Source organism: Cyprinodon tularosa, unplaced genomic scaffold, assembly GCF_016077235.1.
Source record: "Cyprinodon tularosa strain WSP-4 unplaced genomic scaffold, ASM1607723v1 ctg5, whole genome shotgun sequence".
Classification (NCBI taxonomy): Eukaryota; Metazoa; Chordata; class Actinopteri; order Cyprinodontiformes; family Cyprinodontidae; genus Cyprinodon; species Cyprinodon tularosa.
In genome coordinates this window covers 1,669,799-1,741,887 of record NW_024039229.1, presented here as the reverse complement: position 1 = coordinate 1,741,887, position 72,089 = coordinate 1,669,799, and the positions used below count along the sequence as shown (strand labels likewise).

The 72,089-nt window shown below is 38.6% G+C and overlaps 3 protein-coding genes, 1 long non-coding RNA gene and 1 pseudogene across 4 annotated transcripts; 1 reads left to right on the top strand and 4 right to left on the bottom strand.

Moving 5' to 3' along the window:
- Window positions 1-9,803: 9,803 nt before the first annotated feature.
- Window positions 9,804-14,742, bottom strand: LOC119795100 (major histocompatibility complex class I-related gene protein-like). The gene is made up of 5 exons (XM_038302924.1): window positions 14,618-14,742; window positions 13,057-13,320; window positions 10,738-10,824; window positions 9,894-10,196; window positions 9,804-9,826 (listed from the first exon to the last, which is right to left on the bottom strand). Exons 1-5 carry the CDS (start codon window positions 14,697-14,699, stop codon window positions 9,804-9,806), a joined length of 759 nt encoding a protein of 252 aa, XP_038158852.1. The 5' UTR covers window positions 14,700-14,742.
- Window positions 14,743-22,157: 7,415 nt separating this feature from the next.
- On the bottom strand, window positions 22,158-28,769 carry LOC119795099 (major histocompatibility complex class I-related gene protein-like). The gene is made up of 6 exons (XM_038302923.1): window positions 28,731-28,769; window positions 28,453-28,577; window positions 27,012-27,278; window positions 26,486-26,761; window positions 24,608-24,910; window positions 22,158-22,231 (listed from the first exon to the last, which is right to left on the bottom strand). The coding sequence occupies exons 2-6, from the start codon at window positions 28,529-28,531 to the stop codon at window positions 22,158-22,160; spliced, it is 999 nt and encodes a 332-aa protein (XP_038158851.1). The 5' UTR covers window positions 28,532-28,577; window positions 28,731-28,769.
- A 6,722-nt stretch (window positions 28,770-35,491) lies between these two features.
- Window positions 35,492-41,935, bottom strand: LOC119794987 (annotated as a pseudogene).
- A 1,269-nt stretch (window positions 41,936-43,204) lies between these two features.
- slc39a7 (solute carrier family 39 member 7) lies at window positions 43,205-70,479 on the top strand. Its single transcript, XM_038302891.1, has 8 exons — window positions 43,205-43,504; window positions 46,921-47,327; window positions 49,316-49,484; window positions 49,724-49,804; window positions 49,888-50,022; window positions 50,383-50,496; window positions 65,033-65,229; window positions 69,632-70,479. Exons 2-8 carry the CDS (start codon window positions 46,929-46,931, stop codon window positions 69,884-69,886), a joined length of 1,350 nt encoding a protein of 449 aa, XP_038158819.1. The 5' UTR covers window positions 43,205-43,504; window positions 46,921-46,928; the 3' UTR covers window positions 69,887-70,479.
- LOC119795061 lies at window positions 62,438-63,218 on the bottom strand. Its single transcript, XR_005282285.1, has 2 exons — window positions 63,087-63,218; window positions 62,438-62,597 (listed from the first exon to the last, which is right to left on the bottom strand). It is a non-coding gene; the product is annotated as an uncharacterized LOC119795061 (long non-coding RNA).
- Window positions 70,480-72,089: the final 1,610 nt, after the last annotated feature.

Below are 72,089 nucleotides of genomic sequence, written 5' to 3'. Positions count from 1 at the left end.
TGTGAAGCTAGACATGAGACAGAACCTAAAATGTTTTGTTAAGCCTGTAAAAGTGTCTCAGGTAAATGTAATATTGTTTTCCACTTTTGGTTATTAGAATTCACAAACACTGTTACCAGTTAAGAGATTATTTGGGAGGATTTAACAAGTTACAATTTATGGAGGACCAGCTCTACCATATTTAAAAATAAATACAAAAATAAATAAATGCTCAAATAAATACATACAATTAATTGCCCCCAAAAATACAATCAACAAATAAATGTAGCAGAAATTTAATTATACAGTGAGATATAAATGTATTTATTTCTTTTAATTAGCTTCTTTATTAATTCGCCTTTGTAATAAATACCTTATTTTATTATTGTTCATTGTAGGGCCACCAAGACAGATCCCCTCAACACCTTGGCTGCGCCTAGAAATTCTGTCCATAAAAGTTATGAACAGAATCGTGACAAAGGGCAACCATGGCGGAGTCCAACCCTCACCAGAGACGAGTCCGACTTACTGCCGGCAATGGGGACCAGGCTCTGACACTGCTCATACAGCTATACGGTCATAGAGCTACACCTAACAGCCCCTATTAGAGGGCCTGGTACTCCATACTCCCGGAGTACCCCCCACAGGACCCCCTGAGGGACTTGGTCGAATGCCTTCTCCAGATCCACAAAACACATGTAGACTGGTTGGGCAAACTCCCATGCATCCTCTAGAATCCTGCTGAGGGTGTAGAGCTGATCCAGTGTTCCACAGCCAGGAGGAAAACCACACGGCTCCTCCTGAATCCGAGATTTGACTATCAGATGGACCCACCTGAGTGAAATTTTTTGCTGCACAAGCGTTTGACACCAATTTTGTCTAATTTGAAGAAGGTGGCGGGGCTGGTTGATATTTTGACCTTTGCATTTTCATTAAGGTCTTCAAAGCCAAAGCAGCACAAACGGAAATTTTTGTTGCACAAACGGAGCTGAGTTAATTGGCACCCATTCCGTCTGATTTGAAGAGGGTGGGGGGGCTGGTTGACCTTTGATGACCTCTAGAAACATCTCTTTATATCTTTACAATGGTAGCGGAACAAACAAACATTTTTGCTGCACAAACAAGCACAAACGTAGCACAAACGTTTGACACTAATTTTGTCTGATTTGAAGAATCAGACCCTCCGGTCCCCTTTTGTAAATAGAGGGACGACCACCCACACATAGCCCCATAACATCCAGAGCCTTAAGATACTCAGGGCAAATCTCCTCCACCCCTGGAGCCCTGCCACAGAGAAGCTTTTTAACCACTTCAGTGACTTCAGAAATAGAGATGGGAGGACCCAAGCTGGAGCCCCCAGGCTCTGCTTCCTCAATGGAAGACGTGTTGGTGGCATTAAGAAAGGTTTTTGAAGTACTCCGCCCACCGACATACAACGTCCCGAGTCGAGGTCAGCAGCACACCACCCCCACTATAAATATTGTTGCTACTGCACTGCTTCCCCCTCCTGAGATGCTGTTGTGGACCAGAATCGCTTCGAAGCCATACAGAAGTCTTTCTCCATGGCCTCTCGAATTCTTCCTTCCCCTGAGTTTTTACCTCAGCGACCAGCCGAGCCACCTGCCGCTTTGACTGCTGGTACATATCAGCTGCTTCTGGAGTCCCTACAGGTCAATAAAGCCCGATAGGACTCCTTCTTCAGCTTGACACCTTCCCTCACTGCTGGTGTCCACCAGCGTTTTCGAGGGTTGCCGCCGCGACTGCCACCCAGGGGCGGATTTACCATTAGGCAAAACTAGGCAGTTGCCTAGGGCCCCAAGTTCCTGGGGGGCCCCTAAAACTCCTTTTACATGTATGGTTAATACAGCTATTACTTATTTGTGCACATTAATTGTGGTTTTTATAAAAATCCTTTCGCTAAAATGCCATTAAAATGCTTATAATATGAAGTGTGTCTCGGGGCCCCCCCTACAGTGTCCACTACTTTGGTTCAGTCCATTTTCTGCGCATGGGCAGAAAGGTCCAAACACACGGCCGCAAACTATTTGAAAACAAACGGCGCAAAGAGACGATACGAGCAGAGCGGGGGAGAAGAGAAAAGACAGGAAAGGAAAGAGAGATGAAAAGAAGTTACCCTAGCGGTGTGGAAAAGAGGAGAAAGAAGAATGAAAGTAGGAAGCTGCTTTCAAAGTTACCGAAAATGACTGACTTCCCCCCAGATTCCATACTCCGTCAGCGCTCCGCCCCATGGAAATCAATGAGAGCTTTTCCACATCCACCGCTACTCCTCTGCACGTCTCCGTCCAGGAAAAAGAACATAGAGAAATTCCGGTTCGTCAAATTAAAATATAGTAGCAACAGATCTGTAATTAGAAATTAAAGCATAAATTTTATACATTCCAAAAAAACTAACACCGTTTATTTAAATGATACGATGCAAATTATTGGTTATTCACCAACCAGGAAGCAGATTTCTCATCTCCATCAAAATATATATTTTATACCGAGGGACTAAAAGTTTTATCAAATCAATTCAAAAGAAACTTCTTATTGCAGGAATGGATGAAGAGATGCTGACTTTGGGAGTATAGAACAAACAAAGTTCATTCAAAAACAGTTTAGAATGATCATAGTTATCCCGTTACAAAAATCTACAAATATATATATATATATTTGGGCAGAAACTGAACATATGCTGAAAGATGATGGATATTTTTTTAATATGTCATATTAAATTAAGCGTTCACAGGGTTTATACAGGAATGAGTGACTCTAATTTAATGCTATTTTAATGCTATTAGAAATTATTTTAATGCCATCAACAAGTACCATGTACACAAGTTATTAGTGTACATGAAATATGAAGGAGCTGTAAGCACAGTTCCATGACTCTTGTATGTATGTAAACAAACACACACACACACACGTATATATATATATATTCTCAAGCTTTTTTTCCGCCTCGAGCTTCCTTTCCAAACATACGGCTTTATGATCAGTTTCATGCAAATTAATAGCGATATAATATATCTGACGGAATTGTTTTTATAAACATTTTTATTAAAGAATCATAAATGCCACGATAAACATATTTAATTAATTTTAGTGCCAATTAAGGCCTTGATTTAAAAAAAAATTATGAATTGTAATTATTTTTAATGATCCGCGGAAACCCTGGTTCATCTGGCGCATGCTCTCTACGATCTCCAAGGAACTCAGAGCGGAGCGGACGGGAGCCACAGCGGAGGCTGTAGGCTTTGCTTTGCGCAGGCGGTCTGGAGCGCAGCGTAGCGGAGCGCTGACGGAGTATGTGGGATTTTGGGGTTCGGCTTCTTCACTGTGGCAGCGGCGAGCAGCAGCAGCAGTAACCCGCGAACAGCTGAAAACTCAGCGGTAACGCTGGCACTTGTTGAGGAGGATCCATGGTGTGGAGTTGAACAACTAGTGAGTATTAAGCTGTCGAAGGGGACATTCCCCCTATATTGATAAGTATTTATTTACCTTATTGAAGATGGGTCATTTTAAAGTAAGTTTCTAATTTCATTTGGATTTGCTACAAACGATGAAAAATCAATTATTTAGGTTTTATGTTGAATTTCAGGAAAATCTCAGGCTTTTAAATGTTGTAAAATCACCCATAAGTTTTAGGTGTTTTAGTCCTTAATAATTTAAGTTATACATTCAAAAAACAAGGAAATTATTACCAACATCTCACTCTGCTTTACAGTTTTGTATTAACATTGCTTTAATGTGTGTTATTGTGTACAGCTGGGGATGTTAAGGGTCACATTAATTATAGATTAAATAATTTACTGTTCTGTAGTTTAAGCAATTGTCATATTTGTAACAACACTAGTCCGTCCTGTGACATGCACCTTTTATTTATTTATACACACACACACACACACACACACACACACATATATACATATATATATATGTATATATATATATATATATACATATATATATATATATATATATATATATATATATATATATATATATATATATATGTATATATATATATGTATATATACATATATATATATATATATATGTATATATATATATGTATATATGTATATATGTATATATATATATATATATATATATATATATGTATATATATATATATATATATATATGAGAGAGAGATTCTTTCCTCCGAGTTACAGTGACATAGACAAACTTGAAGATACATGACATCCTCAAATTTCTATTCTATTAAAATTTCTGTATCTGTATAATGGGTCTGTTCTATATGTTGTCTTCTCAATTCAGAAGGCCCCATGCCTGTCTTTGCCTAGGGCCGCAAATTTCCTAAATCCGCGCCTGCTGCCACCCATCACACAATGCACCCGCCCCCTTTGGCCCCTCCTACAGGTGGTGAGCCCATTGGAAGGGGGACCCATGTTTCATCTTCGGGCTATGCCCGGCCGAGGTCCATGGGTAAAAGCCCGGCCACCAGGCGCCTGCCAGCGTGCCCAACTGAGTCCAGAGTGGGGCCTCTGTGACCTGCGTCCGGGCGAGGGAACACTACGTCTATTTGTTGTATTCATCATAAGGGGTCTTTGGGGTGCTCTTTGTCTGGCCCCTCACATAGGACCCGTCTGCCTTGGGTGACCATACTAAGGGACATAAGGCCCCCAGACATAATAGCTCCTAAGATCATTGGGACACTCAAACCCCTGCACCACGATAAAGTGACAGCCCAGGGAGGGGTCTGACTGTATAATTTAATTTCTACTTACATTTATTTATTTATTGTATTTTTGGGTGCAATTAACTATATGCTGATTTATTTATGGAACATTTATTTATTTATTTATTAAGTTATTTTTAAATAATATAGAACTGGTCCTCCAAAACACTTGGCAATAACAAAACTAAACTAAAAAAAGATGATTAAAAGGACTAATGGAAAAAACCTAGAGAGCATGAAAAATCACAAATATGAACATGGGAAAATACCACAGGACACAAATAGCAAAAATAATGAAGAATTTAATCAAAACAAGGGAATACTTCATGCAAAAATTTAAAACTCAAAAAGCAGACTAAACATAATATTTAAAGATCCCCATAGGAGTGAAATAAAAGAAAAGAAAAGAAAAAATCTTTAAACAACTTGTATTGTTATTTTTCTTTTACATTTCCATTCCAGTGATCATTGAATTTGTAAAAATCTCAAAATAATGTCCAAAACACTTCCATATTCATTAATTTCTTTATTATAATATGTCTTATTTAAACAGACTGTATAGTCCATTTTTTAGCAGGATCAATCTCCTTGGTGATCAGTTCTGTTGCACTAGGTCAACCTCAAATCACAAGCCTATAAAACAAAAGAGAAAAAGTATAGCATTAGCTGCATAGGTTGTTCTGAGAAACGAGTAAAGTAAGCAACATTGGACGGCCCTCTTAGCTTAAAGTGACTGTGGGAGCTTCATAACAGTATGCTCTTAGAGGCCTCAACCTTACCTTTGATCAGACTGATCCATGCCCCAATAAAAATCTCCAAAATCTGGGTCAGATCTGACCTTCTTGAACAAACTTGTGCTTAATTCCTTTTCTGTGTGGGTGGGGCTAAATTATGTTGTCATACTGTATAAGCAATGCATTAAACAGTAGTCCATTAAGAAGCATACTAAATTCGGGGCAAATATGATGATGCAGCAGGGAGCTTTGACTGCTTGTAAATTTAAGATGAACAGTTAAGTCAAAATGATTGTCTATGTCAGCTGAGCAATTTTTAAATCTACGTCAAAAGCTCTTAGAGGAACTTTATCAGATAAGACATCAGAAAAAAGATTAAATGATCTGAACCAGAACTCCAAGTATCCTGATCTTGGCACTGATGGCTGAGTTAATTGTTCATTCCATTCACTTGTCTAAATCTTTGCGCATTACCGCTCATCTGATCCACCTGCTTCTGCCTTTATTTATGGTACTTGCATCCAGCTATCATAGCCAGATTATCTCATTCTCGCTGGCCAGTGGTGAGGGTTTTTTTTTTATCATACCACAGTGTTTCTGACATCCTGTTCCTGACCTCATCTGCCTCTTGTCCACTGAGCGTGCCTGTTCTCATCAGAGTGGTCTGCCTGAACTGTCTGTGGACTCCTAGAACCCTGAACCAGCCTGTTTCTGTTCTGATTGATAACCCAGACTGGGCTTCGGACTCCTGGACCTCTGAGCCTTCCTGTTCTGATCAGTTTCCCTAACCTGTCTTCGGACTCCTGCATGTTCCCTGGGGCTGCAGCATCTGGGAAACTCTGGGCGGTGCTGCCCCGTCAGATTATTGTTGTTGATTATTGTGGTCGCTAACCTGTGTTTTTCTCCAACAGAGATTCCAGTGATAAGACGCTCTAGCCACTCATACCTCGGATCCACTGGCTGCTTTTAAGATAAACACTTTGAATTATCCCACTATCTATCAATCTTTGAATATTGGGTCCTTTTGTCCTGAATCTTGATAACAAAACACTTTGTTAGTTAAAAAAGTGCAGTGAATTCCATAATTCTCTATCAAAGCATTGCTTGGGACTGATTGTTTTAAAATTCCAGAGGGCAGTAATTATTTAACATCCACCGACTAATGGCCTGGATTCCTTTTTGGAGTTGGATTAATTCAATTCAATTCAGTTTATTTCTATAGCGCCAATTCACAACACAAGTCATCTCAAGGCACTTTACAGTTCAACCAGATCACAGTCAAATTGATTCAAAGTTTTCTATCTAAGGAAAACCAGTTGATTCCATCAACTGATTCACTCAAAAACAATCCCTCACACTAAGCATGCTTGTAGCGACAGTGGAGAAGAAAAACTCCCTTTTAACAGGAAGAAACCTCCAGCAGAACCAGGCTCAGTGTGAGCGGCCATCTGCTGAGGCCAACTGGGGTTCAAGGAGACAGAAGCAGAGATAGAAAAAGCAACTATAAAAGGCGGCCCCATCCAGAAAACACACAGCCAGGCAGATGAGCTCCGAGCCGGCTCCCATGTCAGAGGATGAAGAGAGCATGTCCAGCCAGTCACGGTCAGACCTTCAGATTAGAATTAATCATTCTGAAATTTGTACAGTCATTGAAAATGTGAAAAAATAGAGCCAGAAGTACGACCATGGTTTATACAGACCTTCCTAAAAAGATATTAGACTTTCTGTGGTCAGGGGAAATGGAATGGGTAAGGTCAGTGTTTGAAGATGTGCATATGTCACTTGCATTGTGAGGTTCATGTTCTTTGATTTCTCCAGTGCATTTAACTTGATTAAGCTTGACTTACTTTGGGAAAAATCCCTAAAGACTCAAGTGGAGGCATCATACATTTTCTGGATGATAAATTTCTTATACTAAATTTTCTTAGTTTTATAACTAACGGTACCAATATAAAATTTAAATTTCCATGATTTACTTTTGTATGTGACGTACAGCAAGTTGGCGCAGCACAGAAACCAACCAAAAAGAAATTAATTGTGTGGATGAAACAAATCGTCCATTGCAGGGCAGCACAGAGACAAACAACCAATCACACTCACACCTAAGGGGACTGTAGAGAAGCCAATTAACCTAACAGTCATGTTTTTTGGACTGTGGGAGGAAGCTTGAGTACCCAGAGAGAACCCACGCATGCTCAGGGAGAACATGCTAACTCCATGCAGAAAGACCACAGGCTGGGAATTGAACCCAGAACCTTCTTGCTGCAAGGCAGTAGTGCTACCCACTGCGTCACTAATCAGCCCTTAAATGAAACAAAACTAATTAATCTATTTTTAAAATATAAGGAGTAGAAAGTGGAGATAATTGCATGCCAATAAATTGAATTAAGCATTTTGAATTGAATTGTGTTGTTCACAAGCTCTCCCAACCAACCTCCCTTGTGTTTTCCAGCTTACTATATATCCCTGTCTGCTTATTGTCAGAAAGCCTGGCAGAGAGACATTGGAGTTGGGGATAGCCTTATTTCAGTAAAACACATATAATTCCTTTCCTGATATTCTGGCTGTGTCGTTGCTTCGGTTTGGGGTTCTTCCAGCGCGATTCCTAAAAAATCATATGTTACCTTTAATGATTGATGGGAGAGATTTCCACCTCCTCTCTCCTGCTTGCTCTTACTCTGCATCCTCAGTGCTTCCTTTTCAACTCAACTGGGACTTAAAGCTACAGTGTGTAATAATTACAGGGATATACAGTCAGAAATTTAATAACTATGTTATTTATCATCATCTACGAGCTCAGCCTCTTAACCTTAATATTTGCGTTGCCTTAGAATTCGTTATTTATAATTACATAGGAGCGGGTCTCGCAGCCATGGAGGCAGACATCTTTGCGCTACGGCAGCGCAGAGCCAACAAACTAGCGATTGCGAGATCGCTCTCGAAAGTAACTACGGCAAGTTGAGAGAGATGAACTGAGACGGTACTGAACACACAGACTAATGAAATACTATCTGTAAAATTATCTATGTAAACAAACCTCATCACTTGAGAAGGTAGGTGATGCGGACGTCGTGAAAGACATTTTGTCCCGTAATGCTCGCCGTACTGTTCGGGGGGAGAAGCGGTGGGGGGGAGATGTTCATGTTGCTGTGGTCTGCAGTCTGGACGTTAGATGTCGCTGAAAATTACACACTGTAGCTTTAAAGAAAATTTGTAATAAAGAAAGTCTAATTAGGGCTGCTCAGTGGTGCAGTGGGTAGCACTGCTACCTTTCAGCAAAAAGGTTTTGGGTGTGATTCTTTCTACATGGAGTTAGAATGTTCTTCCTGAGCATGCATGGGTTCTTTCTGGGTACTCTAGCTTCCTCCCACAGTCTGAAAACATGGCTGTTAGTTTATTTGCCGTCTCTAAATTCTCCTTAGGTGTGAGTGTGTGCGTGAATGGTTGTTTAACTGAATTGTATGCACACTTTCAAGGATGTATCAATGACAATGTTAAGTTGTGTATGTGTTTATTCCAGTAATAATTAGCAATGCGTTATATCTTTCTTTAATAGTATGTTAAAGTTTTTATTTGCATGGTGTGCTATGTGAGAGGATGTGCTTCGCTGCTGCTTAGTTTTGGGTTTGGCTCAGCTGTGAATGCTAGGTCAGGGGCGGTGTGTGAGCATTTCTGATGTCATATTTGGAAGGTTTTTGAAACGGCTGATTTCCACTTATTGCCAGGAAGATGCTGGATGTCTTGTATTGCATAATTTTCTTGGCTCTTGGACTGTTTCTAGAAGTAATAAAGACCCAAATGGAGGTTTTTGCTTCCGTTTTTTGAGATTGCTGCATTTCTTAGTATTGTTTTTTCAGATCCAATTTTTTGTGTGTTTGCATGTTTTGGGCTTTGCATCATTCATGCTTTTGCTGCTTGTTTCATTGTTTACTGTGCGTTTGCACCTGTCAGCCACCGTAAATTTTAGACACTGGAAAAGTATACAAAGCAACATTAGGTGCAAACTGTTAAGGTTGATTTAGGGAACAAAATTTTATTTTCAATGTAAATATAACTTCAAACCTAATCAAGACATTTTAAATTATCATTATTATTATTAATTTGAAGGACAGTCCTACATGGTTCAGTCTTTGAGATTTTTTGTTATTAAAAAAAAAAAAAAAAAAAAAAAAAAAAGATTTCCTCACCATTCCTATTCCTTCTTCTCCAGACCACAACAGCTGCACTGACAAGGCCCATTAAAAGCAGCAGAACTCCAGCAGTAAAAACAAAGTGTTTTCCAACTGAAGATCCTGTAACAACAATAAATAAAAATATATATATAACATATCTCTTCAAAGAAAGGAAGGTTTGTGTTGTGAGTAATCTATAATTAGATATGCTTCTTAAATGATTAAAAACAGCGCTGCTAGTCAGAACAAACAACCAATGTAAAATCAAATAGGCAAATCTGCGTTTTCTTCTTTTAATCAAACCTGGATTTGTCTTGATCACGGCCCTTTCGAGTCTGGTGGTGACTTTATCCTCTAAACCAGAGAACTGAAAAAGGCAATCATATTGGTTCCAGTCTTGATCATTGATTGACGAAACGCTGAGGTCCACACTTATCTGAAAGGTCCCATCATTATTGAGGAGGATCTCTCCGTTCTCCACTCCTTCATGGATCTCCTCTCCATTTTTCCGCCAGTACAACATGGCTCTTTCAGGAAAGAAACCAGTAGCGTGGCATGTGACCACTGGGGAGGAAATCTTCTGGAGGAGAGACACTGAAGGATGAACTGAACACACAATCCAAAGAAATATTTGTTTAAAATCGTATTAAAGGCAGGTATATTATATTATTATATTATATTATACTGTAAGATTAACATTTCATTTATAGAATTAACCGGTAGAAATGTGAATTTGTTTTTGTATGGGTTATGTATTAAACAAGTTATGGCTGTAACAGCTTATGTGGAAGCAGTTGTTATTAAAATAGAAATAAAGACTTTCTCCATACATTTAATCAAATAATCAAAACGCTATGGTAAGTCTTTTGGAATTGGACTTTTATTTCTTAAAGTGGGGATCATCACTTGTAAGGGAGACAAAGATTTTTGTCCAAAGCAGCAGAATTGCGAGCTGTTTCTGTACCTGTTTTCTGCAATGTATTTCTCCCATAATTCAAATAAAGCTGAAGAAAACGTTTGCATTCTTCTGTCAGTGCATACTTCCAAAACAGACTGTCAGTGTCCCAGTTGTGTTTGGTGATGACAGTCTGATGTCTTGGGGTGACCCATGTCAAAGTATTCAGATCAAAACGCATGAGATCTTCACCATCATAACCATACTGGTTAAAAGCATCAAAGTCTTCGGTTTCATCATCCCAAAAACATCCATTCATTCTTTGATAAATATGGACACCTGAAAAGAATAAATTAAGGAAATATATGTATACACATATACATATATACACATACATATATACACACTAGGGATGGAACGGTTAATGAAAACCGTCCGAACCGTTCGGTTCGACTGTCTTGGTTCGGTTCGCGTGTGTTTCGTTCGGTTCATGCGCGGCTCCTTTTTCTCATAGGCGAAGCGATTACACTCCAGAGCAGAAGGTGGCGGTACTGCGACCAAATCCACATATACCGGACCGAACCGAAAACCGTGACCATGAAACCGTGAATCGAACCGAACCGTGGATTTTGTGAACCGTTCCACCCCTAATACACACACACATATATATACATATATATATATATATATATATATATATATATATATATATATATATATATATATATATATATATATATATATATATATATATTAATTAGGGTTGTCACGATACTAAACTTTTCAACTCGATACCGATACTAAGGAAAATATCGATACTCGATACCATTATACCATTTTCGATACCACAAGGATAAAAACAAAGACTCTAAAATTGTACAGAAATATTTTCATTAATAAATAAAATAAATAAATAAATACAATAAACAATAAGAACAATATTTTGAGGTTGTATGCTGTGCACAATATTAAGCAAGCTTGATAAAAATCTTATAATTTAAAATTAAGTTTTCCTTCCTTGGCTACGCTTTGCACACATAACAATGACACTAGCCAAACCGGTTAAGAAACAAAAATAATTCTCAGCAGCTGCACCTGTTACAAAAAAAAAGTCTGAAACTGAAAAGTGCACAGAATTATTCAATCACACAGTGTTCAGAAAGTGCATTTTCCTCTATTCTGCACTTTAGATGAATGACTGTTTAGGTGCCACTGGTGGTGGCACTGTATTGTTAATTTTTAAAACGAGTATTGTATCTTATATATATATATATATATATATATATATATATATATATATATATATATATATATATATATATATATATATATATATATATATATATATATATATATATATATATATATATATATATATATATATATATATATATATATATGGGCTGTTCAGTGGCGCAGTGGTTAGCACTACTGCCTTGAAGCAAGAAGGTTCTGGTTTGATTTCTGGCCCGGGGAGTTTGCATGTTCTCCATGAGCATGCGTGGGTTCTCTCCGGGTACTCCGGCTTCCTCCCACAGTCCAAAAAAAAAAACATGACTGTTAGGTTAATTGGCTTCTCTAGATTCTCCTTAGGTATGAGTATGTGCGTGAATGGTTGTATGTCCTGTTTGTCTCTGTGTTGCCCTGTGATGGATGAAGTGTGTCAGATAATGGATGGATGGATATATATAAAACAGAGATTCCATGACAACGAAAGTAAACAGGCAAACATGTCATCAATTTTTCAAAGATATACATATAAAGCTAAACATCTGTTTAAGGACTCAAGACATATTTTTTTTTTTTTTTTGTCTGGGAATTAATGTCCTGCATATAAATGATAGCCCAACTGCTTTGCTTTCACAAGAAGACCATTATGAATGTTGCCATAAGGTTCCGCTTGGTATTTATGTATAAATGAAACTTTATTAAAGATGATGTAGAGAACAAATAACAGAGATGGAAAGGGAGGTCAGAAACAAAGAGAGGATAAGAACTAAGCAGAGAGAGAAAGAGATAGAAAGGAAAGAAGGACGAACGCATGAAAAAAAGAAAACAAAGGAGCAAAAGCAGACACAGAAGATATACACAAATTCCTAGAATTCTGCTTCCACACCTGTATGAGATGAGGGGGAAAGAAAACAGAGAAAATAACAACAGCAAAAATAAGATGCCATAAAACCAAATTAAAAATCAAAAAAGCTTCCAGAACACCAGGTTTCCCTTAGATATCCATGTCTGTGGAAAGCAAATCTATGGTTATGAAAAAATATTATTTAGGGTGGTATGTATCTGTATCTTTATATGTAGCGGCAGCTTAGTATTTTATATTAGTGTGTATCCGTAAACACCTGGAACCAAACTTCTATGATATGTATGCATGGGCATGCCCATGTATTAAGGATTTATAAAGATTATTCAGAAAGAAACTATGCTAAATATCAGGTGTGGGCGGCCTCAGACTCGCCTTACAGGGTCCCAGACTGAAAAAAGTCCAAAGACACCTCAGATCACTCATGACAGATATACGTATGCTTCCTATTTTAGACTCTTCAGAAACATGGTACTCACCCTCCGACTGGTTAAAGCGTTGTTTCAGAGTTGTAATGGCTGCTTGGAAGTTAAACCAGTTGTTGTGGCATTTATTTTTCAACCACTTTAGATGCTGGGGTTCACCCTCGAATAGTTTGTTCATCCAAGGTGTTCCTGGTTTTATGTCTGTGTTGCTGTCGCAATAACCAATTTGAACTCCATCAACTATTCCATAGGCCAAAAATTCAGGGAATTTGGAGCTTCCTGAGATACCACAAAGAACATACACCAGGGAGTGTGGTTCTGTGGGAAGAGATGATATCAGTTATACAGATTTCTTTTAGATTATGTTTCCAAATGACCATGCTGCACCCACTGGGCTCAACTAAAAAAAAATAAATAAATAAAAAAAAATAAATAAATAAATAAAATTTATATATATATATATATACAGAGAGAGAGAGAGACGGAGAGGTGATGATGCTAAGTACAATAAATCCCCACATCACATCATACAAATCACATGATATTTAATATACAATAATCAGTATCATCTTTTCTCCCTATTTCCTTATTTCAGCTCTGCTTTTAGAGCTTTACTACATATTTATTCTTTCTAAACTCTCCTGCTGCTAACTTGAGTGGCATACTGCATCTCTGGATATTTTACGCGATGAGAAGGATCAGTCCATTTTGGCATATGGAAACGGGGATCCGAAGTTGATGTTGTATTGAGTTACAACTTTTTGTTATTCCTGTGATGTTATTTCGTTATTTGGAGCTGGATGCCCCAAGTGGTTGCTTTCTGGTAAGTTTTCTCCAGTTTCTATTTGACAGTACAGTCTTATAACAATGTAATCAGCTCTGTTTTTTTTTTTCCTGGGCACCAAAAAGTCCGCCCCTGACTAAAAACAAATACCGCTTATTGTCCCAACTCCATTATAGTCTTAGGATCTGTTCATACCTGCCGCTTTAAAATTGTGGCCTCTCGTCCAGACCAAAACACGACACCGAGACCCACCAACTGGATTCTGTTTCTGTTCCCGACAAGTGGGAATACAAACCTTTCTCGGTTTAACCCAAATGCAGAAACTGTATATCCCTCTGAATTTAACAATCAACTATAATAGTAAAGATCATATCAAAATCTTATCAATTCCATTTCTACTGCTCAGCCACACTACTGCCAATAAACAATTGACTATAAACTTCTGCTTTTTTAACAACATATATGCAAAATGGAGGTATTGAAAGAATATAGTAGTTATCCTCCATTTCTGTCCACCTGCAGAAAGTCAAATTTGAATACAATCCAGATCAAATGTAAAAAAAAATAAGGCAGCTTTTGGTTCCGCCCGAATGATTTCTTTGATTACATCTGAATTAACTTAATTCAATTCATTCTTACCGAGAACTTACTAACTTAACAAATTATGATCTCCATAGAGCTTTAACTGAACAACATTCCCTTAATAATCCAAGTATTAATCACTATACCATCATATATGTCCCAAAGGGCAAAAACCACCTTTTTTTAGTATCCATAATTTCCTTTAGTGTTTAATAAGAAAACAGCAGAAGCTGACACATTTCAACTTACCTGGAGAAGCAATCTGACATATGAAAAGAAACTTAAAAAAAATCTTCATCCTGTTTTTAGGTAGCCTAGATGGGGACATCATTCTTTCGTTATGGATATGGAAAGCAGAAAATGTTCAGTTACTGAAAACAAAGACAGAGGTAACATAAACTTCATGTCCTTAGCAGGATTAATTTGCACCTTTGCAGTTTTAGAAATTTAGATTTTTGAAGTTTTGTACTGACATACCCAAATCATTGACATCTTTGAGGGCATTTCATACCAGTATTTGATATTTGTGGTTTCATACCAACTATCAAAATCCTTGAATTCAGCTACTTACTCATAATAATAATAATAAAAAACATAAGAACTTTAAAGGTGATGTAACAACTTTTGTATTTCTAAAACAAATGTTTAATATTTGGGGGGGGGGGGGGGTCAATTCCCCATACTATTTACTTTTCAGTCCAAGGCCTCTTGATATTTGGCGTAAAAAAATCACTGGGTCAACCTCCACCTCTTCTGATGGAACCCCATGGAGGTCCTGGGACAGCTGAGAGTTGTAGTCCCTCCAGTGTGTCCTGGGCCATCCCCTTAGCCTCCTCAATCTGGGACTTGCCACATTGAGGAGGCTGAGGGGATGCTCATTGGATATTTAAAACAGATATCCGAGCCAGCTCAACTGACTCCTCTCAATATGACGAAGAAGCTATTCTGCTCCTTTCCTTAATTTGCAAGGGAAGTTCATTTTAGCTGCTTGAACCCAGCATCTCATTCTTTTGAACATCACCATAGGTGAGGGTAGGAACGTAGAACTACCATTATATCGGGAGCAATGCCTTTTGGATCAGTGATCTGTTTGCTACAACAGGCTGATGCAGCATTAGCAACAACTAAAACACATGCTTTACACTTGGATGTGGAGTACCCTAGTGCATGCTGTAGCCCTTGGCAAGAAGGAGCCAGCAGCGCATCACCACATCTTCTACAAATACAAAGAAGAAATCCGACGTTCTCCAAACCAGATCCCCGCCCGCCATTGGCTGCACCTAGAAATCCTGTCCATAGAGAACATGAAAGACTTGTGACTCAGGGAAGCCAAGTCCGAGTCCAATATGCACTGCAAACATATCCAGCCTAATGCCATCAATGAGAACCAGACCCCTGCTCTGCTTGTACAGAAACCATATGGGGCCACCAACTCCATACAAAATTTCAGTCAACACACACTAAACGTTTCACACCAGATTAAATCAGTTTGCAGGTATTTAAGTTTTACGGTGTTTGCATTTGATACTTTGTTTCCTTACCCAAGCAGAAGCTTTGGCTATCTGGCTATCTATTTGGCCATATTTTACTGAAGTATTTTTTTTTTTTGGACAACCTTTTACTTCTACTTTTTGCATTTTTTGGCAATTATTTCTATTACTTATATTTCACAAATAAACTTGTTATTTTTGTTTTATTTAAGCTCATTTTCATTATTGCTTGTTAGTATATAAACAATTAAAAATCATTTAAATAAATTGTTTCATCAAGAAAATTAATTTATTTGTGCCTGGATTCTTTTTTGTGCTTTTTTGTGTATATATATATATATACACACATATATATATATATATATATATATATATATATATATATATATATATATATATATATATATATATATATGTATGTGTGTGTGTGTGTATATAAATATATGTCCTTAATCTATTCTTCTCAGGTGTCCATATTTATCAAAGATTTCTTTGTGCTTGTTTATCAAAATAATGCAAAGTTAAATCTGACTGTTACCTTTAGTAATAAAACTAAGAAAATTAAGTATAAGGAGGTTTTTATCCAGAATTGTAAAACAAACAGTTCCGTTAATAGGGTAGTGCAGTAACAAGTATAGGGTTTAAAGTACTTAAAAATGTCCTGCATAACTTTTACTTTTATACTTTAAGCAGTTGTAAAAATTGTACTTTACTCTTTTACTTGCATAAAAATCTTAATTTGATACTATAAATTTGAACTTCCACAAACATTTTTTAGACAGTAGGATTTATACTTCTACTTGAGTGAAAAACAATAATACTTTTGATTCCTCTGCTCAAAAACAAGAAAAAAGTACAGAACATTGTTAAATATTAACTTTATATAGGTTACTTAGTTACAATTAATTAGCAAAAGAAAGTGCCGCAAGTCCTTTTCATTCAGAGAAAGGGAGACGTTGATCATTAAAATTTTATGTGTCTTTTTATAAAAAAACAAATATAAACACACAGCACAAAAATATAACATTTCAGTGAATCAAAGGATAATTAGTTCACGTATATTGAGCAAATTTAAAACACATCCTTTAAGCAAACTTTACATGTGATATACAGCTTTGGAAGGCATCATGTGTGTTTTTAATGGGAGACATTGAAAATCTCCAATGTGCTTCTGTCAGCTGCTGTCAAAGGTAAATGGAGAAATGTTAAACGTAGCTAAGCAAAACAATTCACAACCTATTCAAGTAAACATTTACCTGTTGTAAAAAAAAGAAAAAAAAACTCAGATTATAGTAAATCGTGATATACTTTTCATCCCTTTTTTCTTTCTTTTTCATCTTGAACTCAAACATAATAGTAGAGGGAAATTAATCATCTCAGCCATGGGTTTTAAAACTAATGACGTTCTTTAACTAAAACACGTTTGGATAAGCTTGATTGTTTTAAGTTCACACTTACCTGTTGGGTGATGTTGACTTTAAAGTTGAAATACTTGATTGTGGCTGAAAATGAAAGACATTATTCTCAAAGACCCATAACTGCATCAGGTCAAAATTCTCCTTTAAAAATATGTAAACCATTATAGTCATTTAAGCAATAGAAGAACAGTTTTTAATCCCACTACATAGGGAGGTGGAGCTAAGAAATGAAGTCATGGTGACATCTTGTATGTTAGAAAACATGCTTAATAAGATTGAGCTAGATTTGAAAATAAGCTGTGGTCACAGCTTTTACATATTTAAATCACAAAATATAGTCGACCTAAAACCATGTCTGTCTTAGTTAATCAGATAAAATGCATTTAGAGCTATAACTGGCAATCATCTGAAAAAGTCTGACTGGCAGATTGCCTTTTAACTTACAAGACAAATTTCAGTACATTTCTAAAACATAACATCTTATCAACTGCTTTGGTTAAATGTAATTTTTCAGTGATATAAAATAATCCCTACTAATTTAAAAACATTAAACACGAATGTCAATGACAAATTTCTTTAGGATTTTAGATACTTACTTAATAAGGCTCACGCAACTGTTAAAATCAACTTGTAATAAAATTAAATAAAATTAAAATAACCGTCTATATAACTGCATTAGACAATTTTTACATTACCTTTGAATAACTGTAAAAATGATTTGGTGAAAGGCAGTTAAAAGTTGTTTAAGCTATCAGTGGCAGGGGCTATAATTTTTTTCCCCTTTATTTACTCAGGTAATTCCAAATTAATTGAAAATAAACGTATACCAAAAACTAATCAAATGCATATTATGGTATCACACCAGTATATTTATACAAATGCCAACAACAAAAAACATTATAAAAACTCTTTATAATAACAAAAACATAGTTTGATGTGCATTTTTACTTTTTGTACATAAATTTTGCATTTCTGTCGTTAAGAGAAGCAAATTTCAAAGAGTCTATGGTTGAAGTCAGGGATGGTTTTGGGTTAGTTTCTTCTCCATAGAGAGCATAGCCAGGGCATTGAGATGATCCTGTAACATTGTGTTCCTGAGGAAGGTCTTGATTCTCTTCAGTGTTGAGAAGCACCTCTCAGACTCAGCTGTGGTCATGGAAGCTGTGATTAGGATCTGCTTGTTCAGGCTTATCCACTGCTTGTATGAAAAAGGTCATTACTATAATTATTATTATTTTTTTCAGAAAAAAAAAGTGTGTAATGAAGCACTTATTGAATAACTTTTGACTGATGGAGCAGCAAACTTAAGTTGAAGATCTCCATGTCTGTCACGGCCGTCGCCATCATATTTGTTTCCCCTTTTTTATTTATTTATCCCTTTTCTCACTTCTACTAAGTACAGTAGGCTGCATGTCCCTGTGGAAAGACCCGCCTACTTCCTGGTTTCTGACTTCAGTCCCATCCATTGGTTCCCTCAGTTCCACTTCAACCAATGGCTCGTCACCACCTGCAATCACCTCCTGCTCATAAGGAGAGCTCACCTGTTGATTGAGGCAGCTTGTCACAGCCAATTGACTTGTGTGCCTCGTGTTAACCAAACATTGTTGATTAACAGCTGCTTGTGTCTTTAGTGGAGTAGCTCTCTTAAGTTTATGGTTACCCATTTGTGGTTTGTTTAGCAGCCTGTGTCAGTATATTTTGTTGTGTTTAGCTTATGTACATCGTTACTAGCTTGAGGCTAGAAAAAGGGTGGAGGTAGGGCCAGAGTCTTCACTGATTGCCACACTGAGTTTTTCTTTGTTAGTTACATTAGGTGTAGTGGGTGCTGTGCTCTCTTTATTTTTTAGTAAGAATCCCCTTTGTTTAAATGTGTAGTTAGGCACGATCATCCTTTTGAGGATCTCTTATTTAACTTTATTTTCACAGCACCCTCATCCACCCTCCTTTTGTTTGTTTATTGCTTGCACCTCTTGTTATCAAATAAATTATAATTTTTTAAGAACTTACTGGTTTCTGCCTATATGTTTATGCCCCCACTCCCCTAAACCAAGAGGGGGTCGTAACAATGTCCATTTCTATGTTGTTCCCCTCCATCTATTGAGACTTGGGACTAATTCAGATTATGTTGTAGACAATGTAGTAGACATCAATAGAAATAAAAAAAATTCTCAGTTTTGTGAGGTCAGCAAAACAATATAAAATGTTAATTTATTTATTCATTCTTTTAAACAAAGATCCTAAAATCAGTGGTTAAAGAATATGTTGCCCATGTGAAGCGGAAAGAAAAAGGTGACCAGATTTCTGAAATCCAATCTGGGAACATTTCCAGCTCGTAGATAAAAATAAAAACATCAAAAAATATTTAAAAATTCAATATGTCAAAATTAAAATAGGAAACGGGGACAGTGATGCTATTCTTAAATATTAATACTGAAACAACAAAAATCAATTGTAAAATCCAGGAATTTGCCACTACTAATTCCTAAGATCAATCTATCAACAGTGTTTATTAGTGCCATCTGGTAATTTAGTCCTCTCCATCTTTTCTTTCTAGGTGGTTTCTGCCTTCTCTACGTTTCATTCTTCTTGTCGGGTTGAGTGGAGGTTTGAGAGGAGGACCCAAATGCAGAGACTGAAGCTGAAGGTGGTTTCTTGCAAATTTAATATCAAAAATGGGAACAGAAGCAAAGTCCAAACTAACAAAATGCAGAAAAACCAAAATCCTGGAGATATCAGAGAAAACTCATAAGGGGCAAAGAAATGATGACGATGAACCAGCAAAAAGAGACTGAGCTTGAGGTGTATAAATGGCAGACAGAAAATGAAGACCAGGCTAATCAGCATACACAGCACTGACACAAGAGGGCAACAGAGGGCAAACAAGAAATACATAAGAATTCAAATACAATAAAAAATAACTAGAATAACAAAAAATGGAAATAAAACAATGAAAACTCAGAGAGAAAAATCAAACAGAACCAAAACTATGACACTTCCAAGTAGATATTTCTCCCTTCTTTTCAACTGATCTTTCCATCGGTGTGCCTATTTCCCCCCACTCTCATTCAATCTTCTATCAGTCTTCTAATCTTCTTCCTCTCCTCTTCTGTCAATCTCAATCTTATCTAAAACAACGCATATAATCTCATCATACATATGATTGTTATGATGATGGTGGTAATTATTATTATTATTATCTCACCTGATTAAATACTAAAAAGGCTAATCATCACAATATTTGGAGCTACAAGTAAAAACATCATAATAAATGAAAAATAAACAGGTGGTTATCTTTTCCTCTATCATTTTCAGATTATGAAGATCTTGTCTCATTCAGTTTTCCTTTTACTGCCTCTCATTTTTATAAAAAGGAACTTTAATATACACTATATTGCCAAAAGTATTTGCTCACCTGCCTTGACTCACATATGAGCTTAAGTGACATCCCGTTCCTAATCCATAGGGTTCAATATGACGTCGGTCCACCCTTTGCAGCTAGAACAGCTTCAACTCTTCTGGGAAGGCTGTCCACAAGGTTTAGGAGTGTGTTTATGGGAATTTTTGACCATTCTTCCAGAAGCGCATTTGTGAGGTCGCACACTGATGTTGGACGAGAAGGCCTGGCTCTCAGTCTCCGCTCTAATTCATCCCAAAGGTGTTCTATCGGGTTGAGGTCAGGACTCTGTGCAGGCCAGTCAAGTTCATCCACACCAGACTCTGTCATCCATGTCTTTATGGACCTTGCTTTGTGCACTGGTGCACAGTCATGTTGGAAGAGGAAGGGGCCAGCTCCAAACTGTTCCCACAAAGTTGGGAGCATGGAATTGTCCAAAATGTCTTGGTATGCTGAAGCATTCAGAGTTCCTTTCACTGGAACTAAGGGGCCAAGCCCAGCTCCTGAAAAACAACCTCACACCATAATCCCCCCTCCACCAAACTTTACACTTGGCACAATGCAGTCAGACAAGTACCGTTCTCCTGGCAACCGCCAAACCCAGACCCGTCCATCAGATTGCCAGATGGAGAAGCGCGATTCGTCACTCCAGAGAACGCGTCTCCACTGCTCTAGAGTCCAGTGGCGGCGTGCTTTACACCACCGCATCCGACGCTTTGCATTGCACTTGGTGATGTATGGCTTGGATGCAGCTGCTCTACCATGGAAACCCATTCCATGAAGCTCTCTGCGCACTGTTCTTGAGCTAATCTGAAGGCCACATGAAGTTTGGAGGTCTGTAGTGATTGACTCTGCAGAAAGTTGGCGACCTCTTCGCACTATGCGCGTCAGCATCCGCTGACCCCGCTCCGTCAGTTTACGTGGCCTACCACTTCGTGGCTGAGTTGCTGTCGTTCCCAAACACTTCCATTTTCTTATAATACAGCTGACAGTTGACTGTGGAATATTTAGGAGCGAGGAAATTTCACGACTGGATTTGTTGAACAGGTGGCATCCTATCACAGTTCCACGCTGGAATTCACTGAGCTCCTGAGAGCGACCCATTCTTTCACAAATGTTTGTAAAAACAGTCTGCATGCCTAGGTGCTTGAATTTATACACCTGTGGCCATGGAAGTGATTGGAACACCTGATTCCAATAATTTGGATGGGTGAGCAAATACTTTTGGCAATATAGTGTATCTTAACTGAGTGGTAGAAAAGTAGAACTAAGCCTGGAAGTCTATGTTCATAAAATCAAAACCATAAAACAGCAAAACAACCTATAACTAATTGCAATAAATATTTGAAGATATAAAGCAAAGTGGTGTGCTCTGCTCCTAATATATACATTAACAGCTGCCAATTAGCTAGCTAACATCTGTTTATGTTTGAAGCATGCTCACGTTCTCTTTCTACCATAATAACAGACTAGACACATTACCCCCCTCATTCATACAGTAAAACGGTAAAATCGGGGACAGCTTTAGCTGGGGACAGGTAGTCCAAAACGGGGACTATCCCTGGAAATCGGGGACGTAGTTAAGAAGTTTAATTACAACTCTAGTCATCCTGGTGTCCTTTATATCATAAGCCTGAAAAAAAGTAGAGAGATTGTAGAATTAGCCACAGAAATTGTGCTGGAAAAAGTAAGAGGATAATTCATATCTCTGTTTATTACAACATGTAACTCAAGTCCAGGATCAGCAACACTGCCACAAACCTTCACAATACAACTACTGGTATGAAGGCAGTGTGTGTTACTAACCTTCTGAGGACCAACGGGTGTTTTGGGGACCAAAGGCAAGTCCAAATGGTGTGAACCCCCATTTTTAACCACAGAGAGTCAGTTTAGGGGTATGATGTGAATTAACTTTAGGCTAAGGTTAGGGTTAGGAATATACTGATAATTGTTAGGGTAAAAGTCAGGGTTTGGTGTGAATGCAGTAACTAAACTGAATGTAAGTCAATGTATGGATAGAAATACAAACTTGTGTGTGTGTGTGGGCAGAGGGGGGACAGAGAGACAGGCAGATATAAGAGGGAGACTCAACAGATAAAACTCACAAATAAAAAAGTGCAAGAAAATTGTTCTTCTCTGGGGATTATTAACATTGCTTATACCTTATTTACCACAGTTGACAGGTTAATTAACCCCTCTATGACTGTAGCATCTGATCTCCACTCTACCATGGTCTTCAATGTTTGCTACGTTGAAAGCCTAAAGACACAAGCCTAGTAAACTAGCCCTACATGCCAGCGGACAAAATAATTTTTGCCTGCGAGTTCGGTCTAGCCTCAAACAATGCCCCAGGCCCTAAAACTGGCAGGCCAATCACAACGCAGAGATGTGCTTTGAATTTCTGGATGCAAAGAGGGCGGGGTTTTGAGGGCGGGACGATAAAGCTGCGCAATGCTGAAGAAAGCACAACAAGAAGGATAGCAACAATGAATGAATAGTTCTCCTTTGACTCAGCTTCGGAATCAGTTTAGGAAAGATTAGACTTGGGGCTTTCGTTGAAACGTGAGCAGGAAGAGGCCCTTTGCTCATTCCTTTTTTTTCGCCGCTTTACCCACAGCACTCACCAGCTTACACACTCCCTCACAAGCTTTCTGTCACGCTTACAGTCAGTTGCGCTCATTATTAAATTACACATTTAAATCCACATTTAGCTTGGTTTATCATGCTATAAAAACACCCTAAAGATTAGAGGGGCTTTCTGAAAAATGTCCAGTACCAAAGTTGTCTACAACTGAAGGTGATTTTTATTGTTTCCCAATTTCACCAAATAAACTACAACAACCTATGATGCATTATAGCCCAAATAAGCTCTTCCTCCTATTGTTTTGATTTTTTTACCCACAGCTTTCTTTAGAAAAGCTCTTCCTGTGTAACACATTCTCTTACTCAACTTGTAAAAATGCATAGGCTTGATCATAAGCCCCTTCATATCAGATAGTGAAAGGATAGGTTTACCCCCCATGCAGCATGCACTTCAGTTTGCAGTAATTGCACTTTAGGAGTGTATGGTAACATATAAACTAGTGTTTGTAAAGGTGTAGGGGTTAGGGTGAAGGATGGGTTGCAGTTAGTTTATAAGCCTTCAGTTCATAGATAATTTTTGGAGGTTCCTGTCACAAACTCTCATATACCCTGCATGTCAATAAATGACAAGTCAATAAATGACAATGTCATATTGTGGTACACCTAATGCCAATTTTAAACCACATTAGAGTGAGGCTACATTGGCATGGCATGTCTAATTTAACTCAAAGTATTAACACATCCTGAAAAAACAATTATCAAACTGCTGTTAGGGACATGGACATCATAAAGAGAGCAGCAAAGTTTCAGCAAGAACTTGAAAAACAAATAATCCCCACCCCCCCACCAAAAAAATAAAAAATCAGCTAAAGTGAATCCAGAATACTGCTGCCCATGTCTTCACTAAAACTAAGACAGTTGAGAACATTCATCCAGGTCCACAGTCTTTCCAACGGCTCCCCATATCTTTAAGAATCAACTTTACAATATTTCTGTTCAATAAATCAATGAATATAAAGATAAACTTGCCTTAGCTAAAAATAAATTTACTCACCATGTCTGTTCCTTCTCCTCCATACCAACAGAGTTGCACTGATGAGTATGATTAAAAGCAACAGAAAAACACCAGCTGTGATAAACAAGTATTTTCCAAATGACGAACCTGGAATCACAACAAAATATGTCTCCGAAAAATGTAAGTTATTTTTATTAGTAAATCATCAGCCATTAGAAACACTCTTTAAATTCGTATTAGGATTGATGGAAGTCGACAAAAACAACCACCGGTTAACTACCAGTTGCTTACAGCTGACAAGCAGTATAATCATAAAGCATTTCTTTTATTTTTAAATACCTTGATTTGTCTTGATAATGGCTCCATCCAGTCTGGTTGTGACGTTATCTTCATTACTGGAGAACTGAAAGAGGCAGTCATATCTTTTCCAGTCTTCATCCTTGATTGATGCAATATTGAGATCCACTGTCATCTGGAAGGTCCCATCTGTGTTGGGGAGGATCTCTCCTCTCTCCACACCTTCATGGAGCTCCTGTCCATCTTTTCTCCAGAACACTGAGGCTCTTTCAGGATAGAAACCAGTGGCATGGCATGTAACCACCGAGGTTGGATTCTTCTGCAGGAGAGACACTGAGGGATAAGCTACAGACACAATTCAAAGGAAATGTTTGGTTAAAAAAACATCTGAAGTCGGAGAGATTCCTTAAATTCTACACAGAATAGTACACGTCTAACAATTTAAAGATGTTTGAGTTATTTGATTAAAAAAATTTAGACATAGTCGCTATGAAATATTAAATTTCATAAGTTAAAAAGTTTATGATTATAACAGCTGCAGTGGGGACAGTTTTTAATGAACGGACAGAAATTAAGAAAACAAAACGAATAAACAAAAATTTTTAGGAAATGTTAAGTCTGTTTTTTTTAATACTTAATAAACGTATCAAATAAACCTCTGAAAAGACAAAAAAAGTAAACAGAGTTGAACTTTTCCTAAACATCAGTCACACTACTGATGATTAATTGCATTTTTCTTTATAGGGAGTTGGCAAGTCCAGAATAGACTTAGACAAAAAGATTATTAGACAGTTAATGAATGGTTAGATTTAGTCATAATGAGTAAAGCTCAAAACTCTCAGGGTGGGATGTACAATAAATGCATTAACGTCTACTCTGGTTTTTTAACATGCAGTTAACCAGTTTCAGGGTTCGCACACCTTTTCCAAAGTCAAAATCCAGCACTTTTCAAGCACTTTCAAGTCCACATATAGTTCACCGATGATGAAGACGATGGACACGCCCCCCCACCCCCACACACACACGTCTCCTCGGATGATCAAAGAAAATTACTCCTCTGCCATGGCGTAGTAATATAACCAACCAGAGTGTTGCAATTCAGTATTATCAGCCGTAGAGTTATCAATGTTGTTTTAAGGTCTGGGCCTGGCAATGAATTAAAACTTGGTTGTTTTTTTTTGGAACGTTGGCGAGGCGGTAGTGTGAGTTTGGCCAAGATAGTGCTGCGGGAAACACTGCAATACTAACATTACATTATCACACCGTACTCTCAGTCACTATGACTCACCCTTCATGTGACTCGAGAGCGCAGACTCGCCCATTGTGAAAAGCTGCACATTTTTCTCGCAGACTTTACAAGAGGCAACTCGTCGGGTTTGTCCCCGTTTAATCCATAATTTGTATTTTTCATCTTCCAGACAACGTTCATTGAAACGACAACCTCCCGGCATGGTGCATTAGTGGTTTCATGGGGGCGGAGTCCCACATGGAAATAGACTGGCAGATCGCAGTCACACATAAGCGAGCAGGTTTCATTTTCGGGCTCTCCATCTTATTTCTCCATTTAATAAACACACGTTTCAGTTAGATTGGTATTTGTTGCGAAAGAAATAGTTACAATTTCAAGCATTTTCAAACATTTCATCCAAAATATAAGCACTTTTCAAACCTTGATAACACAACGTCAAAATTCAAGCATTTTCAAGGATTTCCAGCACCCGTACGAACCCTGCAGTTTTTATATGCTTAATTCTAACATTAGGACCTAAAAAAAATGTTTGCATTAGTGGTCTTTAAATTTAAAGTTTCCTGACAGGAAGTGGGGTTTAAACATGGGTCTTGCCCTGACATACTATGACATATTAAAGAGACAAAGAAGTTGGTTTCTGGGTTAAACAAAAACATTATCTATTGTTATACCTGCTTTTTGCAAAGAACTTCTGCTGTATCTTAAATACAGCTGAAGAAAACTTTTGCAATCTTCTGTTAGTGCATGCCTCCAAAACAGACTATGGCCGTCAACGTTCCAGTTGTGCTTGGTGATGACAGTCTGATGTCTAGGTGTGATCCATGTCAGAGTTTTCATATCAAAACTTATGAGATCTTCTCCATCATAAGCATACTGATTAAAAGCATCAAAATCCTCGGTTTCATCATCCCAAAAGCATCCATTTGTTCTTTGAAAAATTTGGACACCTGGGAACAAGAAACCAACACAGTGATGACATCAAGGAAAACAGAAACACAACATAAAAAAATAAACACTATATAAAACAGAAATTCCCCCAATAAACCAACTGATTAAACGGCAAAAAAAATCAATTAACGTTGCTTTACTGTAACTACACAAATGAGAATGTAACCAAACTTAGACTGTGGTTAGTGACAATTGACAGACCTAGCATCAATTTGCTTGTGTGTGTATTTCACAAAATATGTCACTTACCCTCTGACTGGTTAAAGCGTTGTGTTAGAGTTGCAATGGTGGCTTTAAAGTCTATCCAATTGTGGAAACATTTGTTATTTAACCACTTCAGATGATGAGGCTCCTCCTCTAATAGTTGGTTCATCCAAGGTGTTCGGGGCTTTAAGTCTAATATATTGCTGTCACAGTAAGCAATTTCAACTCCATCAACTGTTCCAGAAACCAAAAACTCTGGAAGTTTTGGGATTCCTGAGGTACCACACAGGATATACACCAACGAATGTGGTTCTGTGGAAAAAACGATTATTTCAAGTTTACTAAAATGTTTTTTAGATTCTGTTGTCAATCACAATGCCTAATTGGTGGTAAGGGGGATTTTTGTCTCATCCTTATAATAAGCTCATCATATAATCTAAACAACAAAAAAAAGAGACAAATCTGCTAATTATCTCCCTCTTCCAATGACCAAAATTTACTTTTCTTTTTCCTCATAAGAGAGATTCAGGAAATGTAATCTGGTTTAGCAAGATGCAGGATTAGACAGAAGAAAGATTAAGCATTCATAAAAGTGGAACTTTTTATGTAATTTATAAAATATATATTATAGTGATGGCTGATGAAATACTGTTGAGAGTTGAACAATTGCAAATGTTGACAAAGAGCAAGACTGGATGAGAAATAAAAATCAATCCTGGCAGCAGCATTTACAGGAAAATGTTTCATATGATGAGATATGATTTATGCTTTTATTACTTTGATCAGTTGATATTACTCAATTAGAAAACAATAGTCATGGCTGGTTGAATAGGTTAAAGATTGGGGAGTGTTGGCCTAGTGGTTGGAGCAGTGCCCTTGTGCTCTGAGAATGTTGCAAGTACCCGGTTCAATCCCCACAGCCTGCACTCTGGGTCCCTGAGCAAGACCCTAACCCCTAACCCCACTCTGCTCCCCGGGTGCCCACTGCAACCCAAGGGGATGGGTTAAATGCAGAGAGTGAATTTCTCCAATGAGAGATAAATAAAGTTCAATTTTCTAAAAAAAAAAAAATAAATAGGTATGAGAACAATTAACCCATTTATTATTGGCCAAAGAATTACATGAACTTTAGACAAAAGTCGAGTGTTTTTTTCTGAAAATTGGTTCTTTTGGGGCAATACAGTGACATCATGAAATGGGCGGCACCCAGAAAGGTAGAGGTGGCTTTGCTTTAATGTCAAGTGTTTGTCTTCAGGGTAGGAAGAAAACTACTATCAAAAATATAGTAGTTTTATATTTATATACAAATACAAATGTATATTTATATCAAACACTAGTGCTACATGTATTATTTCATCATATATTTGCCAACAGCTGATACACTTAAAGACTTTTGATTGTATCCAGAAGCCCCTCTGGTTTCAGTAGAAAAAACACAGAGTACATGTGGCGGGAAAAAAATGAAAAGCAAGAAATTTAATCTTACCTGGGGAAGAGATCTGACAGATGAGAAGAAGCTTGAAAAAAATCGTTGTACTGTCTGTAATTGACCGAGATAAGGACATCCTTCTTATCTTATAAGGACCACATTTGAAAAGCAGATAAAAAACTCTGAAAATGGAAACAAAACAAAGATGAGAGATGTTTTAGTTTTCTGGGTGGTTCCTTGGGTCAGGGGTGGGGGGCTTAATTCCGGTTCAGGTTCCATCTTTGCTCGTGTTTTTGTAGTGCTCGTCCTATCTGAGCTTCAGAACACCATCTCACCTTACTTCTGTTGTTCAGCTGATTTGTCTTCCAACGCAGTGCCTCAAACTGCAACACAGAGAGGCAGGAGTACTGATAAAAGTGAAATAAAACACCATGAATCACTACGTTCACCACGCTGAGGTGAAACCAACAACCAGGAGACTCAATGATGACGTGAAGCCTCTCGCCTGCCTTGCAAATTCACCTTCCATGTGAATTTCTTTTGCTGGCAAGGCGTATTTTAAGGCATGGGCGTAGTTCTGCATAGGGGCCATAGGGACATGTCCCTACTAAAATTTTGGACTGACTTACTTGTCCCTACCAATAATTGGATGTGAACATGTTTATAATTTACAATCCAGCGTTGTTGTAGCAGAGGCTTCTTTTCTAGTCACAGCTCCTCTGCCTGGTACAGTAGCTGCAGCTGCCTGGTCTTTCCTGTCCCTTTCATGTAGACGTGCATCAACTGTGCTGCGCTGTTTAACTCCACTCTCTGACTTTTCTGCCTTAAGTTCTGCTTCTCTCTTTCATGTTTTCTTGTTTTCTAGTCTGTATGTGTGCGTGCGTGCATTGGAGAAAAAAAAAAATGAAGCTAGAATACGGTGGTTACCAAAAGTTAATATTAGGCTATTAAACTAGTCCCAATTAAAAAACCAATATATTATCTACGCTACAACAGGCGAAAGGTTCTGATTGCAGGTCTGTAAAGAAGCAGGAGAGTTTGGATTTGTGGAACTTGAGAAATGTAAGTAACCAGCGTTAGGATTTTTTTTTTTATAAAACTAAATATTCTGAGTCAGACAGGAGTTTTGAAAACTGCTGTTAAAATGAACAGGCAAAGACTGTAAGCTATCAACATTTCTGATTCTCTTTTACCAATATTTCTTTGCTATTATGGTTTTCATTTTTGAAGGCAGTTAAGGTATAAATAACAGATATTGTTTTTTTGTAGAACATAACAACATGAGAAGGATGCTTACGATCTGCTATTTTTTTTGTTTTCTACATAAAAATAGTGCTATTTAATTGATTCTACCTCTAGAAATAGGATAAAGACAGAGTAACACTATTTACATTGATTCTATTTTTCAGGATTTCCACACGGTCCATAAGTAAATTAGTTCAAACTTTAAAAAATCTAATAAATAACGCTTGAATCTGGCTGTTTATTTTGGATACTATTACATTACAGATAAGATAGTGTTACGTTGTCTTTTAGAATTGTTAAAAGTGATTTTATATTTAAATAAACTTAGGCTCATTCTTAGTGTTGTGTTTTGTAGCTGATGCCACTAAAAAAGAAAATAGACATAAGGAGCTATTTAAACAGACAGTAAGCAATATAGGATGATGATAAAAGGTTGTGTTACATTTAATCCTTTACTATTAAAAACCCACTTGTATAATAGAAACATTATATGACTGTAGAAAACACAGATATAATGATGCAGGGCAGTCTCAGGGTGAAGCAACTGCCCTTCAGTGCTGTATTATGGAAGAAATGTGCTTGGAATGTTACCATAAAATTAGCAGATGAAAACTGGGATCCGATCTTAATACCACTGAAGCTATCGCCTTGTTTTTTGAATAATTAGTAAAACAATATTTGTAAAGAAAAAGAATGAAATAGATCCAAAGGACCTATCAGTTACCATGTATGTTCCAGCGCATATCATCATTAGAATTAATTTGAAGTATTATGTCTTTAGTACAGGGGCCATAACAGGGGCCAGGACATGATCTACAGGGGCCCTGGCCCCCGTTGGCCCCTGTCTAGAACCAGCCATGGTGAGGAATGATGACACTGTGGCGAGGTGCTCTGTATGCTGAAGCCCCATGAAAAACAGAAAGCACAACCGATGCTCAAGGCTACAAGATTGAAAGTATTGAAAATTGAAAATAAAAGACCAATACTGTTTGGTTTTGTGTTTAAGAAATTACTATCTGAAATGAGTTTTTGAAAACTTGGGATGTCTGGCAACAAAAGTTTGAAAATTGACGGGTGATATGAACATTGCCTCCTAACATGGATGTAAGATCAAATAATTTTGAGTGGGCTCACTGAGCAAAGAGAAAATCAAGAAAGAAGAAGATGCAGCAAAACTTTTTAATCAGTTGCTTTGCATGGAAGGATGAAGTGAAAAAATTAAATGAATAAATAAATAGCATGAAATAAATAAGTGTAAATCTATAATTGAATAATATAATGAAATGTAAAATGAACAAATCAATTTTTAAACAAATAAATGTACCATAAAATTGGTAATAAATAAATAACACAACGGTTGAAGAAACAATTCCCAGCTGTTGCTTTCAGTGGCCTTGGGAACTGGAAATGCCTTCTAAAAAATCATTTAATATTCTATTTTTGATTAGATTGTTTAAAATAACATGCATCACAGAAAAGGAGCTTACATAAAAACATGATTGGAATTGCACAGGATAAAATATGATCTTGGCAGATTTGCACAACATATTAAATCTGTGTTGGAGATTTACAAAAAATTAATAGGATACTGTTGTAACAATAAACCTATAGTAGTATTTCACGTTTTAAAAGTTTTTGACTTTTTCAGGTAAAATGTTTTTCTTTTAAACAAACATCTTTTTTTAAGGTAAACCCAACATATAATCAAAAAACAAACAAACACACACCCACCTTTTTTCTTTTTAAGCAAACATCAAGATCCTAATTGTAAAAAGTTAGACTACTATTAGACTAGGTATTCTACTCTAAATTGGACTAAAGCTCATATTAAACAAGAATGATCAACCTAAATTTGCAGACAACAGAAGAAATAAATTAACGTCAAAAAGTCGCCCTGTCATCAATGTGGGTTTTGTTTCCTCAGCATGCTTGTAATGTCTACTCACCTTTTTACGTCATGCTGCATTTAGAGTAAATTAGTGGTTGAAAAGATAATTATGTGACTTGCTTACAGAAACTTGTTGCCGTGACTGGGCAAAGCGTCAAAATGACGCTCAGGTAACTTCTTCTTCTTCTTCTTATGAGATTTTATGGCGGTTGGCAAACTTGTGAAATGTGCATTACCGCCACCAACTGATATGGAGTAAAGCAAGGAAACAGGAAACGATTCCCCCCCCCCAACCCCCCCCCCCCCCCCCAAAAAAAAAAAAAAACCCTGTGTAACTTAAACCCACATAATACTAAATCACATTTGCCCGTATAATTTTAATTTACTTTAGGTCATCGTAACTCTGCCAGTTTCTGATGGTCCCATCGGTCCTCCCATCATGCTTCCAACCATCTCCCAGTTCAAATCTTTTACGTCCAGATATTTTTCTGCAGCCTTCACTATTATTTTGATTTTTTCTGTTTTTTTGTCGTCTGTGCAGTACAATTAATCACTTCCACCATGAAAAGAACAAAACTTGTCTTTTTAACAATTAGTGAGTCTTCATCAATTTTTGGAGATTTCTCTAGAGGTTTGGAATTTGCCGTGTGTTGAACTGTAGGTTTGGGTTTTTCTAACTGAGATGGGATCCTTTTAGCAGCTTCAGCATAGGTTATTCCGAGCTCAAATTTCATTTTTTTTTATTTCCTCAGACCTTTTGCTTGCTTCACAGCCGCGATAAGCAGCAGTATGTTCTCCACCACAATTACAGCATTTTATTTTAGCTTCTTTTCCACATTTACCATATTCGTGTTCTCCTGCACACCTTCCACACCTCTGTTTCCCTTTACAAACTACAGCAATGTGTCCGAATTTTTGGCATTTAAAGCATCTCAATGGTGGAGGATTGTAGATTTGGACATCATGTAACCAATGAATACTTTGCTTGGTAATTGCTCTTCCTCGAATGTAATTAGCATAGATAAACTGTCAGATCTTTCTCCGTTTCTTGTTGTTTTTAACCGTTTTACTTCTTTTACTTTTGCACCGCTTATGTTTTCCAGAATCTCTTTTTCAGAAATTTTTAGAGGAACTCCTCTAATGACTCCCCTGCTGATCTTTTTGTTCTCCATTAAGCTGCACTGAACTCTTATCCCGTCAATTTTGTTGATTCGTATTGCTTTGCCTTGCTGGGCGCTGTCTCTGACTTCAGTAAAGTTAGAAAGATATTCACAGATTCGGACTTCCGGGATCAATAACTCTAACACGAAACGTTGTTGAAACACAAATGACGCATCTTTCATGTCCTGATAGCACAGACTCTGAACTACAACATTCAAAAAGCGTTATTTTCGAGAAAAACGAGCCGTTCTCTGAGCTGGGTGTACTACATTGATCTCTATGCACAGACAGCGGCCAGGCGAGTGCTTAGGGACCGTCTGCAAATGGTAAAACAACAGAAAAACGTTGCAAATAAAAATCAATAACTCCACTGCCATAAAGTGCAGAGACTCCAAAATCACCACACAGACCAAGGGGCTCTTGATGATCGCACTACAACAGCTGTTTTTGAAAAAATACACTTTTTTTATTTTTTAGAATTTGTTATTGTTATTAACCATTAATATCATCCTATTTTGATCAATAGCTCAGTGATTATACAGTGAAGACTCTCCATAATCACCACACACACCCAGAGACTCCAGATGAACATACTACAACTAATGTTTCTGAAAAAGACTCCTTTACTTATTTTATAGAATTTTCCTGTTATTAACCATTAATATCATCCTATTTTGATCAATAGCTTTGTAGTTAATTGATATTCCACTTGTAAAACCAGCATTAGCTTGCTCCAGTTTAGCAAAGAGCGGGTGCCATTTGCTGGCATTTCATGTTGCTAATATTAAACTACCTTGTTTAACCACTACACTGATTTTCTGTAGCAATTTTACATTTCCATAGCTTCTAATAGTCTGGCTTTTCATGCCGTTAAGACAGCTTTGTAGAAGCTGGTGTTGTTGACCCTGAAATCCCCTGGAATACCTGTTTATCTCAGTTTTACATGTTGCCTTCTGTCTGTAAGAAAGTCTGTGATTGTGGAGCCAGGCAGGCTAAACTGAGCGAGCTTGTCCTGTAGCAATAGGCTGCTGGACATAGGCACCAACCCCACCAGGACCCTGATAGATGGATGGATGGATGGATGGATAGAGAATAAGAAAACTTGACTGATAAGGAATTAAATCCTTATACGATGTATTATATTTTGGACTGACAGAAGATTTTTATTTGGGCCGTCTTTTGGGATTCTTGTGTTACAAGTACAGACAGCACCATTGTAACAGTTAAGAGCAAGCCTTGACTTGAAAGTTAGGAAAAAAATGAGACATTATAGATTTGGCTGGTCTCTCCCATGTAATCTGGCATTGTGAGAGGAGAACTGAGATACTTACGCTTTGCTACAGTGGCTGGCTGCATCACCATCCCACAGTGCCACCCCCTGGTCCAGGATGTACATAGCATGTGTCAATTCTTGCCTTACAAGACAATTTTAGGATGCAGAGAGATATTTCATATACACAAAGAATAAATAAAATACCCTGTGAAATGAAAATGAGTGTCACATTTGCATTAGTAAAAATCACAAAACATTTTCTTTCAGCTTGAGTTGGAAAAAAAAAGTGGGCGAAAGTCTGGTTGCCTTACAATTGAAGCCTGATGTGATTTTCTTTCCTATCAAGTTAGCAAACCAATATATTCTACACTTGAATTGTGGTTGAGGGCCACAAAAATTATCCTGCTGGCCAAAAATTTCCCTTTGCATTCCATTTGCCTTTGGAATTAATATGGTATTTTTTAATTGTATTTGGGGAATACACTAGCCACACTTTGGACACCCCTGACCTAATTTCAAATTAGAAGTAAACTTTCCATAAGCCATGGGTTTTGTGTTTTTCAAAGCTGGTAAAATGAAATTTCAATTTCAATGTTAAAACAAAAATAAATTTACATAGTCTATATGGCCACTTAACACATATACACACATAACATGAAAGGGAGAAGAAGCTCCTAACAGGAAACAGAACCTTAAAATAAACCCCAAAGCTGAAGAAACTCATGAATGAAATGGTAAAACGTTGACAATGAAGAGGTAAGATGAATTTGTATGTCATGTTTTTTGGATTTTATTACCTTTACAACTCAGTAGGTACAGGGATTCCCCCTTGGACTGATACAATTGTTCCTAGTTTCACAGTGAGATATTGCATGTTTCACAAGGTTTTTGCTAAAAAAAAAAGCAAGGTTTGTTTTGCAGAACATCAAAAAGATATTCATATTCACTTTAAGTACATTTCAAAGATCATAGTATTTTCAACAAGTAAATGCCTGTTGTTGGTGTGTATTGTTGAGTTAATCAAGCCTGCACCCCCGTTCCATCCTTTTGTCCCAAATGCACATTTTTTAAAGTGAACAAAGATAAACCATTTGTTTTAACAAAAAAATATAATTTAACTCATCATCATCATCATCATCTTTAATTGTACTGCGCTCTAAAATAGGTACAGCTGAAAAAAAAGTGCTGAACACAGCTAAAAATAATAAAACACAATAAAAGAACAAAATACAACATAAGAATATAAATATATGTATATGAATTTGTTTAAGCTAAACTTATGTCATAACAACTAAGTCCTGCCAGTGTTAAAAGTCAACAAATAAAAATAAGCCTTGAACCGTGTTTTAAAGTTCGGCAGGAAAGGAGCCTTCCTAAGGTGCAGCGGGAGGCTAGTCCATAAACGAGGAGAAGGGATAGAGAACCAAAGAATATATAACTAAGAAAAGATTTAAAGAGGCTATTAGCAGGTGTTTTTTTTACACATTCAGTGAAGTCTTTGTGCAAACAAGGAATTCATTCAGGTCCAACTTTAGGAAACCTGCTGATTTTCACAGCTTTCTGAGGTCATTTCAACCTGCAGTTGATCAGTCAACGACCAACATAATCAGACTTCTTCCAATATAACATTAAAGCCACATTGTGCAGCTGGAGCCATAGGCTCCTTAAACCAAAATTCCTCTGTAGACCAAAACTTTCCAACCGTAACACTTCATGCTTCCGAAAAATCTTTCTTTTAAGGGTTTTGTCTTGAGGATCTTGATGACAAAAGAGCTGAAGACATTTTTATTTAATGTGCAAATACTTCAAATGTTTTAGGATGATATTGTATCAACTCTTCTTCAAGTCAGTTTTCTCCATGTCCTCTTCAATCCTCATCTGTTAAAACAAATTATAAAAATGCTAAGTTTAGTCTATTCACCACATTCACCACCCAGATAATGCCATACGGGAAATATTCATGAAATGCATTTTTAGATTAAGGATAAATAATGTCAAGCTAAAGACTTTAATAAACTCAACTAGTAAACATTTCGGAATATAACCTGACACTAAAATAAAAAACTTTGATTTCAAGTTAATTAACAGAAAACAAAAGGGTTCTGCTCACCATTATTTCTCCTAACCCAAAAAAAGATTCCAGCAATTCCAATAAGAATTAATCCTCCAACACCTCCGGCAACATGAGCGACTGCAAAATCTGAAGGAGAGGCTGAGGAGATCCACAAACAAGAGTTACTTTAAAATCTACAGAAATCCCACAATGTATAAATAAAGAGGCTCCTTATGTATAATAGAACTTAGAATAAGTTCTGAATATTTCAAAACTAAAGTTTAATGAGAAAAATGCTCAATGATGAGTTCAAGAGTTAACAAAATAGACTGTAAAAGAACCAGAATAACAAAAAAGACAGACATCTTATAAACCACTCCATACTAAATAAGATTGCTTTTACCGGGAGTAACTACTGCTAGGAGTACATATGGTGAGGTGCTTATGACCACATCTTAATTCCACATGGGTTTTTCAAAGCTTTCAAGAAATGGACAAACATATAAATTTTAGGGAATTTAACAATGGGCAAATTATGATTCAGTCAAACTTCTTCAAAACTGCAGCTTTTTTGGTGTTGGAGTCTGAAGTGCTCACTGTTTATGAAAGGTGTAGAAACAGAGGGTGTCGTGTAGTGATCTAATGACTGAGCGGCCTCCCTGGAGCATATGACTTGGGTTTTATTACTGATGCTTATTTATTTATTTTCGATGATTTATCAGCATTTAAAGGATTAAAACAACCCTTACCCAAATTTGTACGGATTGTGGATTTATCCAATTTGACGATGATGTCGTCTTTAAAACCAGAGAACTCAAACACACAGTCGTATCTCTTCCAGTCTTCAGGCTGGACAGATGAAACGTTGAACTCAACACTCATCTGGAAGGTTCCATCATTGTTTACAAGGATCTCTCCTTTCTCCACACCCTCATGAATCTCTTCTCCATCTCTTCTCCAGAAAATGTCAGCAGTTTCGGGGTAGAAACCTGTAGCATGGCAGGTCAACATAGAGGTGGGAGTCCTCTGGAGCAGAGACACAGAGGGTCTTTCTATTTAAGAAAAAAATTATAATAAAACAGATTATCTTTGTAATTAATTTGGACAGATCCTGTTGTTGCTGCATTTAAATTATGTCATAAATATACCTTTCTTCTGCAGAAAGCTCCTCCCATGATGAACATATTTCTTTAACCAGTCAGGACATTTATAGATGTAATAATTTTATTGTGTTCTAATCTAGCTTTCTCTGTGTCCCATGTGAGTTTTGTGAGTACAGCTTGTGGTTTGGGAGCAGTCCATGTCAGGGTCTTCAGGTCCAGGGCTAAGAAGTCCTCCCCATTATAACCATACTGATTATATCCTGTAATTTCTCCAGTCTCATCATCCCACTCACAGCCGTTCATTCTCTGCAAAATGTAGGGACCTTAAAGACAAGAAAAAAAAAACTTTGAGGGCACACTAACATATAAAAAAAAGGAAAACAGTTAATCAAAATCATTAAAACATAATTGTTTCTAAGACAGGAATAGACTTTAACATCTCATATATGTACCACCAAATTTAATTTAACAAGAAAATAAATAAAAGAAGATAAACTAAAGCAGACATGTACTGTTTTTTTTTCCAGTTTGAGGTAAGAGAGACAATATCAAACTTATGAATAAGGAAAAAGGTTGATGATGAGTTTAAATGCCGCCTTTTTTGCAAGGATTATATTGTTTCATACTGTGTTGTTTTAGAAAGCGCCTCTAGGTGGTGCTGCATTCAAGACATGAAAAATAAGCTAATAAAGCATCAAAGCACTTCAGTTAAAGAAAAGGGTGTAAAAGTATCTTGAAAGAAGACAAAGGCCTCTTTTCTTTAGTAGCCAACAGCCACCAATAGATTTATGTTTTTGATTTTGTTGTTTTCATATACATCTAATGTTTATTATTGAGTGTTGTCTCTAATTGTTCTAAAAACTTAATTGATTTTTTTTGTCTGCATGTGTGTTTGTGTGTTGAATTTCTAATAATTTTATAGTCTAAGGAAACTATTTTTGTGGACATGTTGCACATGATTAATGATGACAGTTATAGTTTATCTTGTAACAGGAGACGCTGGCTCCCTTTGAGTCGTATTACACCATTAAATGATTAATAAATGTTATTCTTTCAGTTTTACCTGGAACATGCTATTCGTTTCACTATGCTTTTAAAATCCTACATACGCTGTTCCCAAAACAATGTCACTAATCTGTAATTTATTCTTATGTGTGTATTCTGAGTTCATAAAGGCCCAGCCACACCTTGACGATTTAGCCAGGCTGATGTACGAAAAATCTGGCAAAAACTGGGATAAGTTGGATAACTTTGTATAAGTTATGAGCATGCTGAAGTACTCTGAAGCATAGTGACACATGCTGGCACTTGTTGACATACAGCAAGAAGGTATGCCAGCATATGCTCATTTATGGGCCATAAGTTCCAGCTAAGTTATCTGATGGTTGACATCCGTTAAGTGTCAGTTACTCATAAGTCATGGCGTCTAGCTTATCTAAAACCTATGAGTAACTTGTGCATAACTTATGCGTAACTTATCAAGGGCTTATCTCCAACGCATATCAACGTGTCTGACGTGTTTCTAAGTTACAGCTACTGTATAATGGCATATTGCCATTGTTTTGGTATAAAAGAGGGTTCACTGGAGGAAGCCGTCCGTTCTCCTCCAGACTTTATCCCCATCATAGGGTGAGCCAGAAGGTGAGTGTGATGGATCCTCCCTGCGTTCACGCCCCCGGCCACGGCCAACAAACTTGCTAGCAGACATGATGCTGAATCTGCTGCGACTGCAAACCTTCTCTCTTTCTTCTTCTGTGTATTTATTTATCTCTTCTTTTTTTTTTTGGCGGGCAGTAAACAGCAGCTAGATCAAAGACATCTTTTTATGCAGGCTGAGCGCCTCCGGGTGATTTGCTGCCCCACTCACATCACTGGCTTCTGCATCATTTCATGGGAAATATGCTGCTGTGCGTTAGGAATAAGTTATGCTGTCTTTAGACAGAAGTATAAGACATAAGTATAATGAATACTCTGGGTATACTACCAAAATTGAAAAACTACATTGAAAGTTCAGCGTATGCCTACGTTTTAGAAGATTTTGGGACGTCAAGGTGTGACAGGGGCTTAACAGGTCCTGCTGTAGAGTTGGCATCATATTGGAAGACAAAATACATGTAAATTCAATCAGTTGTACTGGAAATAAATCTGATGGATTACTTAGTGGACTGCAGAGTCTGGAAGTTTTTCAGAAAGTAATAATATAATGGCTTCATTATACGCTCTTATTTTGCTTGTAGCTGCAAATAAACGATTGCATCAGACAAAAACAACTGCACTTAATGTGAACAAACTGAACTGTTACTGATACCATCGTATCAAAGTTAACTGGAAACCAAATATTTTGAATGAATCACTTGACAGAAAATATAACTCAAATCTATAGTTTTAGAAGTAACATGAGGTAAAAACAGATTAACAGGACATTGTTAAAAAAAAAAGGGCAATAGGACATCTGTGGGTTGTTGCTTTCTAATTTGTTGATGTTTTTAACTCAAAACTCATTAAAGGAATAGTACACCCAAAACATGATTAGCCTCCATTTTCTACTCACCCCCATGCTGAACAACACTCTGGAGTACTTTTTTGATATCTGAAATGCATCTGGAGATCTGGGAGGCTTCTTGCTGTCTGCTGACATTCAAATAATGGAGGTTATGGCGCCCGAGGCAGAAAGGTCCATAAAAGTCCACAAAAAAACGTGTCAATATTCCTCCATACTGCTCGTCCAATGTATTCCAAGTGTCCTGAGTGGGTAGCGTCCATAATTTACTCGAAACGAAGTCATTTAGAATGTTTTTAGAGCATAAACAGTAGTGTATAGGATTTCCTAAAAGCGAGTTCACGAGTCTACGGAAAACGCGGCAGACCAAACCAGATGAAAGTGCGCATTCAGCGTCTGCTCTGCCGATAATGCAAGCGTAGAAGAAGAAATGTGCTGTTTACCTGTGCAAAGAAAGAAACAACGAAAGAAAAATGTCTGAGGACTTCAGTGTTGAGGAAGAGCATGAGTTCTTTGCCGAGCTGAATGCGCACTTTCGTCTGGTTTGGTCTGCCGCAGTTTCCGTAGGCTCATGAACGCGCTTTTAGGAAATCCTATACACTACTGTTTATGCTCTAAAAACATTCTAAATGACTTTGTTTCGAGTAAATTATGGACTCTACCCACTCAGGACACCTGGAATACATTGGACGAGCAGTATGGAGGAATATTGACACGTTTTTTGTGGACTTTTATGGACCTTTCTGCCTCGGGCGCCATAGACCTCCATTATTTGAATGTCAGCAGACAGCAAGAAGCCTCCCAGATCTCCAGATGCATTTGAGATATCATAAAAAGTACTCCAGAGTGTTGTTCAGCATGGGGGTGAGTAGAAAATGAAGGCTAATCATGTTTTGGGTGTACTATTCCTTTAAGGCCTTGCACTATTCTTTATCATTTACAGGAAATATGGCAATATGGCAAGCACTTTATACTGAAACCTAAAGCCAATATAGATGAAGAAAACACCTTTATTAAAAAGCTCCTTACCTTCAGTGAGGTTTAAACGTTGCTTCAAGCTATTCACGTTTTTTCTAAATGCATGCTGACTTCCAAGACACTTCCGAGAATACCACTCCAGGTGGTTGGGATCCTTTTCAATCAGTTTCATCATCCAGTCTTGTTTGGGCTTGGCGGTCTGGATGTTGCTGTCGCAATAGCCCACCTGAATTTCATTAACTGTTGCAGCCCCAACAAACTCTGGAAAGCCTGGGACTCCGTAGGTAGCAGTAAGGAAATATCTCAGGGAATGCTTCACTGAAGGGTAGAAATTAGCATATTTAGTAGTTGTTTTAAATTGGTACCTATACTTTCCCTTATATAAAAATGCAAATTACAGAAAAGTTAATTAAATTCACTAATTAAAGTCACTAAATGAGATACATTCTATGGATTCATCAGTAACAGACTGATACTTTAAAGCTTTGATTTGTATGAATCATTCTATTGCTGAAGATCTTCCACACATAATAAAAACATTACATTTGAAACATCCATCTATTTTCTGTCACGCTTATTCCAAGTGGGGTCACAAGGGGTGCTGGTGCCTATCTCTATGGGAGACAGGTGTGGTACACCCTGGACAGGTCGCCAGTCCATCACACCCAGACTCCCAGCTAAGGACAATTTAGAGAAACCAATTAACCTAACAGCTATGTTTTTGGACTGTGGGAGGAAGCCAGAGTACCTAGGGAGAACCCTAGCATGCTCAGGGACAACATGCACGCTTCATGCATAAAGACCCTGGGCCGGGATTTGCACCCAGAACCTTCTTGTTACAAGTCAGCAGTGCTACCCACTGCACCACTGAGGAGCCTCACGTTTAAAACAGGAATATGAAATCTGACCAATAGAAAGAAATATTTTAAAAGAGAGACACCTGCTTAAATACAGCTGTCTATGAAATACATGCGATAGTAAAATACTTAACATTTCCTCCACGTGATTTAAGATGTTGCTCAGGAATTTGAGCACATTATCATGACATATGAGGAGATTAAAGTCCTGAAAAGTAAAATATAATAGAGGATAGAAGCACAAAAACAAATAGGCTATAAGTAACAAAACTGGCGTTGGAGCTGTCAGTGTGGAAAGGAGATGAAAGAACAAAGAAAAGGGCTCATTTAGAAAATGAAACCATCAGTTCGTTGCAATATCTAGCTACTATTTAAAACCAACTATTTAAAACAAAGTCTTACCTGAATATGCAAATTGAAAAAAGTAAAGCAGGGCAAAGAAAGTCTTCATCTTTTTTAGACAGAGCATTTTACAGGGAGCAGACTGGTAGCGATGGCAGCCAGCTGGGACAACGAAAGCATAAACAACTTGCTTGGAGGGGGCGTGTCCTTTGTTATTACAACAGCTTTTGGAAACGCTTCGGTCTTTGACGTTCATTATCAAATATTTTTATTTTGCAAACACACTTCTGCTATGAAGGTAGATTTAGTGTTCTACCTCCACTAAAAATGAAAAATGTTTGGCTTCATTTGTGTCCCCTTGTAAATCCAAAACTGAATTGAACATTTTTGTTTCTAAAACGTAGCCTTCGTTTTCTTTCTCAAACTTAACAGAGAGAGAATCATTTTAACGGAAATATATAAACTAAGCGCTGTTTCATTTGCTGCCATTGTAATCCCTCATAATCTACAGAATGCAGTTTGTGTTGGGCACCCATGTGCAGCAGCGCTACCGTAAATGCTGTACTAACTGTGCAGCCGCAAAGTGACTCGATAGGAGGGGCACCTGCAATCTCATCTCATTTTTTTAAAATTAGGATTATATAATATATATAATAGATTTTTTTTCTTCCAGGGATAGACAAAAATGTAAAGAAAAACAAAATTAGCGGTATGTATTATTGTTGCTATGTTAATACATTTCCCTAAGGAAGGAAGATGAGCGAGGCATAAAACGCAACTGATTTCACTGAGCATGAATCGGATTGTAATAAAGAAAAAAAGGAGGACTTCAATAGGCCCCTCCAGAGATCAATGAATTAATTCATAAGTTTCTGCTCATATATGCATTTCTTTAGAGATTTGCTGTGAATATGTTATGCATAGTTTTAATAAAAATAAAGTTTCAGGAGCCAAAAAGAAAGTGACAGAGCTAACTTGATGTAAAGCTACTTATTGCACTGTTCATTTTCCTCTTGTTTCATCCAAATGTCACATCATTTTTTTTCTAAGAATTTCCAATAGTCTGTTGATCGCGGTGATATTTATTGACCGTATTTCCCAATGTTAACAAATGTTCCTAGATGCGCGGTATAGAAAATCCAGGCTGTATGGATAGGTATGGATGCTCAAATGGGACAAGAACAAATACACTTTTATGCATGCGCAATTACGCGTTAACATGGCCACTTATTTCAATATGGTATGACCGGGCATGGCATCGTGCCTGCAAAGACCCTGACTGATGCAAGTTGAATCCGATGCAAAACTTCAGCCAGCAAAACGGAACTATATCCTGTCCTCCAGGATGCTTCGCATCAGCTGGTGTTTATTCTAATCTCGCGATATTTCTCTTGAGCACGCAATATGTTTCTTCCTTTTTTATTTCAGAGTCAAGATGTTTAACATTATGTTGATGTAAACTGTAGTCTCTGATATTTGCATGTATAGTTTTTCCCTTTCAACATATAACCATATATCTAATTCCTGCTCTAAAATAAGCACAGGCGGAAACCGAGTTCAAACGGAACGTGTCCCCGCGAGATTTGAGGAGGAAAGCAAATGCCACGTCTGCCAAGCAGCATCATCGCAGACCCAACTAACAGCACTTTTCTCTCTCAGGAACAACTTTATTTAGTGAAAGAACAGCCCGAGTTATCGGACACTGTTTGGTAAGACTAAGCCGACTGTTTTTTATTGTGTTTCCGCTGTTTGTAACGATGATTATGTTGCTACAGTTGCTAGCACAGCCACTCATTGCTAGCTAACTGTAGTGCAGGCTCTGTAAACAGCCTGTAGAAACCTGTGCTCTTTGTTTGGTGGTCGGATTATACTCGTTTTAGCGAGTTGATGGGTGTCTTGCCTTCTCAGGAAATCAAAGCAATTATTTGCTTTAGCCCTAAAGAAAATAAAGAATCACAACACGTAGTTTGCTACACTAGATTCAAGCAGACAACCCATTAATTTCAACGTCAGGATTTGTTTTATGCGAACTTCGTTCTGTTTTATTCAGCATTGTGTCGTTATTTGCCGAGATAATCAGTGTTAAAGATAACTAAATACAGCTTTGTCGTTTACTGCTGTTAATTATTTTAAAGCTTAAATTAACGTGTTAAATGTTTAACTTCAGACATGAAGGGAAACTGATCTGATTGGAAAAGCCTTTTGATGATGCTTTACGCATAATGTTGCCACCTTTCATATGTGAATCTAAGGGGAGCTGCATACCCAATATATAAAACCAAGAGGAAACTACAATAAAGCACCACTTAATTAATGCACAGTGATGTAGTTTGATCTACTGCATGGCTGCAGCACTATAGCAATATAGTAACCAACTACTAGTCAAATAGCTGTACAGTTACTTGTTATGGTCTAAAATGTTAAATAGATTGGATAACTTCCTTGTGATTGGAACTTTAAATACAACTGGAAGTTCAAATTTGAAATATGTTTGTTATTGATTAATTAAATGTATAATTAAAAGGACTGCACATCTATAAAAACACTGAATACTAATCTGCTTCATTTTGATGGTCGGTTTGACATGTGAGTTTCAATATAATCACATGGATTTGAGCATGTGTTTGTTTATAATAAAATGACAATAAAGCAAATTAGATGTTTATATGAGCTGAAAAATTGGCTTTTCAAGCAAATATATATATATATATACACACTATTGATGTCTACATATAAGTATAGTAGATGGTGGAGGATGTTCTTTTTCCAGGTGGATCATCAAAATAAGTGGTCCACCTAATTGTCAATCTTTCTGGTGATGTGTTTACGCAATACCATCGTGCTCGTCCCGTTTCCAGTTACCTGGGTTGAGTCTGACATAGTGGAAAAATAGTAAATCTTCTTTTTGAAAGTAAGCATGTATGAGCGATTCAAACAGTAACTTTTAAACAGAGTGTGCACGAGGATGAACGGGCTTGTGCATGCTCTCGCACAAGTTTAAGAAGCGTTCCCTCTTGGGAGCGGGTACAGGGTTGTGCATGTGCATTTTTTTTTTTAAGTGGAGAGGGCAGGTCTTTTCAAAAATTCATGAAAATCCTCCATTATACCTTTAGATAAGGTTAAGGGTTTACACTATTCCAGAAAAAAAGGGAATAACACATAAAGTAATTAGCACCATGTGGGCAGCTAGCTGTCAGTGTTTCATTAAAGTGAGGAACTTCTTTAGAAATGTATTCAATATCTCAGCTATCAGATAATCAGTAAAAAAAATAAAAACAAAGGAGGTGATGACAAGGAAACTAGAAGAGGTGAAAATTCATAAACTGAGGTATATGAGGAGGGGAGATGATCGCCTGGCTAAATGTGCATTTCATCTGCGGTCTTGTGGCTCAAAGCATTATTTTCCCAGTCTTTTCTAAAGTTAATGTTTCATTGACTTTGCTTAATAACATTCAGAAGTTTGCACAGAATCCTATCGTGCAGGTTCTTGGTACATTTTCGGAGGCTTATATATTGTTGATAACAATATCACAATTATATCTTAATGACCGAAGTGAAGTAGTGACATAAGTTTTGGCCTAATGTAATAAGAGATGAAGAATAGCTGCCGTTCCCATTCAATATACAGTGTTGAACTAAAAATAGATTCAAAAATTGTCAATGTAAAAATGGAGATTCTATATTTAGATTTAGTTCTGATGTATATGGGACAGACATTAATCTGGCATAAATAAAAATGTGGGACAAATCTCACACCCTTATTGGTTCTATACTGCCAAGTAAAGGACCATTCTGTAATTTGCGTTATTTGTGTGTATGTAGAAACTTAGATTTTAATCCCTGTATTAGCTTCCCTTTTGGGGCGCCAGAAAGATTTGTAGAGATCTTAACTACAAATGTCCAAATACAACTTTTTAATTACCAATACGTTTCCGATATTGCAGCTTTAAGAATTGGCTGATATCGATATTAAAAAGATACAATATTAGCATGAATCATTGATACTTTTATTACTTATTCTTTACTGTAGTATGTTAGATGTAGCATCCAGTGCAATTAGAAAAGGCCAGAACTGGTGGTTGAAAGGTTTATTTGAGCCATCCGTGCCTCCAACCAACGTAAGAGCTACAAATATAAACAATTTACAATTACAATTTAGTACACCATGCTTAGCTCATTACATTGGTAACTTTTCTGTATTAAACATTTTCTAATTAACACAAACCTTGTTCCCCAATTGACTGATGCTTTAAACTTTACTATTATATGACTTTCCGTGGTCCTTTAATCAGTTTCTCTTCCAATGTTTCTTGCTAACTTCCGGTTTTACGGACCGTTGTGTGTTAAGCTAACTTCCGGTTTTACGGACCCCTTTCAAAATAAAAGCATAGTCCTCTAATGTAACCATCATGTAGAAAAAAAAAAAAAAAAATTTTATTTTTTTTTTAACCACAATCTTCTACCGTTACAATAGAAAAGGCTTAACCAAGTGATATTAATAAAACGGAGAACAAAAGTCAACAAAAAAAGGTATGAGAATAACTGACCCATGTAAAATTAACCAATAATTGCAGAATTATTAAACATAAGTGCTGTTCTTATCAGCATGAAAATAGTTGAGGTTTTAGAGGCCGGACGATATGATCAGGTATTAGTTTTTGGCAATTTTGATATCTGATCAGAACTCCTCTAATGTTAAATGTTTTGGGGGATTTGTTGAAATATATTATAATGCTTGGTTTGCATAGAGCCAAGTTGCAGAATTCTGTAAAAAAAAATAGCTTATCCAACCCCCAAACTGTAGTTAATATGACATCAACCGCAGTGTAGAAAGTTAAACAGTTCACTGCTTTTAAAGAAAGAAATTAAAAAGACAAATTCAGAAGCACTGGCTGTGAACAAATAAATAACTCATGCTGTGTTGTTGAATTTATGCATTATACCTTCAGGCCTCTGACAACACATCAAGATTTGAATCTAACTTGAAAACCCTAATCATTTTATTCCAGAATTACTCGACCTTTTCATTTGTCAAACTCTGCAAAGCTTATAAAGTTATTTGAATTTCAGAGATAAAAAAGAAACCAACAAAAAAAAAACATTTTGTTTCTCATCTTTCTTACAGGATCTAATATGGGCTTTTTACATCTGTCGACACTAATATTGGCCTCATCTGCTGTCCTGCTGTTAGTAGAGGCTCACAGCCATTCCCACGGTGACCATGGGCATGGCCACCATCACCATGGCCACTCGCATGGAGGGGATGATGAGCACTCACATGACCATCAGAAGATGTTTCATGGAGCCAGCAAATGGAGCGCCGAGGCCAACCTACCTCAGAATGAAGATGAGCATCATGGACATGATCACTCTCATGATCACGGGCATGCACATGATCACGGGCACGCACATTTGCACGATCACGGACACGATCATGGACACGCACATGACCATGGTCACTCCCATGGAGCAGAGGGAGCAAAGAGGGGAGCTGTGGGAGAGAAGAGGGACTTGGTGGAGCTCTGGACTCAGGTGCGCTCAGAGAATATCAGTGGTATAATTATAAAAACTTAAAGAGACGGTGTGTAAGATTTACCTTCACCTAGTGACGTACTGGATAGTTAAAAAACGACAAACTGGTGCCTTTCTGTGAAGTCTGTGAGACCTACTGCGGAAGCTGTGGAGCTTGAATCTTTGTCAGCCTTGTCAAATCAGCTAAAATAAACAAAAAAAAACTTAAACTATTTCTCTAAAATCAGCACTGAAAGAAGCCAATGCTGGTTAGCTGGTCTGAGTTGTTTTAATAATAGCAGCAGCTGATAACTGCTGCATCAGAGCTTTTCCAGTCAGCTTTACGGCTGCAACTAACGATTATTTTGCAAATTGATTAATCTCTCAATTATCGTTCCAATCAACCAATAATAATCGGATAATAAAAGGTTCCTTAAAGAAAATTTTTAATGAAATTAATCCAAGTGAAACTAAAACATTTCCACTTGAGGTGTTCTGATAGAGCATATTGACAGACGAAAAACTTTTTTTCATCTTAAATACAAAATGTTTGCATATATTTTCGCAATCTTGGTATAATTACTGCTCTAATTGGGTCATTCTGTCAGCAGTTAAAGCATGTTTTACAGCCTCTATACTCCAGTTGACGATTAAACAAATTAATTCAATTCAGTTTATTTCTATAGCGCCAATTCACAACACAAGTCATCTCAAGGCACTTTACAGTTCACCAGATCATAGAGTCTAATTGATTCAAGGATTTCTATCTAACAAACCAGTTGATTGCATCGACTCATTGACTCGAAGGCAATCCCTCACACTAAGCATGCTTGTAGCGACAGTGGAGAGGAAAAACTCCCTTTAAACAGGAAGAAGCCTCCAGCAGAACCAGCCTCAGTGTGAGTGGCCATCTGCTGAGGCTGGCTGGGGTTCAAGGAGACAGAAGCAGACATAGAAAAAGCAGCTGAAAAAGGCATCCCAACCAGGAAACACAGCCAGTCAGATGAGCACTGAGCCAACTCCCATGTCAGAGGATAAAGAGAGCACATTCAGCCAGTCACAGTCAGAGAAACAGGACAACACTGGTAAAACAGGCCGATCTCCAACATCTATAAACAAAGGTGTTGATGGCAGCAGCACTGCTGATATTTCTCTCTAGGATGAAGTCACACCATTATAGATTGAACTAACAGATTCTGCAGAGTGGGAGAATAAAGAGTTAATTAATAAAGAAGTTGACAGTTATTTGAATAATCAGTTAATTAGATTAATTGTTTTTAGCCCCAGCCAGCATAAATAAATTATGCGACATGGAGAATCCGTGTGAAAGCAAATAAACAGCAACTGATAAGGGTTGAAACTGAGCTTGTCTAATGTAAGATAAACTAAACATCTCTGCCGGGGTGACAGACTAGTTGCTGGACTGCCTGTCCCGTGTCCAGCAGGATAACTAATTGAACCTCCCTCTTATATTTCATTACCTTACCTGTGCAGCAGGAAGCCCGAAACCTCTGTGTCTGATTTGATCCTCCGCCTTAAAGTGTCTCCACCTGTTAAAAGCTGCACGGATTTCTTCCACTTTATTACTTATTTTTCTTTCGGTGGTTTGCTTCTCTTGCCTCTCAGTGGAACAGATAATTGAAGGTAGAATTGCTCCTCTACCTATCAACGGAACATTTTCAGTTACAGGTGAAAGACATTATGCTGACCAGCGTTGCTATTAAACTACTAATTCTAAGCCTTGAGACAGCTTTCATTTTCCATGTGACGATATTAGACTTGTGCAGAATATGTATCTATTTAAGCAATGCTTGAGTTTTGCTAATTAAAATCAGAATTTGTTTCACATTGTCCCTTTAAGCTGGAAAACAACTCTTAAAATAAAAAAAGAACGTAAAAGCCCCCCCATACCCCCCCATGTGATTTTTAAGGGAGTATCTCTTTGACGTTGTTTTCTTTCCTGCAGGAAAACAGCATATTTGTAAACTTCCTTCCATCATTGTCTGCAGGCCATCGGAGCCACTCTGCTGATCAGCGCCGCTCCTTTCTTTATCCTGTTTCTGATCCCAGTCCAGTCCAACAGCGACCAGCACCAGAACCTGCTCAAGGTGCTGCTGAGCTTCGCTTCCGGTGGGCTGCTGGGTGACGCCTTCCTGCACCTCATACCACACGCTCTTGGTAGGTTCTTGTTCGCTTTACTGAAATATTACTTTTTAAATTAGTTCCACTTAGTGGGATCATGCAGAATTACTTTACTTCTTACAAGCAATAAAAGGAAAACTTTTTATCTATTTTCATCAATATAAGACTGATTCACGTATCTGTTGAACAGTTTTGTTTATATAAACCTACATTAATCTACATAATCATCTATTTTATAGAGTCTAAATGTTGTCATGTTATTGTGCCTTAATTAGAGCCTCATTCCCATCATGAAGATGGAGATGATAAACAGTCTCATGGAAGTGAAGAGTCACATGACCACGGTCACTCTCACGGTATTCCCAGCATCTTTTTTACTCCTCTTTTGCGTGATTACCTGCTGTTTTCCTCTTGTGATCTGGAACATGTTTGTGCACAGGAGCTGCCCACGGACACATGATGTCTGTTGGTCTGTGGGTTCTTGGGGGGATCATCGCCTTCCTGGTTGTGGAGAAATTTGTGCGCCTGCTGAAAGGAGGACACGGGCATGGACATTCCCACAGCCACTCCCACGGTAGGAGAAACGGCTCTGAGCAGAATCATACATTTTTCTTAAGATTTACATTTAGAGCTTCTTTCAAATGTTTTTATGCTTATTGAAATTTCTGGTTCAGTATGTGGCTATAGGCTTTGTAATTCGCTTTGGATAAAAGCGTCCAATAAAATGCATATACACATAAACACTTAAAGAAATGCATTCTAGAGCTTTGCATTATTTCTTTAAGCTATGCAGTAATTTGTGGGAGAATTGGTTCAGCCTCCAATATGCAATTTGACCACTAGGTGTCAGACTCGCCTTGAAACGAACTTAAAGACTGTTGATATAAGAATTGTCTGAGGTAAACGGTACATTCCATTTATGCCGCTCTTTCAGCCGCTCTCAAAGAAAAGGACAGTGATGGAGAGGATGAGAAGGAAAACAAGAGAAAAGAGAAGAAACAAAGCAAAGATGCTAAGGTGTCCAAGACTGAGGAGAAAAAGGGCACAGGTGAGTAACCCTTAGACTAATTCCTGTCATCACCACCACACAGACACACACACACACACACTGCTACCTTTCTGCCCTGCCTAAATCCTGATTGAGGAAGTTGTTAAATTGTTTCTGTTTATAGTATGACATTCTTTCTTGGAAATATGATACTTCCTCTATCACTTATATAGCCTGAAGCCCAGATTCTTGAGGTGCTGAGAGATGTCAGCTGGTATCAGCCAAGCAGGACACTTTATTTTTACAATTAAGGAAGGACAAAAATGTTTCTCTTAAAGAAAGATAAACTCTGTCTGGGTGCAGAAACTAAAGCAGCCTCGTCCATTCTTTTAATTTAGACAAAGATTTTTTATCATAATTACAAGAAATAAATGTAGAAAAACCCTACGATGGACATTAGGGCTGGATAAAAAAAATCAATTTAATCGATTCCTTTACATTTTTGCAAAATCGATGTCTAGGGGATGAGATCGATTAGTTTTATAGTGACGTGTGTGACGTTCACATTTAAATGAGCAGGAAAGATGCACTCAAGATGACTTCAAGCCAGACAGCTGCAAATATAGCCAACAGGTTGACTGACGACATTAACAAATGGGGGCTGACCAGAAACACCCCTAGCTGTTACAGACAACGCTGCAAATATAGGTTTTGCAGTGAAGATAATGCAGCTCATGCATGTCTGCTGTGTCACGTCTGCTTGCTCGAGTGAGGCTTCACTTTTTCACTTTTCACAAAAAAAGTTTGCACCATGAGACAGTTTTGTTCGCATCTCAAGTTTAAATTGTTCGATTTACAAGTTTGCACTTTGTGTATAACCCCTATAATGCCAAATGTATCATATTTGATACATACGGTTTCTGAAATGTTTTGCGTCTGACACCTTTTGCATAATTGAATGGTAAAAACTTTGCTCAGAATCCTATTGTACACAATCAGATATACCTGATAACAGCCAGTAGAAGACTACACAAAAAATAATCTTGACTTATCGCATAGTAATAAATTATTAATATCAAAAATGTATTTCTGTTTTTTCTTTTTACATATTTTGTTAAAAGGGCAAATAAGGACTTCAAACCAAAAAAAGTAATTTTCTGTTTTGTTTTATTCTTGGATCGGGCTTAAAAGGGTTAATGTCACAGGAAAAAATAAACTACATGAGTATTTAAAAAAAACACAGTTGAACCACTTTCATTATTGTAAAAACAGATCGAATCGAAATTAATCGATTTAGAACTGTATTAATCAAAATCGAATCGATTCGGGACTTTGGCGAAAATACCCGGCCCTAATGGACATGCAACCTTTTAAGGGCATTTCTTGCCTTTCCTTCCCGTTTAGATTTGGTCCCAAATTCTTTAAGCTTTAAGTACAAACTGGATTCGTACGTTTTTGTGAATGCACGAATACCGTGAGAATTTAGCTTGGTGACAAGTTGAGTCATATCCTTTTATAAATATATTTTCAAATGGTATGTAAAAAAATCAATGGCATTTTGTGGCATAAACATTAAGTTCAAAGAATAATTTTGTGGGTTGAAGTCTGGTTAGGAAGGTGGATGTTTTATGTGGGTGCAGCCGGACCATCAATATAAGGAAGCTTTTTCCCCTCATGTGAGAGTAACGTCGAAACCACAGTGTCATGTTTTTGGCTCCAATTCAAGTTGCTCCAGCTTTAATTGCCAGGCAAACATTCTGAGGCTTTGAAAATATTTGTCATCAGAAGCCTTTTTGTTTCCTAATAACATGTTTCCTTTTTGACCTATTTAATTAAACTAAGAATTGATCATCAAAACATTTACTCTTATTTCTGTGTGGACACTGACATGTTTAATCCCTCTGTTGGGTTCTCTTTTGGGCAAACTCAAAAGATGTGTAGAGATCTAACTATGGATGTCCTGATACAACCTTTTAATTTCCGATACATTACCGATATTTAGGCTCCATCTAAGCTTTTCCTCTCACAGGACTGTAACAGAAAAAACCACAGCATCACGTTTTTGGCTCCAATTCATGTTGCTCCAGCTTTAATTGCCAGGCAAACATTCTGAGGGTTTGAACATTTCTGTCATCAGAAGCCTTTTTGTTTCCTGCAAACATGTCTCCTTTTTGACCTATTTAGCTAAACTAACAATTGATTATCAAAACAGTTACTCTTATTTGTGTCTAGACACTGACATGTTTAATCCCTCTGTCGGGTTCTCTTTTGGGCAAACTCGAAAGATGTGTAGAGATCTATCTACGGATGTCCTGATACAACCTTTTTTTTTCTGTCACTTATATTTGATTATTTTTTTGATCATACAACGAGCACACAAATAAAAAGGAACAAAGCACACTAACGTGAACATGTCTGGGTAGCACCTTCTTTTTAGTTTTTCTGTTTATATAATGTCCATTTTTCCCATTTTTTTTCATCTGTGATTCTTGTAGTCTCAGTCTGTGTGTAAGTCTTTCCATGAGAAATATGTCTTCGATTGTCGTGATCCATTGGTCCTTTGATGGCACGTTTGGCTTCCCCATTTCCTTCTTATACATTTCTTTGCAGCTATCAACATCACTTTTACCAAATAGTTATCCTTTTCATGGATAGTATCATCACCAAAATTGCACAAATAGAAAATTTCAGGTTTCATTGGAATTACATACCCTAATACTTCACATAATACACCGTAAACCATTTCCCAGAACTCCAAAAGTTTTGAACACTTCCAAAAAACATGGGAATGGTTGACATCTATCTCCCTGCACTCTCTCCAACATTATTGATGCCTGTGCATTTGTTTACTTTTGGACTTGGGCGTAATAAAAAATATTATACCAGATTTTTCAAGGTAAGTTCCCTCCGTGTCCGAGAGCCAGTAGTTGTATGGTGTAGATTCCACATGTTGAGCCAATCAATATCTTCAATATCTTCAAATTCTCTTTCCCATTTTCCCTTTACATAGTTAGTTGTATGTTTATCAATGTTTATTAGGGCTTTGTATAATGCTTTTATTATTCTAATATTACTGTCTTTGTATGCTTTAATTATAATTTGGACCACTTCGCTCTCTTCCACGGAGGGCCTCGTTTGTATTTCCTTTTTGTACTAGGGATATCTGGAAAAAGTCATGTTTATCAAATTGGTATTTATGTGCCAGAGTTTTGAAACTTTCCATCCTCCCATTGTTTTCCAGAACACACCAAGCTGTAACTTCCTTAGTTGTCCAGTATCTATAATTTTGGTCGATTTTAGCTGGCGTAAATTTCCTATCATACGCTACCCATTTTAGTTTTGTTGTATGCTTTTGGATTTTATGCAGACGCAGTATTCTAAACCAGATATTAAACGTATGTATAGTTATCAAGTCTAAATGAATTTTTTTTTTTTTTCATATATATCTTTGTCTCCGAGCAAGTTTTGAATAGGCTGTTCCACTGATCCAACTTCTATATCTTTCCATTTACCGTAATAATATGGATTACACCAACAATAAATATATTTTAATTGTGAAGCCTGGTAGCATTGTTTTAACTTTGGTAACGCCATTCCTCCCATTTCTTTGGGTAGCTGGAGAGTTTTATATCTCACCATAGGCCTCTTGCCATCCCAAATAAATCTAGATATTATTCTTTCTGGTACAACCTTTTAATTTCCGATACATTACCGATATTTAGGGCTCCATCTAAGCTTTTTTCCCTCACATGACTGTAACAGCAAAACCACAGCGTCACGTTTTTGGCTCCAATTCATATTGCTCATACTTTAATTGCCAGGCAAACATTCTGAGGGTTTTATAGTTTCTGTCATCAGAAGCCTTTTTGTTTCCTAATAACATGTTTCCTTTTTGACCTATTTAATTAAACCAGGAACTGATCATCAAAACATTTACTCTTATTTGTGTGTAGACACTGACATGTTTAATCCCTCTGTTGGGTTCTCTTTTGGGCAAACTCGAAAGATGTATAGAGATCTAACTACGGATGTCCTGATGCAACCTTTTAATTTCCGATACATTACCGATATTTAGGCTCCATCTAAGCTTTTCCTCTCACATGACTGTAACAGAAAAAACCACAGCATCACGTTTTTGGCTCCAATTCATGTTGCTCCAGCTTTAATTGCCAGGCAAACATTCTGAGGGTTTGAACATGTCTGTCATCACGAGCCTTTTTGTTTCCTGCAAACATGTTTCCTTGTTGATCTATTTAATTAAAGGAAAATTCCGGTTTTTAACACTTTTAGCCCATTTTCTGTAGTGTCCAGGATGAAATCGAATGATCGACACCAAAATTTTGACGATTGGTCCTGTCTCTGCTATTTGGCTCATGCAGAATCCCCCCCTGGCTGCTTCAGAATGGCTTCCATAGTGCATGTCCGATAATGTCCTTAAAACAACCTTAAACGTTCTTTTTTAAAAATATGCTACTCACCGGGTCGTCAGCGCTGTTCAATGACGTTCCAAAAAAAGTTTCGTGAAGAAAAACCGTTCCTGTCTTGTTTTATTTAGCATTTTGTAAATCCCAGAACTATTTTTTCCGATACATCACAACCGCTTATAAACTTCCGCTTCCCGTTCGAATCTGAAGCGTTGCACACTCCAGACCACTAGTTGGCGACGGTATCCTCTACCGTCAAACTCAAAGTCCAATATGTCCTCCTCAAGAATCCACCTTTCATATTCCATTTTCAGAGTTTTTTAAAGTGTTTAACAGAGACGTTAGCACCTCGACGTCGGAGTACACAGAGTGAAGCAAAAACACTTGGGCCTTGCGAAAAGACTACAACTAAGTGTAAACAGGCCCCATTACTGTTTCCGGTGGCGGAGGGATATTGACTATTCCAACAGAACTCAATGGGATTTACAAAATGCTAAATAAAACACTACAGGAACGTTTTTTCTTTACGAAACTTTTTTTGGAACGTCATTGAACAGCGCTGACGACCCGGTGAGTAGCATATTTTAAAAAAAGAACGTTTAAGGTTGATCTAAGGACATTATCGGACATGCACTATGGAAGCCATTCTGAAGCAGCCAGGGGGGGGATTCTGCATGAGCCAAATAGCAGAGACAGGACCAATTGTCAAAATGTTGGTGTCGATCATTCGATTTCATCCTGGACACTACAGAAAATGGGCTAAAAGTGTTAAAAACCGGAATTTTCCTTTAAACTAACAATTGATCATCAAAACATTTACTTTAATCATGTTTAATCCCTCTGTTGGGTTCTCTTCTGGGAAGATGTGTAGAGATCTAACTACGGATGTCCTCACGCAACCTTTTCATTTCCGATACAATACGGATATTTAGGGCTGCAAATAATGATTATTTTGCACATTGATAAATCTGTTGATTAATTTTCGATCAATTGATTAATAATGATATAGCCAAAGGTTCCTTAAAGAAGGTTTTTTTTTACAAAATGAAGCCAGCTGAAACTAAAATAAATGAATAATAAAATATTGGTTTGCAAAAACAAAACAATTGGATGTGTTTGGTAAAACTGTATTTATACATCGTTTAGGTAACTTAGATGTAGGGGGAAAATTATAACTTTGTAAATGTTTTATTCTATTAGAATTTGGACTAAAAGTTAAATACTACAGGTATTGTTGTGCATTAGGGAGTCTTGCTACATTCACAACGGAAACAATTGAAGCAGCTGAAGCAGCCGGTTTACATGGAAAGACTATAGTTGACGTGCATCAAAAGGTCCTGCAGCGCATCTAGAGCAGCAGGGCCAGCGCATCTTGAAGCTACTGAGCAGCCAAAGCGGCACCTCATGATCTTCTGAGCATCTGAGGCGTAACAAGAAGCAGATGCCGGAGTGGGAAAAATTTAACTTTTGCTGCACACGCCAAATAAGCCAATCAGAGAAGCTGATCAGGGAGCTGGCAGGGAGACGGTTACAGCACTGCTGAGAGAGCTATGTTAACTCCACTGACAGTTTATTAACGCCTAAATTAACTTAAAATGTCAAAACTTGCCGACAAAATATGTTCACTTTTATTATTCTGGTGCCTGCAGTTTGTGCCACATATCTGAAAAATGCAAACATCAACTTCCAGCCGCCACGAACAGTAGGGGAACAACCCAAGACAGGGTTCCCGCGGGTCCTTAAAAAGTCTTAAAAGGCATTGAATTCTTCAAAATAAAACTAAGGCCGTAATCGGTATTAAAATGTCTTAAAGGAATAGTACACCCAAAACATGATTAGCCTTCATTTTCTACTCACCCCCATGCTGAACAACACTCTGGAGTACTTTTTTGATATCTCAATTGCATCTGGAGATCTGGGAGGCTTTTTACTGTCTGCTGACATTCAAATAATGGAGGTCTATGGTGCCCGAGGCAGAAAGGTCCATAAAAGTCCACAAAAAACGTGTCAATATTCCTCCATACTGCTCGTCAATGTATTCCAAGTGTCCTGAGTGGGTAGCATCCAGAATGTACTCGAAACGAAGTCATTTAGAATGTTTTTAGAGCATAAACAGTGGTGTATAGGATTTCCTGAAAGCGTGCGCCTGCGCGATCACGACTCTACAGAAGCCGGCAGACCAAACCAGATGAAAGTGCGCATTTTTATTTTTGTTGAACTGTTTTCTCCTTGTTTTGTGGTTAACCAGGGAGTCCAGGTATTGCATGTTCTTTTCATTTTCTGTGTTAGAAAGTGTTTTGTTTTATAAGTAAGGGGGGGGGGGGTTTGTTGTTTTGGCCTTGGAGACCCTGAGGCTTTAAGCTTCCCTGTTTGTATGTTTTTTTTGTGATCCCGGCAAATTATAAATAAATCATATTTTCCTACTGACATCATCTTTTAGTTTACTGACTTTTGTGTTACACCCAGTGCCAGAATTTACCCTTTAGTAGTCTTAAGGGTGGTTGAGCTAAAAGAGGCTACCCTTCTACCTATTCAGCACAGCCATTTTTTTTTTTATTAAAATCAATTTTGGGAAATGTAAAATCGATTCTGTATCAGAGTAAATAAGAACTATGCTTCTTGTGTAAATCGATTTTTTTTTTTTTTTTTTTTTTTTTTTTTTTTTTTTTTTTTTTTTAGCACAACCCCATTTGTTTAGAGATCATTTTATCAATGCATTTTATTAGTTTGTGTGTAATATAGATTTTCTATAGCCCAAACTTGCAGCAGTCACATTCTTCATGGTAATCTCTACAAGACAAGGCACATTTATTTGTATAGCACAATTCAGTACAAAGACAATGCAAAGTGCTTTACATGATTAAAATACAGGAAGAAAAAAGAGAATCAAAGCAAGTAGGAAAAAATAAAAAAATAAATAAAATAAAACATGCAGAAACAAAAAAAGAATATTAAAAACAGTTGGACTAAAGAAAATATGTTTTAGTTGAACTGTTTAACTAGAACAGTCAAAGGCGATCATAAACAAATGTGTGTTTAGTCTTGATTTAAGGGAACTCAGGCTTTCCGAACTTTTACAGTTTTCTGGAAGTTTGTTCCAGATAAGTGGAGCATAGGAACTACAGTCAGTAGTTTGTCAGAAAAAATGTCTGCCTCCTTACGTGCGAGGCCTGCTTCTATGTAACTATAAGTAGCGTACATAATAGGGGTGGAACGGTTCACAAAATCCACAGTTCGGTTCGATTCACGGTTTCGTGGTCACGGTTTTCGGTTTGGTTCGATTCGGTATATGTTGATTGTTACACCGAAATCCCATAAAAATTTATGAAATTAATGAAAAAATCCCCCAAAAAATAATGGATTGTAATTATTTTAAATGATCCGCGGAAATCTTGGATCATTTCCGTATGTTTTGCTGCTTTGAATTTAATCATCTCGCGCATGCCCTCTACCATCTCCAAGGGACTCAGAGGGGAGCGGACGAAGCCACAGTGGAGGCTGTAGGCTTTGCTTTGAGCAGCCGGTCTGGAGCGCAGCGGGGCGGAGCGGGGGTTGCTGACGGAGTATGAGGGATTTCGGGATTAGCATGACATGTTGGTCGTGTTGCTGTTAGCATAAACAAAACGTGTTGCACAATGCTTGCACACTGTTGCACTTTTATCCACAACTTTCTTTCCGCCGTCATCGTAGGTCATTCTAAATGTAAAGCGGTCCCATTCAGCAGACCTATAAAGTGCTGCTGGCGCGTCTTCCAACTCCTGTTCTTTCCCACTCGCCATTCCGACACAATTCTCCACAACAACTGATTTTTTTCCCTGCTACACCCGGGTAAGCTGCTTCACTTCTTCTTCTTCTTGTTTACTACTGGTGGTTGGCTTTGGTCGCAGTACCGCCACCTTCTGCTCTGGAGTGTAAACGCTTCGCCTATGAGAAAAAGGAGCAGCGCATGAACCGAACGAAACACACACGAACCGAACCGAGACAGTCTAACCGAACGGGTCGGACGGTTTTCATAAATCATCCCATCCCTAATACATAAGAACTGAGACTTTAAGTTCATGTTTATGTATAATAAATCACACATCTGTCAGTAAATTCCAGTGGTTATTAGACTGTAGCTGTAATTCTCATGGTGGTAAGCTACACAGTAGCCACATCTGCCCTGAGGGAGAAAGAGTGAAGAGTGGCTGTTATACAATCAGCACCACCAACAGTAGTATTTTGCTCAAGGACATGACGGAAACCAATGGAGCAACGAGGGACTTAAACTGGCAACCCCTCAGTCACAGGACAAACCTTTATCTCTTGGACCTTTAACTCCTGACTTTATTTTGGCAGTTTTTAACTTTTTTTATTTTATTTAAAATCTTACAGGGAGGAATGGAAGCCAAATGAAAGATGAGCATGCTACACATGCATAAGGAAAAGCCATCTACTAACTGAATTATAGATCAGAAAATAGAAGTGAAACAAAAAACTAAGTCTTAAATCACCATTCTTTACCTCAGATGTTTATCTGGAAGGAACTCAGGTGTGACACCTGTGGTGCTGAAAACAAGTCATATATCATATCCTGACAGACGTTGCCCTGCCCTAAATTCTTATGCAAATGTTACATTAAACGCGATTATGTCCAGGTGCGTCTGATGCTTCTGCTGCAATTGTGTTCACATACTAGAAGTGCGCTGTAACTGGAACCCAGCAGCAGCTGCCTCAGGCTGGGTTGCCTCTTGCAGGGTTCCTACAGCATAAGGCAATTTAAATTCAAGACTTTTTAAGACTTTTTAATGCCACTTGAAATAAAACTTTAAGACCAAATTCCCAAGAAACACAAAAAAAACCTGCTTGCGACAACTTAACCCAAAGGTTTATTTTAACATAAACCACTGCACCAACGTTTCAAATTTTGAAAAGCTTCCCATACAGGAAGAAAGCTAAAAAACACACAAATGACAGATATATTTTAGCAATTATTTAACTGAATTCACAAACTTTGTTTTAGCAGGGAACAAAACAAATCAGTTTTAAAGCCACAACATAACCAGTGCTAAGTCTTTTTTGCAGCTATTTTTCTTTGTATCTTTTTCTTAGTATGTTTGATTTGGTGATAAGTGGAGGCGTTGCAGAGACAAGGGTGGAACTACAGGTGCTGGTCATAAAATTAGAATATCATGAAAAAGTAGATTGATTTCAGTAATTCCATTTAAAAAGTGAAACTTGTATATTATATTCATACATTACATACAAACTCATATATTTCAGATGTTTATTTTGTTTAATTTTGATGATTACAAATGACAACAAATGAAAATCTCAAATTCATCATATCAGAAAATTAGAATATTACTGAAGACCAATAAAAACAAAGGATTTATAGAAATGTTGGCCAACTGAAAAGTATGAACATGAAAAGTATGAGCATGTACAGCACTCAGTATTTAGTTGGGCCTCCTTTGGCCTGTATTACTGCAGCAATGCGGCGTGGCATGGAGTCGATCAGTCTGTGGCACTGCTCAGGTGTTATGATAGCCAAGGTTGCTCTAATAGTGGCTTTTAGCTCTTCTGAATTGTTGGGTCTGGTGTATTGCATCTTCTTCTTCACAATACCCCATAGATTTTCTATGGGGTTAAGGTCAGGAGAGTTTGCTGGCCAATTAAGAACAGGGATACCATGGTCCTTCAACCAGGTACTGGTAGCTTTGGCACTGTGTGCAGGTGCCAAGTCCTGTTGGAAAATGAAATCTGCATCTCCAAAAAGTTGGTCAGCTGCAGGAAGCATGAAGTGCTCTAAAACTTCCTGGTATGTGGCTGCGTTGACCCTGGACCTCAGACAACACAATGGACCAACACCAGCAGATGACATGGCACCCCAAACCATCACTGACTGTGGAAACTTTACACTGGACTTCAAGCAACGTGGATGAAGTGCCTCTCTTCTTTCCCTCCAGACTCTGGGACCTTGATTTCCAAAGGAAATGCAAAATTTACTTTCATCAGAGAACATGACTTTGGACCACTCACCAGCAGTCCAGTCCTGTTTCTCTTTAGCCCAGGCAAGACGCTTCTGACGCTGTCTGTGGTTCAAGAGTGGCTTGACACAAGGAATGCGACAGCAGAAACCCATGTCTTTCATACGTCTGTGTGTGGTGGTTCTTGAAGCACTCACTCCAGCTGCAGTCCACTCTTTGTGAATCTCCCCCACATTTTTGAATGGGTTTTGTTTCACAATCCTCTCCAGGGTGCGGTTATCTCTCTTGCTTGTACACTTTTTTCGACCACATCTTTTCCTTCCCTTCGCCTCTCTATTAATGTGCTTGGACACTGAGCTCTGTGAACAGCCAGCCTCTTTAGCGATGACCTTTTGTGTCTTGCCCTCCTTGTGCAAGGTGTCGATGGTCGTCTTTTGGACAACTGTCAAGTCAGCAGTCTTCCCCATGATTGTGTAGCCTATAGAAGTAGACTGAAAGACCATTTAAAGGCTTTTGCCGGTGGTTTGAGTTAATTAGCTGATTAGAGTGTGGCACCAGGGGCCATCAATTTTGAACCTTTTCACAATATTCTAATTTTCTGATATGATGAATTTGAGATTTTCATTTGTTGTCATTTGTAATCATCAAAATTAAACAAAATAAACATCTGAAATATATGAGTTTGTATGTAATGTATGAATATAATATACAAGTTTCACTTTTTAAATGGAATTACTGAAATCAATCTACTTTTTCATGATATTCTAATTTTATGACCAGCACCTGTAAACTGAGAAATACCGGCTGTTTCTCGGTAACTTGATTTTGACGCTTTGTGTTTTGCGCTTCGCTTGTGCGACTCCACTGCCTTAATTCCCATCATTTCAAGCTTAAATGACTTTTTGCACAAAATCCAATGAGCTTCATGTATGTTCCCTGGTTTTAGCCACGGAGAAAACTCTTGGCTGGAGACAATTTTGGTTACATTTATACTTGCTCATATTTTCCAGACAAAAAGTTAATGGTGCATCTCCCAAATGTCCCGGCCGCAACAACACTTTTATTGGTTCCGCTATCGGGACGGAACCAATAATGGCGAGCCGTTATTTATTTTTTTTATAATAAAACAAATTGTCAATTTTAACGTTTTATTTAGATTACAAAAATAAATCGTAATAAAAATAATCCTATTTATGATGTTTTAAAAATTAAGACCTCCGAAAGACTAATTTAAAGGAATAGTACACCCAAAACATGATTAGCCTTCATTTTCTACTCACCCCCATGCTGAACAACACTCTGGAGTACTTTTTTGATATCTCAAATGCATCTGGAGATCTGGGAGGCTTCTTGCTTACTCAAAATTAACATGAATATAATAAATGTAAGATGTAATTTCCCTACACACACACACACACACACACATACATATATATATAGTGTGTGTGTGTGTGTGTGTGTCCCATTACATTATCCAAACCTGAACATACTTTGTATTTTTTTTTTTAAGTTGTCCCACACAAGGATCACTTCTATCACAAATATGAGATTTACAAAAAGTGGCATCTGGGCATCATTTGATGCGATCAAATTATTATATATTTGTACGTTGGTGTTTGAACAGGACTTCTTTTAACTTGTGTGACTTTTACATAGAAATGCAACATGTAGATGGAATTCTGCCTCAACTCTTCGCTCCATCCGACTGCAGCAGTATTTTTGGCCCCGATGATGAAGTGGTAATTTTATCCACTCCTCTGTCTGCTCCCTGGAACAAAATGACATGTAAAGCATATTTCTGTTATGTCAACAGGCAAAATGACTGTTCTGTATAATTACACTGGTATTGTTCTTCAAGTGAACTATACTTTAAACCTTATTATACTGTACTGTAAATTAACTATACATTATTCAGTATTAAAACAGAACGTTTACAGTATTAACAGCCCAGTACAGCTGGACTAATGTTATTTCTTCAGCTGCATTAAGCTTTAAAAGTTCTAATACTTTGTAATAAACTGTTTGAGAATAAATAGATCTGATTAGAGAGGGATACGGCTATCAGTACAGTAAGATGTAGGTTAAAATAAAAAATAGTGACATTTGTATGAAGGCTTTTAATTGTTGATGAACATCACGTATCAACAGGTTAGCTTTAAGCTTTAGCTTTAGCTGGTCCTACACATCCCGGTGGCTCCGTTACCGTCATGTATTTTAATAGATGTTCATTTAAAAAAAGCAAAAACAAACTACTTACATTTAAAGGTGTTCTCCGCTCTACTGCCAGCGCTGCTACTGCTTTCGGTTGTCCGTAACTTCAAGAAAATCCGACTTTCTTCTTCTTTTTCTTCAACTACTAAAAAAAAAAAAAAAAAAAAAAAAAAAAGAAGCCAGGAAGTGCTCCAAAGGCGTCCTCCCAAGTACGCAGCCTGCGAATTGAGACGCAGCCTGTGATTGGTTGGCCTATAGAACCCCCCCCCCCCCCCCCCCCCCCCCCCCCCCCACATTTGCTCTCACATCTTCAAACACAAGTTCGTTTTGGCACAAATATCTCGCAAGGAATGTGACAAAAGTCAAAGCGCGGTGTCAACGTGCTGTGTCTCGCGAGAGCGCGTTTGTGTTCTTGAAGCAGCAGATTCAAGAAGCTGTAATGGCTAAATTGAGGTTGTAATGCAAGATTAACATATGCAAAAAAATTATAATTACAAATAAACTATCAATAATCATTTGTCAGCTGTAATTTTATTTGTGTAAAACTATATGAACACACCAGTAAATAGTTTTTTTGTGCATTCACATTTAAATCAGATTTGAGTGAAAATCCTCTTCAGGTGAAGATTGGACTGACAAGTGTAATTTTTTTTTACATGTTCTTGCCTCATATGTCTTTTAGTGCAACTTCAAATTCAGTTTGTGTGTGTGCGGTTTTTCTTTACAGCAGAACATTTTGGCATACAAGTTCAGATTTTTGTGGTACAAATTCTCACATTGCATTCTCAAGTTTTCACATTAAATTCACAAGTTCGTTCATTTTGGCACATATTTACCTTCATAATAATCAACGTGGGGGGGCATGTCACTGCAGTCTGACCAGTAGATGTCACTGAAAACTAAAAACTGTAGTTTTAATGGGGCTGTAGGGTTTAATAAGAAAAGGCATTGTTGTCCTCATGCAACCATGATGTAATTTGGTCAGTCAAGAGGCCCATAAATAGAACAAGTTTAAGAGATAAGACACAGACACAAAGTGATAAGGCATATTAGGAAGGAAGTGGAGCACTTATAACATCTCTAAAGAGAAGAAGGAAATCTATAAATAGGGGATCTAGTTATATAAGATGCAGGTTATGCTAAAGCAGCCGATAAACAGATGTTGTCATAAATGTTTTATTTACCATCTACACAAGGTCCATTGCTCTCCCAGCTCTAGTAAAAACACATTTAAAGACTCTTTGTTCTGGATTTAATGTTCCTGAGTTATTTACTGATGGAAGTGAGACAAACTGCTCCAAGCCTGGGCGGGCCTGATCTGTAGCAATGCTTCTCACCCTTTTTTTGGGCTCCTTGTGGCATAAATCCAGTCCACATTTGGCAGACGGCATCCCACAATCACCTGTTCTAAGTCCTTCCTCTCCTGTGCTGTGCAGCTCTTATACCACGGTCACAAAGAAGCTTTCCATCGTGGTTTTTAGAAGTTTGTTAAAAGCTATGTAGAGAGTTTAGATCCCTGAGAAAGAAGAGCAACCGTTGGGCCTTCTTCACCAAGCGGGAGAAAATCATCATACCCAGGAACCGAATGGTGTCCACCTGCTCCACCACACCCTCCTGTATGCAGAGAGGAGAGTGTACGGCCCTCATGGACATCCTGTAGTCACTATGACTTTCTTGGCCGTACTGGTGTTTAGGATGAGATTGTTTCCATAGAACCACTGTGTCAGATGGTGGGCCTCCTGTCTGTGCCGCCTTCTTTACTATAAGACCCTCCACAGTGGTTTCGTCTGCAAACTTCCTGGTCATGTTAGTGTTGTGGTAAGGCTTTCCAAAATTTAGATCAGATTATATTTCTTAACATCAGTTGATTCAATATAATTTGAAATCGATATAAACAAAATAAAAGCTTCAGAAATGCCAAGAACTTTGTAGAAACTTATGACAATTCTTTTCATCTCCATCATAACCGTTTCTTTTTCTCCACTGAAACAGAAATCAAGGTGTCAGCCTATCTGAACCTAGCAGCTGACTTCACGCACAATTTCACTGATGGTCTGGCAATCGGAGCGTCGTTCCTGGTCAGTCCAGCTGTGGGTGCTGTCACCACCCTGACTATCCTGCTTCATGAGGTCCCACATGAGATCGGGGATTTTGCCATCCTGGTTCAGTCTGGCTGCACTAAAAAGAAGGTAGTAACACTTTACATCTGACTTTTTCCTTTGAATAAAAGGTTCATAAAACCACAGTGACCTCCTCCCACATCAGGGTTACCCCCTTTTCTCAGGATTTTAAGAACTGGATGATGAGCTAAACGGCGAAGCTTCAAACATTTACGTTTTGGAATGACTTTAAAACTTCTTTATAAACCTAACTTACTCTTTTAGCTCTGCTGTCAAACAATCCGGGTATTAGTTTTTTTATTTTAAGTTCTAAAACATTACTGTTTTTCCTTTATTTGTAGCTGTTACTTATTATAATAAATTTATTGTAAACACAAAAGTAGCTGCAAAACACCTGAACTTAAACATTACATTCAGCAATTGTCTTTTCAACACCCCAACTTAGGTCTTTTGGTCTACATACTCGTACTCGTAGTCTCCCGCTTTATCCGGAACCGGGTCGCGGGGGCAGCAGAATAAGCAGAGACTCCCAGACTTCCCTCTCCGCAGACACCTCCTCCAGCTCTGTTGGGGGAAGCCCTAGGCGCTCCCAGGCCAGCCGAGAGACATAGTCTCTCCAGCGTGTCCTGGGCCGTCCCCTGGGCCTCCTCCCGGTGGGACATGCCTGGAACACCTCCCGAGGGAGGCGTCCAGGGGGCATCCGAAGAAGATGTCCGAGCCACCTCAACTGACTCCTCTCGATGTGGAGGAGAACCGGCTCTACACTGAGCCTCTCCCGAATGACCGAGCTCCTCACCCTATCTCTAAGGGAGAGCCCAGCCACCCTGCGGAGAAAGCTCATTTCAGCCGCTTGTATCCGGGATCTCGTTCTTTCGGTCATGATCCAAATTTCATGACCATAGGTGAGGGTAGGAACGTAGACCGACCGGTAAATTGAGAGCTTTGCCTTTTCGCTCAGCTCTCTCTTCACCAGGACAGACCGGTGCAGCGTCCGCATTATTGCAACAGCCGCACCGATCCGTCTATCGATCTCCCGCTCCATTCTTCCCTCACTCGTGAACAGGACCCCAAGATACTTGAACTCCTCCACTTGAGGCAAGGACTCCCCTCCAACCCGAAGGGGACATGCCACCTTTTTCCGGTCGAGAACCATGGCCTCGGATTTGGAGGAGCTGATTCTCATCCCAGCAGCTTCACACTCGGCTGCGAACCTCCCCAGCGCACGCTGTAGGTCTTGGCAGGAGGGAGCCAGCAGAACTACGTCATCCGCAAAAAGCAGGGACGAGATCCGCTGTTCCCCAAACCAGACCCCCTCCGGTCCTTGGCTGCACCTAGAAATCCTGTCCATAAAAGTTATGAACAGGACCGGTGACAGAGGGCAGCCCTGTCGGAGTCCAACATGCACCGGGAACAGGTCCGACTTAATGCCGGCAATGCGAACCAGACTCCTGCTCCGCTTGTACAGGGAACGGATGGCCCCTAATAAAGGGCCCCCGACTCCATACTCCTGGAGCACCCCCCACAGGGCAGCACGAGGGACACGGTCGAATGCCTTCTCCAAGTCCACAAAACACGTGGACTGGTTGGGCAAACTCCCATGAACCCTCAAGCACCCTGCAGAGGGTGTAGAGCTGGTCCACCGTTCCACGAACAGGACGAAAACCACACTGCTCCTCCTGCAGCCGAGGTTCGACAATCAGCCGGACTCTCCTCTCCAGCACCCTGGCATAGGCCTTTCCGGGGAGGCTGAGAAGTGTGATTCCCCGATAGTTGGAACACACCCTCCGGTCCCCCTTCTTGTGGAGGGGAACCACCACCCCAGTCTGCCAATCCAGGGGAACTGTCCCCGACCTCTACGCGATGTTGAAGAGACGTGTCAACCATGACAGCCCGACAACATCCAGAGCTCTGAGATACTCAGGACGGATCTCGTCCACCCCCGAAGCCTTGCCACCATGGAGTTTTTTGACTACCTCGGTGACTTCAGCCCGGGTGATGGACGAACCCAGCCCCAAGCACCTCGCCTCTTCTTCCCCCACGGAAGGCATGTCTGTCGGGTTGAGGAGATCCTCAAAGTATTCCTTCCACCGCCCGACAATATCCTCCTTCAAGGTCAGCAGCTCCCCACACCCACTAAAAACAGTGTTAGTGAAGCACTGCTTTCCCCTCCGGAGGCGCCGGACGGTTTGCCAGAATTGCTTTGAGGCCAACCGATAGTCTTTTTCCATGGCCTCTCCGAACTCCTCCCAGGCCCGAGATTTTGCCTCTGCAACCACCCGGGCCGCGACACGCTTGGCCTCACGGTACCTGCTTGCTGCTTCAGGAGTCCCACAAGCCAGCCAGGCTTGATAGGACTCCTTCTTCAGCTTGACGGCATCCCTTACTATCGGTGTCCACCACCGGGTTCGGGGATTGCCACCACGACAGGCACCGCAAACCTTACGGCCACAGCTACGGGCAGCCGCATCGACAATAGAGGCAGAGAACACAGCCCATTCGGACTCCATGTCTCCAACCTCCCTCGGAACCTGAGAGAAGCTCTCCCGGAGGTGGGAGTTGAACACGTCTCTGACCGAGGGCTCCACCAGACGTTCCCAGCAGACCCTCACTACACGTTTGGGCCTGCCGAGTCTTTCAGGCTTCCTCCTCTTCCAGCGTATCCAACTCACCACCAGGTGGTGGTCGGTGGACAGCTCCGCCCCTCTCTTCACCCGAGTGTCCAAGACATGCGGCCGAAGATCAGAAGATACGACTACAAAGTCGATCATCGACCTTCTGCCTAGGGTGTCCTGGTGCCAAGTGCACCGATGGACATCCTTATGCCTGAACATGGTGTTCATTATGGACAATCCGTGACTTGCACAGAAGTCCAATAATGAGACACCACTCGGGTTCAGAGCTGGGGGCCCGTTGCTCCCGATCACGCCCCTCCAGGTGTCACTGTCGTTTCCCACGTGGGCGTTGAAGTCTCCCAGCAGAATGATGGAATCCCCGGGAGGGGAGCTTTCTAACACCCTCCCCAGGGATGCTAAGAAGGCCTGGTACTCCGTACTGCCGTTCGGCCCATAGGCCGAAACAACTGTCAGAGTCCTCCCTTCAACCCGAAGGCGAAGGGAGGCGACCCTCTCGTCTACCGGGGTGAACTCCAACACGAGACGGCTGAGCTGGGGGGAGACAAGCAGCCCCACCCCCGCCCTCCGCCTCTCCTCGCGGGTAACTCCAGAGTAGAAGAGAGTCCAGCCTCTCTCAAGGAGCTGGGTTCCAGAGCCCTGGCTGTGCGTAGAGGAGAGCCCAACTATTTCTAGCTGGTATCGCTCCACCTCCCGCACAAGCTCAGGCTCCTTCCCCGCCAGTGAGGTGACATTCCACGTCCCCAGAGCCAGTTTAAGCGCCCGCGGATCAGGTCGCCGAGGTCTCCGCCTCTGGCTGCTGCCCAATCCTCTTTGCACCGGTCCCTCATGGTTCCCCCTGCAGGTGGTGGGCCCACTGGGGGATGGCCTCGCGTCGCTCCTTCGGGCTGGGCCCGGCCGGGTCCCGCGAGGAAGAACCCGACCACCAGGCGCTCGCCGACGAACCCCAACCCCAGGCCTGGCTCCAGGGTGGGGTCCCGGCTCCGCCGTACCGGGCGACGTCACGTGCCTCGTTTGAGTCCTCGTCATAAGGGTTTTTGAAGGGTTTTTGAATCGCTCTTCGTCTGACCTGTCACCCAGAGCCTGTTTGCCTTGGGAGACCCTTCCAGGGGCATTTAGCCCCCGGCAACATAGCCTCTGGGATCACCCAGGCACTGAAACCCCTCCACCACGTTAAGGTGGCGGTTCAAGGAGGGGGTCTTTCGGTCTACATACATGAGGCATTAATTATTAAAATATATCCTTTTGCTCCTGGTATATTACAAATAAAGCTTATTTCCAATCTGTAGCTGACGCTTTGGTCCTTTATGTACAAAACTTATCCAGACATATAAGTTTTTACACAGAATTTAAATTCAATATTTTTCCTCCAAACTGAATTTCTAAACATGAATAAAGTTAACTCATAAATAAAGTGACTATTTCTTAAAAAGAACTGGAGTTTAGCCTGGAGAAACAAAAATGTCAATCAGTGGAAATTGTTTAAAATATTCTGAACATGAAGTATAATTAGTTTTGTTACCATTTGAATATTTATCATTGACATTCATTAGGATGTTCATCAAACAGACAAAACTGATACCCAGTGAGTGAGTAGATAGATGTGAACAGGGTTTGTTTATGAACATTATATAAAACTAGATTAGAATGAATCAGAACCAACCTGGAAGGAAATGGTAAAATTCCCAGATGAATAAAAATCCCCCTAAAAATCACCATTTTTCATTTGCCTATTGATTGATAGGTTTATAATAGTTATAATAACAACTGAAGATGAGAAAAATTTAAATGAAGTGTAGGAAGCAATGATCGATTTTCTGTTGCTCCCCTTTGTGCATCAGGCCATGTGTCTGCAGCTGCTGACCGCTTTGGGAGCTCTGGCCGGGACAGCCTGCTCCCTGCTGGCTGAAGGCGTGGGCGCCACGGCGACCGCCTGGATCCTGCCCTTCACGGCCGGTGGGTTTGTTTACATCGCCACAGTGACGGTGCTCCCTGAGCTGCTTGTGGGCCGCTCCAGTTTCGGCCAGTCTCTGATGGAGATTCTGGCGCTCCTGTTCGGAGTCGGCATGATGGTGCTGATCGCAGAATACGAGTGAAGCGCCGGTCTGGATTGGACAGAAACTTTTACAGCACAAGATGAGTAGGAGAAACTGAGACCCGGACAGGGAGAATAATGGTTTTACACAGAATGTCAGTGATTTCTTTGCTATTGCCAGGTATTTCCTTATTTAGTTTTTGTCTCCATGTTTTGCTATCTTATTTTTTTACCGCAAGGGTCTTTTGTTTTTTTGTTTTTTAAGAAGAGATGAGAACTGGAAAGAAATTAAGGGATCACAGCTTTCATCAGGATAAGCTCTGCAGTAAATTATTCCAAAAACTCACTTCCAACTCCTGTAAAAACAACCATCTTACTGTAACTGCTGCATGAACCACTGAGCAGCTCCTCAGACGTGGAGCAGAGAACGATGCCCGACTGAACAGTGATACTGAATGTTAAAAAAAAATCACATTCCACTAAAATACGAGATGTTGCTTTTACTGCTGTGTTCAGTCAATATATCGCTAAAATGACATTTCATCTAATTTTTTTTTGCAGTAAATTGTTTTCTTGAGATGCTGGATATCCCCAAATAAAAGTTCCTTGTCTGCTTTTCAGCCATTACTAAAATAAATGCTCAGCTTACGGGAATATGCGAGTTCATGGAAGTATTTATAATATGTTTACTTGATCTTCATGCAGTTAAGTCTTTTATGATCCAAGCTGCTAAATATAAACTGACAGAGCTGGAACTCAGGTGCTTGTGGTTCCTGTGAAAGAATTGAATTCTTCCCCTGTGTGTCATCACTTAAAAAAATGAGCCTATCAAAATATCTTATCTCTGTTGTTTTACTGCATCTGATAATGATCTCAGTCACATGAAGGGAGTTTTAATGAATGGTAAATACCAGATTTAATTAAAACATTTAAGAAAATAAGTTTAATGTTGTTTCAAGCAAAGAATAAAAGAACAGGTGCTTATGACAGAAATCACAAAACAATGATGCATCTTAAAAACGGCCAAAACCCAAAGGTTTATATCTGTAAAGTGAGAAACACTCCAGATTCTTTTGCCCTATTTTTACATGTTCCTTAAGTTTTGTCACATAATCTTAAAGGGTTTCTATGTGATTAAACCAACAAGCAGTTTATTACTGAAGTGGAGAGAAATATATATATAGATATAAATATTTATAGTTTTCTTCATTTTCAGTTATTTTCAGGAAAAAATAAGTTTAACCTCACATTTGGTCTTGAGCTTGAGAGATCCAAAGCTGATTTTTTTTTTTTCTGACCTTAATGTTTGTTTGTCGGGTGCAAACATGTTCGTACACGATAAACAGATCTTCAAAGGTACAAAGTGATTTGAATTATGCTAGCAGCAGACAATGTGTGCAAAGCTTTTATTCACAAATGCTCATATTCCGACGACTAAGCTCCACAAATTAATGGGGGAGGGGATTAGAACACAAAATATTTACTTTCTTTTACCTTTGTTTTTCACACTTTGAGATTCACAACAAGGTGCACAATAAATATATATTTAAAATATCATTATTACCTCCATCTCCATGGCTTTGAACCTCCTCTTTCTTTTATTACCATTTTTGCACTGTGGATTAAAACGGGCCGAAATGTAAAGTGCAAATTGATTTTTTTAGTTAATTTCTCCCTATAGAAATTCCTTTTGCAATGACTTGCAGAATAATTCGCATATATTCAATTTTAAAGCATTTTATTAGGATAAAGAATTTGGAAAAAAAAATTGAGACAAGACATGGAGTTAAGGGAAAATAGCACTTCTTTTTAATATTAACGTCACTCTGGTGGTGTTTTCCTCCAACAGCTTTGTGTATCTGCACACTGAAGGTTGAGCTCATTCTTTGCAGAACAGCTCAAGTTTAGTTGCAATATTTAGAAAACATCTGTCAACAATAATTTGAGTGTGCAGAAGATGTTTTTTAGGTATTGACTTTCAGTGTTTAAACACAGGTATGTTCTAAAACATTACACTTTGGATTTGGTTATGTAACGTTGCCTCAACTCCATGCCCTGATTCTATGTGAATGGGGGTATGACTAAATATATTGTAGCTTGCTTTGGAATCTTTGGACTTGAGGAAGTGATAAAAGTGCATGCCATTTACCTTCAAGCGTTGAATTTATTGTAAACCGTTCAGGCTAGAAGTTTCACTGACTTGAATTGAGCTTATAAGGAGCAGTGAAGTTAGAAGGTTCAGGAATTTGTCTTTCATTTTGAGC

What these genes read in the sequence shown, in the direction of transcription:
- LOC119795099 (XM_038302923.1), bottom strand. Translation starts at nt 28,531, where the DNA reads ATGTCCTTATCTCGGTCAATTACAGACAGTACAACGATTTTTTTCAAG. An exon ending in ACGCTTTAACCAGTCAGAGG is followed by an intron (nt 26,762 to 27,011) that starts GTAAGTGACATA and finishes TCTTGTTCCCAG; the next exon opens with GTGTCCAAATTTTTCAAAGA. An exon ending in AAGTTCTTTGCAAAAAGCAG is followed by an intron (nt 24,911 to 26,485) that starts GTATAACAATAG and finishes TTGTGTCTGTAG; the next exon opens with CTTATCCCTCAGTGTCTCTC.
- slc39a7 (XM_038302891.1), top strand. Translation starts at nt 46,929, where the DNA reads ATGGGCTTTTTACATCTGTCGACACTAATATTGGCCTCATCTGCTGTC. An exon ending in TGGTGGAGCTCTGGACTCAG is followed by an intron (nt 47,328 to 49,315) that starts GTGCGCTCAGAG and finishes CATTGTCTGCAG; the next exon opens with GCCATCGGAGCCACTCTGCT. An exon ending in TGAGGAGAAAAAGGGCACAG is followed by an intron (nt 50,497 to 65,032) that starts GTGAGTAACCCT and finishes CCACTGAAACAG; the next exon opens with AAATCAAGGTGTCAGCCTAT.
- LOC119795100 (XM_038302924.1), bottom strand. Translation starts at nt 14,699, where the DNA reads ATGATGTCCCCATCTAGGCTACCTAAAAACAGGATGAAGATTTTTTTT. An exon ending in TAACCAGTATGGTTATGATG is followed by an intron (nt 10,197 to 10,737) that starts GTGAAGATCTCA and finishes TTGTGTGTTCAG; the next exon opens with TTCATCCTTCAGTGTCTCTC. An exon ending in CGTGATCAAGACAAATCCAG is followed by an intron (nt 9,827 to 9,893) that starts GTTTGATTAAAA and finishes TGTTCTGACTAG; the next exon opens with CAGCGCTGTTTTTAATCATT.